The 72,089-nt window shown below is 40.3% G+C and overlaps 1 protein-coding gene across 6 annotated transcripts; it reads right to left on the reverse strand.

The window, feature by feature from the left end:
• Positions 1-21,544: 21,544 nt before the first annotated feature.
• MAGED1 (MAGE family member D1) lies at positions 21,545-46,878 on the reverse strand. 6 transcript variants are annotated; one of them, XM_080652851.1, is made up of 13 exons: positions 28,222-28,376; positions 27,623-27,729; positions 26,220-26,921; positions 24,846-25,496; positions 24,660-24,723; positions 24,353-24,432; positions 24,093-24,184; positions 23,800-23,879; positions 23,666-23,708; positions 23,347-23,409; positions 22,624-22,738; positions 21,997-22,382; positions 21,545-21,752 (listed from the first exon to the last, which is right to left on the reverse strand). In XM_080652851.1, exons 2-12 carry the CDS (start codon positions 27,665-27,667, stop codon positions 22,005-22,007), a joined length of 2,313 nt encoding a protein of 770 aa, XP_080508977.1. In that variant the 5' UTR covers positions 27,668-27,729; positions 28,222-28,376; the 3' UTR covers positions 21,545-21,752; positions 21,997-22,004. The 6 variants fall into 6 exon arrangements, 4 of the variants coding, with proteins under 4 accessions (XP_080508977.1, XP_080508979.1, XP_080508980.1 ...); XM_080652853.1 differs by lacking the exon at positions 28,222-28,376 and adding an exon at positions 46,836-46,878 and having other exon boundaries at positions 21,546-21,752; positions 27,623-27,696; XM_080652854.1 differs by lacking the exon at positions 28,222-28,376 and adding an exon at positions 28,970-29,031 and having other exon boundaries at positions 21,546-21,752; positions 27,623-27,696.
• Between the last annotated feature and the right edge of the window lie 25,211 nt (positions 46,879-72,089).

Here is a 72,089-nt window from a genome sequence, read left to right on the forward strand (position 1 = left end):
TACATTATCTTCAACGTTTTGGATTTTTTTTTTTTTTTTTGCTTTTTGCTTTTTCGGTTAAGTGTTTTTTGCTTCTTTGTATTTCAATTCTTTGACTTGATTCTTGTGTTCCTCTAGTCTGTTTTGGGGTCTCTGTATAATATTTTTTATTTCAGTCAGTGTATGTTTAATTTCTAGTTGGTCCTTTTTCATATCTTCGAGGGTCTCGTTATATTTATCAGCCTTTTCTAGGATATTCTTAAAAAGTCTTATAACCGTGGTTTTGAATTCTATATCCAGTCGTTTGTTTTCCTCCATTTCGTTCGTTTGTGATCTGATTCTTTGACCCCGCATTTTCACTGATTCCCTGAGTTGGTAAGGTAGATATTTGTGCTAGGTTTCCAATATGGCCCAGTGGGTCTGCTTCCCCAGTTAACCTGAGGTGGACACTCTTGGTGCACCCCTTTGTGGACTGTGTGTACAGCCTTGTTGTAATTAAGTCTTGATTGTTGTTGGTATCACTGGGAAGAATTGACCTCCGGGCCAGTTGGCTGTAAGGATCAGCTGTGTCTATGCTGGGAGAAGTCCGGTGCTGGAGACAGCCTTATAGGATTAGACTTGCCAAATTGCAATAGCCTCTGTGCTCAGCTTGGATGGGATGGAGTCTCAGTCTTGGCTTCCTGTCAGCCTTGCCCTTGAGCGCATGTGCGCTTTCAGTCCTCCGCCTTCCCCAGCTCGAGTCTCCGCCTGAGAGTCCAGACTCCCCCCACAAGAGCGTGGGTCCCCAGGGGCTCGCCTGGAACTGGGGTTCACTGCAGTCAGAACTGGGGCTCAGTGCCGTCAGGAGCCTCTGACTCCCTTCCACTAGGGAAAGCCTGTGGCAACCTCCGCAGCCTTTGTGCGCACTGGCACGTGTGCGTGCTTTCAGTCCTCCGCGTTCCCCGGCTCCCGAGTCTCCGCCCGAGAGTCCAGACTCCCCCCACAAGAGCGTGGGTCCCCAGGGGCTCGCCTGGAACTGGGGTTCACTGCAGTCAGAACTGGGGCTCAGTGCAGTCAGGATCCTCTGACTCCCTTCCACTAGGGAAAGCCTGTGGCAACCTCCGCAGCCTTTGTGCGCACTGGCCCGCGTGCGCCTTCAGACTTCTGCCTTTCCCAGCTCGAGTCTCCGCCCGAGAGTCCAGACTCCCCCCGTAAGAGCGTGGGTCCCCAGGGGTTCGCCCGGAACTGGGGTTCAGTGCAGTCAGAACTGGGGTTCAGTGTGGTCGGAGGCTTCCTTCCCCCTTCTGCCAGAGAAAGTCAGCCAGGCTCTCAGCCGCCCTTCCTCTCTGCGTGCACAAAGCCCCTTTGCCGTACCTCCAATTCTCTGTGAGATTTTCTCTTTCCTTCTAGTTATAGAATTTTCACTCAGCCAGCTTTCCTGTGGTTCTGGATGGTGTCCGTTCTGTCTTTTAGTTGTAGTTTTGAAATTGTTGTGCGAGGCAGCAGTTTAGGTGTTTACCTATGCCGCCATCTTGGTTTCTCCCCTTTGCCCATTTTTTGATTGGATTGTTGACCTTCCCTTTGTTAAGTTGTATGAGTTCCCGGTAAATGTTGGAGATTAAACCCTTATTGGAGATAACATTGACAAATATGTTCTCCCATGCAGTGGGCTTTCTTGTTGTTTTATTGGTGGTTTCTCTCACTGTGCAGAAACTTTTAATTTTTATGTAGTATCATTTGTTTGTTTTCTCCTTGATTTCCATTGCTTTGGAGCTGTATCAGTAAAGGTATTGTTATGACATATATCTGATATTTTGCTGCCAATGGATTCTTCTAAGATTTTTATGGTTTCCCACCTTATGTTTAAGTCATTTATCCATTTTGAGTTTATTTTTGTGTATGGTGTAAGTTGATGGTTGAGATTCATTTTTTTTTTTTGCAGGTATCTGTTCAATTTTCCCAACACCATTTATTGAAGAGACTGTCTTGACTCCATTGTATGCTCTTGCCTCCTTTGTCAAATATTAATTGAGCATAATAGCTTGGGTCAACTTCTGGGTTCTCTGTACTGTTCCATTGGTCTATATATGTCTGTTCTTGTGCCAGTACCAGGCAGTTTTGAGACCAGTGGATTTGTAGTATAGCTTGATATCTAGTATTGTGATCCCTCCAACTTTGTTCTTCTTTGTCAGGATTGCTGCAGCTATTCAGGGTCTTTTTTATTCCATACTAGTGGCCTGGTGCACGAAATTTGTGCACATTAAAAGGGAATTAATTAGAGGAAATAATTTAATATTGCTATTTGCCCTTTCTCTATAATAGAAGTGTCAGAGATGAAAGAAAATTAGTAAAATGTATATGAAAATCTCCCTCTTGTTAGAGTCTGGGACATGCCGTGGGACCTAGAGTCAAGTCCCTGCCCACCACCCGCATGCACTTTGAAAATGCAGGAGACCCAGAATCAGCTGGCCCCACCCCCATTGGGTGAGACCCAGACCCAGCTGGCCCCACCCTCATCAAGCTACTCTGGGTGGGGGGTGCAGCCTCAGGTCCCTTGCATAGTCTCAGTTCCCCCAGTCCAGCGCCGGGGCAGGGGGCATGGCCTCACGTCCCTCAGCCTGGTACCAGGAAAGGGGGTGCAGCCTGAGGTCCCCTGTAAAGCCCCACCAGGCAGGGGTGTGGCCTGAGGTGCCCTGTCCCAGCAAGGTGCCATGCAGCCTCAGGTCCCTGCTGTTGGGTTGTTACGTTATGGCGTCCTGGCCAATTTGTATATTCCTCTATTATTAGTATAGATGAATTGTTGGAGAGTTTGTTCTAGTTCTGTGAAATATTCTGTTGATATCTTAATGGGGATTTCATTGAATCTATAGATTGCTTCAGGTAATATGGACATTTTAATGATGTTGATTCTACCAATCCATGAACACGGTATATTCTTCCATTTGTTTATGTCTTCCTCTATCTCTTTTTTCAACATCCTGTAGTTTTCTGAGTATAGGTCTTTTACTTATTTAGTTAAGTTTATTCCTAGGTATCCTAATTTCTTTGTTGCAATGGTAAATGGGATTGTTTTTTTAGTTTCTCTTTCTGTGAGTTCATTATTGGTGTATAAACAAGCCATAGATTTCTGGGTGTTAGTTTTGTATCCTGCTACATTTCCAAATTAATTTATTAAGTCTGGTAGTTTTTTGATGGAGTCTTTGGGGTTTTCTATGTACAATATTATGTCATCTGCGAATAATGACAATTTTACTTCTTTTCCAATTTGGATGCTTTTTATTTCTTCTTCTTGTCTGATTGCTATGGCTAACACTTCCAGTACTATGTTGAACAGGAGTGGTGAAAGTGGGTATCCTTGTCTTGTTCCTGTACTTAGAGGAAATGGTTTTAGTTTTGCCCATTGAGTATGATGGTGGCTGTAGGATTGGCATATATGGTCTTTATCATGTTGAGATATGCTCCTTCAATTCCCACTTTGCTGAGAGTTGTTGTTTTTAATCAAAAATGGGTGTTGGATTTTGTCGAATGCTTTTTCTGCATCTATAGATATGATCATGTGATTTTTGTCTTTCAATTTGTTTATGTGATGTATCATGTTTATTGATTTGTGAATATTGCACTAGCCTTGCATCCCTGGAATAAATCCCACTTGATCATTGTGTATGATCCTTTAAATATATTGCTGGATGTGATTTGCTAATATTTTATTGAGGATTTTAGCATCTATCAGGGATATTGGCCTGTAATTCTCTTTCTTTGTAGTGTCTTTATCTGGTTTTGGAATTAGGATAATGCTGGCCTCATAAAAAGAGTTTGGAAGTGTACCTTACTCTTGAATTTTCTGAAATATTTTGAGGAGTATAGATGTTAGCTCCTCTTGGAACGTTTTGTAAAACTCACCTGTGAAGCCATCCAGACCTGGGCTTTTGTTTGGTGGGAGTTGTTGTTTTGTTTGTTTGTTTGTTTGTTTAAACATATTTTATTGATTTTTTACAAAGAGGAAGGGAGAGGGACAGAGAGTTAGAAACATCGATGAGAGAGAAACATCGATCAGCTGCCTCCTGCACACCTCCTACTGGGGATGTGCCCGCAACCAAGGTACATGCCCTTGACCGAAATCGAACCTGGGACCCTTCAATCCGCAGGCTGACGCTCTATCCACTGAGCCAAACCGGTTTCGGCTTGTTGTTTTTTTTTTATTACTGCTTCTATTTCATCCGTTGTTATTGGCCTATTCAGGTTTTTTAATTCTTCCTGATTCAGTTTATGGAGTTTGTATTTTTCTAGGAATTTGTCTATTTCATCCACATTGCCCAGCTTGTTGGCCTATAGTTGTTCATAGTATTTTCTTAGAATCCTTTGTATTTCTGTGGTGTCAGTGGTTACTCCTCCACTTTTGTTTCTGATATTATTTATTTGGGTACTCTCTTTTTGTTTCTTGATGAATCTGGCTAATTGTTTATCAATTTTGTTTTTCCTTTCCAAGAACCAGCTCTTGGTTTCATTGATTTTTTTTTGTATTTTTTTTTTTTTATCTCTATGTTGTTTATTTCTGCTCTAGTCTTTATTATAGCCTTCCTTCTACTTACTCTGGGCTTTTCTTGTTGTTCTCTTTCTAGTTCTTTAAGTTGTAGGGTTAAATAGTTTATTGCTGATTTTTCTTGTTTTTTTTTGAGGTATACCTGTAGTGCTGTGAACTTCCCTCTCAGAACTGCTTTTTCCTATGTCCCGGAGATTTGGGGTTGTTGTGTGTTCATTTTCACTTGTTTCCAGGAAGTTTTTGATTTCTTTCTTGATCTCATTGGTAACCCATTCATTGTTTAAAACATGCTATTTAGCTTCCATGTGTTTAATGTTTTTTGTGAGTTGTTTTGTTTTTCTTTCTTTTTTTTTTTTACTGTAGTTGATTTCTAATTTCATTCCACTGTGATCTGAGAAGATGCTTGATATGATTTCAATCTTCTTGAACTTGTAGAGACTTGTTTTGTGTTCTAATATATGGTCTATCTTTGTGAATGATCCATGTGCACTTGAGAAGAAAGTATATTCTGCTGTGTTGGGGTTAAATGTTCTATAAATGTCAATTAAATCCATCTGATCCAGTGTGTCCTTTATAGTCTCTTTTTCCTTATTAAGTTTTTGTCTGGAAGATCTATCCAGTGAAGTCAGAGGAGTGTTGAAGTCCCCTACTATCACTGTATTGTTGTTTATCTCTCTATTAAAGTCCTCTGGAAGTTTTTAAATATATTTAGGTTCTTCTATGTTGGGTGCATATATGTTTACCAGGGTTATATCCTCTTGTTGGTTCAATTCCAGTATTATGTAGTGACCTTTGTTGTCTCTTGTGATGGCCTTCATTTTAAAGTCTACTTTGTATGAGTATTGCTACTCCAGCTTTTTTTTTTCTTTTCCATTTGCATGGAAAAATTTTTTCCATCCCTTCACTCTCATCCTGTGTGTATCTTTTGTTTTGAGGTGGGTCTCTTGTAGACAGCATAAAGTTGGGTAATGATTTTGTATCCATTCTGATACCCTACACCTTTTGATTAGAGCATTTAGTCCATTTGCATTTAGTGTTATTATCGATAGGTACTTATTTATTGCCATTATATTTCTGTATGGCCAGGTTTCTCTCTCTGTTTCTTCTTCTCATTACAGCATTCCCTTTAGCATTTCTTGTAATGCTGGCTTGGTGGTGATGTATTCCTTTAGCCTTTTTTTATGGTCTGGGAAACTCTTTATTTGACCATCTATTTTGAATGATAGCCTTGCTAGGTATAGTAATCTTGGTCTCAGATACTTGCTTTCCATTACCTTGAGTACTTCATGCCATTCCCTTCTGGCCTGTAGCGTTTTGATGAGAAATCAGGTGTCAGCCTTATGGGAAGTCCTTTGTAGGTAACAGTTTTCTTTTCTCTTGCTGCCTTTAAGATTCTCTCTTTGTCTTTAATTTTTGGCATTTTAGTTATGATATGTCAGGGAGTGGGCATGTTGGGTTCTTCTTGCTTAGGGTTCTCTGTGCTTCCTGAACTTGTGTGACTTTTTCCTTTACCAGGTTAAGGAAGTTTTCTGCCATTATTTCTTCAAACAACTTATCTGTGCCTTTCTCCCTTTCTGCCTCTTTTGGACACCTGCTATTCTAATATTGTTACGTATCAAGTTGTCCCATAGCTCCCTTAAACTGTCCTCCTGTTTTTTTAATTGTTTTTTTTTTGGGGGGGGGGTTCTGATTGATGTTTTCAACTCTGTCTTCTAATTCACTGATTTGATCCTCAGCTTCCCCTAATCTCCTGTGTATTCCTTCCAATGTGTTCTTTATTTGTGTTATGTCATTCTTTATCTCAGACTGTTCTTTTTTCATAGTTACTATATCTTTTTTCATGCTGTTGAGCATCTTTACCATCATTAGTATGAACTCTGTTTTAGTTACATTTCTTATCTCTTCTTTAGTTATCTCTTCTTCTGGAGAATTCTCTAATTCTTTCATTTGGGGGTTGTTTCTTTGTCTCCTCATTTTGGCTTTCTGTTTGGGTTTGTGACTATGTATTAGGTAGATCCTCTACTCCTCTCAATTTCTAGTGCAGGACAGTGTTAAAGGCTGTTTCTGACTAATTAAATCAGGCAAAGACTCAAAGCCTCTAGAGACCACCTCTGCCTACAGACTGATAGGATTCTGACTTGAATTGCCCCCCTGGCAATTGTCCTCAGGTGTGCCAAGAGTTTTGTTTTCAACAGGGTGGGGCAGTTGCTACTGTCTGGAGGCTAATTGTTATTTTTAATATCTTAAGTGGCCTCAAGGCAAGGTGTTTTCCAAAAGGTGTGTCAACTGTCTTCCCCCAGGCAAGGCAGATGTCTATGTGGGAAAGATGTCCTCCACTGTGTGAGGGAATGACTCAGCCCAGGATACTTGGGGTGTCTGCCTTCTGAGCTCTATCCCCCGAGTCCTCAGTCCTAGCTTCTGCTCTCATAGCCTTAGTCCACTCCGCCCTCCCTCTGCCAGAGTACAAGGTGGGTGGCTCCACAGGGAATTTTGTGCATTGGCCCTTTAACAGGGTGCCTGAATTTTCAGCTGTCTCTCCCTGACAGACAGCACCAAGCTGCTTTTCACAGCTAGATGTTATGTGGGTACCCTCCTTAGTTCTGGTGCTCTCTGTTGGGGGACCAACTTGGGGATTAGATCCCATAGTTCCCAGTGGCAACCCCCCATAGCTGAGATAGCTCTCTGGGACTGCAGTTGCTGTCTGTGGGTGCCCAGCCAGTCCCTTTGCACCTCTGCGCCTCCTACCAGTCTCTATACGGTCTCCACTTTTGGTCCTCAGGTGTCAGGGTTCTCTCCAGTGAGTTTTCCATTGATTATTCAGGAAGTTTTTCTGCATTTTAGTTGTAATACCAGTTTGTTCCTGGGAGCATATCCATGCAGCATCCACTTACTCTGCCGCCATTTTTAATCTTTTTTGTGGATCTTATTATGATTGCAGGATGCACTTCAGCAAGAACTCATTAGGGAATTTGAGAAACAAGATTTATTATGTGTAGGTCTTGAAAGGTACATGGCATGTCCCAGGACCATACAGTGAGGTCATGGGAAGAGAAAAAGAGAGAACATGGAACTAGGGCTCTGCATTTATTAGGGTCCCAGGGTTGGATATCTAGAGTTTCATGGGTTCACTTGTTATTGGTGAATTTAAAACATAAGAGAAGGAATTAGGGCACAAAATTAGAGAAGTGGGGTCACTCAAGCAGTCAGTTATCTAAGTTATTCAGGGCTTCTGAAAGAGAGACCATGGGTCAGAGCAGCATAATTCCTTATCTGGTTGTTTTTCTAGTAACAGTGGCAAATTGTTGGCAATATGTTTATTTAAGATGGAGGTCTTTTTTAAACGAACACCTCAGCAATCAAAAGTTTAATGTCAGGGACTTACACTATATTAAAAAATCTTAATGTCAGGAATTTTGACTACTTCCAGTCTAAACATGAGAAAAGCATTAGACAAACCAAAATCGAGGGACATTCTATCTGGCCAGTACTCTTCCAAACTGTCAAGGTCATCAAAATCAAGTGTGAGAAACTGTCACAAACCAGAGTAGGCTGATACATGACAACAATTAAGATTGAGATCCTGGGTGGGATTCTGGAATAGAAAAAAAGATTTAGAAGTAATAAAATCTGAATAAAGTGCACACTTTCATTTAAAAACAGTGCACTGAAGTTGATTCCTTAATTGTGAGAAGTGTACTAAAGTAATGTAAGATGTTAAATATAAAAGAATCTGGGTAAGAGCTATATGGAAATTCTCTGTACTGTCATTGTAACTTTTCTATAAATCTAAACTTTTCTGAAGTAAAAAATGTATTTAAAAATAAAAATGATCATACATCTGATAAAGGATTAATATTCAGAATATATAGAGAACTAAAACTCAATAATGAAAAAACAAACAACCATATAAAAAATAGACAAATAAGATATACTGTACAAATGATCAATAAACACATAAAAAGATGTTCAACATTACTAATCATTAGGAAAATGCAAATTTGCAAATATTTTCTCTGTGAGTTATGTTTTCATGCTCTTGGTAGTATGCTTTAATGCACAAAAATTTTAAATTTTTGTGAAGTCCAATTTATCTATTTTCTTTTGTTGTCTGTGCTTTTATTGTCATATAAAATAAATCATAGTTGCCCTAACCAGTTTGGCTCAGTGGATAGAGCGTCTGCCTGCAGATTGAAAGGTCCCAGGTTCAATTCCAGTCAAGGGCATGTACCTTGGTTGCAGGCACATCCCCAGTAGGAGGTGCAGGAGGCAGCTGATTGATGTTTCTCTCTCATTGATGTTTCTAACTTTCTATCCCTCTCCCTTCCTCTCTGTAAAAAATCAATAAAATATATTTTAAAATAAAATAAAATAAATCATATTCAATGATAAAACTGTGCAGCACCTTTAGAAAATAGTTTGGTGTTTCTTCAAAAAGTTAAACATGGAATTATATGATCAGCCATTATACCTCTAAGTATATACTCAAAAAAATGAAAACAAATACTCAAAGACATATTTGTATATAAATGTCCATAACAGCATTATTCCTAGCCAATTTGGAAACACCCCAAATTTTCATCAACAGATGAATGGGTAAACAAATGGAGTATATAGACATAATGGAATATTATTCAGCCATAAAAAGGAATAAAGTACTGATACAGGCTATGACATTGCTGAACCTTAAACATATTATAAGTTAAATAATCCAGACACAAGAATTGTGTTATTACGTTATTGTATTATTCCATGTTTATGAGTATCTATAATAGACAAATTCATTGAAACAGAAAGGCAAATAGGTTTTGCAGTGCTGGGGGAGGGGAGAGAAACTGGAGTTATTATTGAATTGATACAGAGCTTCTGTTTGGGATGATGAAAAGCAATGTAAATTTACTTAATGCCACTAAATTTACACTTAGATGGTTAAAATGGAAAATCTTATGTATATTTTACTATTATAAAAAATAAAAATTAAAAAATTTTAAAAGAATAGAAATCATCAGGATTTTGAGATATGAGGCTCCTGACATTCCCTCCTCTTACAGACACCAAATATACAACTACACATGGATCAATTCCCTCAGAGAAATCCAGAAACTAGTTGAGTGACTATTACACATTGGACATCTGAGAAAATACCTACATTAATAAGGGTAGGAAGGCTATAACACACTCTAGCTATAAATCCTACTCCCATCTCATTATTTTACAATCAAGAGGGAACCCCCCAACTCCTGGTTTATTTCTAAGGAGTGAAGTGTTTGGATCATACACATTGTGCCCAACTTTTAAGATTGCCATCAGAGGAACAGGCTCCCAAATCACTTAGCTCTGAGAGTCAATGGGACTAAATATTTAAGAGTCTCATAGAATCATAGCAAACAAAGAAGCAGGTATTAAATGGGCAAGTGAACATGTCTCACAGCTATTCTCCCCCAAGGCTCAGCACAGATAGAACAGAAAAAAAATGCCTACATACTTTTGCAGCTGCAGCCTGAGGGTCCAACTTCTAATCAGCTTACATCTCAAAGCTGACTGAGATCCTCCCAGAAAACTAAAACAGCCAGTGAGCACACCGCCCCCCCCCCCCACACACACACACTTTATTCCTTCATCTCACTCCAACAATAAAACTAAATAGTTAGTTTCTTCCTGGAAAGAGCTTATCTCCACATCCAGCACCCCAGCTTTTATAGCTGTCACCCAAGGGATGAGCTTTCACATCACCTAGCTTTGTTAGCCAATGTGGGTTGGCATTCATGAGTCTCACAGTACCATAATAAACAAAGAAGCAGTTTTTAAATTCTACTCCTAAAGCTGTGTCCCTGAGCTCAGTACAGAGGAAACAGGCAAAATACCTTTCCCCTACTTTTTCTCCCTGAAAGAAGTTTGACTGCATACTTTACCAGCTGCCACCTGAGGATCTGACTTCCAATCAACCTATATGTGGGAACTGAGATCCTCCCAGAAAGAGGTGGCGGTCATTTCCCCCACCTTATCCCACTCACTCATTCCAACAGTAAAACCAAATCTTCAACTACTATTTGGAAGGAACTTGTCCACACATCTAGTATCCTAACTGTTACATCTGCCATCTGAAGAATGAGCTCCCAAATCACCTATCTCTGGTTTTTGATAGGGTTTGGCACTCATGAGTCCCCTGGGAACACACACAAAAAAGATGTGGTTCTATATAGATTCATAAACACTCCAGTGATTATTTCCTCTGGCTCAGCAGAGTCAATAGGCACAAACATCCAGCTCTTGGTTTCTCCCTGATAAGGATCAGACTGCATATTTAAGGTTCTGACTTTCCCACCTGCAACCTGAAGGTCAAGCCTCCATTTAGCCTGCATGAGTCAGCCAAAGGGGCAGTCCATTAGTAGTCCTTTGGGAACTTGAACAGGAGTGTGGGCATTTCCAAGAACTTGGGACACTGATGGGTCTTCACACATCTAATCTAATGGGAGACACATAGAACAAAGATAGTCTTTTGGACAAACACAAAGGATTGAAAGCCTGTAAGCTCATGCTGGGCTGATTGACAAGGTTCATTTTCTACCTAAGACCAATCTGTCAAGATAGATAGGTAACTGTTTTTATCTGATGATAGAAACCAACAGAGATTCAAGGATAATTAAGAAGAGAATATGCTCCAAGCAAAAGAATGAGATAACTCTCCAGAACTAAGCTTAATGAAATGAAAATAAGTGATTTAGCAGACAAAGTTCAAAGCAATGGTTATAGATATGCTCACCAAGGTCAGGAAAACAATGAACAAAGTCATTTTTCAATGAAGAGTTAGAAAATATTAAAAAGTACCAAACAGAAATTATAGAACTGAAATATAGTTACTGAACTGAAAATTCAGTTGAAGGGTTCAACATCAGTGAAGAAAGGATTAGTAAACTCAAAGACAGGGAAGTAGAAATCTTCTAATCAGAGGAGTAAAAAGAATGGAAAAGAGTAAAAATAGCTCAAGGAACTTATGAGATATCATCAGATAGACAAATCTGTGAATTATAGGTGTTCCAGAAGGAGAGGAGAGAGAGAAAGGAACAGAAAGCTTATTAAAACCTGAGGGGGGAAAAATACGTTCAGATCCAGGAAATCCAAAGAATAACCAAAATATAAATCCAAAGAGACTCATACTGAGACGCATTTTAATTAAATTGTCCAAAGTTAAAGGTGAAGAGAGAATCTTAGAAGCACCAAGAGAAAAGTGACTTTTTACACACAAAGTAATAGCCGTAATGCTATCAGTGGATTTTTTAAAAGCAGAAATCTTGCAGGCCAAAAGGCAGTGAGGTGATATATACAACATGCTGAAGGGGAAAATGCCAACCAAGAATACTCTTCTCATTACAGTTGTCCTTCAGAATTGAAGGAAAGATAAAGATTTTCTCAAACAAAAGCTGAAAGAGTCTATCACCAATAAACCAGCCTTAAAAGATTGTTTAAAGGGAGTTCTTCAAGTTGAAATGAAAGGATACTAATTAGTATCATGAAAATATATGAAAGTGTAAACTTACTGGTAAAGGTAGATATACACTGAGTGGCCAGATTATAATGATCTCTGAATGCATAATAATCTGGCCACTCAGTGTATATCCTATATAATCAAAGGCTAATATTCAAATTGTCCCCTCTACCAGGAGTTTGACCAGCAGGCAGGCCGGCCAACCGCCCATGTCCCCTCCCCTTGGCCAGGCTGGCTGGACCCCACCCATGCACGAATTCATGCACTGGGCCTCTAATATATATATATATATATATATATATATATATATATATATATATATATATATATACTGAGTGGCCAGATTATTATGCATTCAGAGATCATAATAATCTGGCCACTCAGTGTATAGTTAAATTCAGAATACTCTAATATTGTAATGGTGACATGTAAATAAATTAGAACTGTAGTATAAAGGTTATAAAGCTTTCAAAAGTATTAAAAATAACTATATCTACAATAATTTGTTAATGGATATATAATAGAAGAAGATGTAAATGGTGACATCAAACAGAAAATGTGTGGGGCGGGAGAATAAAATGTAGAGCTTTAGTATGTGTTCAAAGTTAAGTTGTTAAGAGCTTAAATTAGATTATGATAACATTAAATTGTTTTATATAAGCCTAATGGTAACTCCAAAACAAAAAACTTGTAGTAGATATATAAAAGATAAAGTAATCAAAGCATACCACTACAGAAAATAATCAAATCACAAAAGAAGAGAGCAAGAAACAAAGGAACAATGCATCCAGTAAAAATTAACAAAATGGCAATAGTAAGCCCATACTTATCAATAATTACTTTAGCCCAGCTGGTGTGGCTCAGTGGCTGAATGTTGACCAATGAAACAGGAGGTCCCAGTTCGATTCCCAGTCAGAGCACATGCTCAGTTTGCAGGCTTGATCCCCAGTAGGGGACGTGCAGGAGGCAGCCAATCAATGATTCTCTCTCATCATTGATGTTTCTCTCTCTCTCCCCCCCCACCCCTTCATCTCTGAAATCAATAAAAAATATATATTTTAAAAATAATTATTTTAAGTATAAATTTACTAAATTGTCCAATCAAAAGACGACATGGAATAGCTAAATAGAAAGAAAACACACCCAAGACCTAACTATGTGCTGCCTACAGGAGGTTCACCTCAGCTTTAAGGACACACATAAGCTGAAAGGGAAGGGATGGAGAAAGGTATCTCAGGGGTAAATCCCACTTGATCATGGTGTATGATCCTTTGAATGTTTTTATAGATGCAGAAAAGGATTTGACAAATTTTAATTGGCTTTCATAATAAAATTTCTCAACAACTTGGATATAGAAGGAATTTACCTAGACATAATAAAGGCCATATATGTTGTTATTGTTTTTTGTTAATCCTCACCTGATATTTTTCCATTGATTTTTAGAGAGAGTGGAAGGGAGAGGGAGAGATGGAGAGAGAAACATTGATGTGAGAGAGATATATTGATTGGTTGCAACTGAGGTAAATGCCCTTGACCCGGGACCTTTCAGTCCACGGGCTGACGCTCTATCCACCGAGCCAAACTGGTTAGGGTGGATTTCTGTTTTTAACTTAATTGTTTTTTTAAATATATATTTTGATTTTTTTTTTTTTGATTTTTTTTTTTTTACAGAGAGGAAGGGAGATTGATAGTTAGAAACATCGATCAGCTGCCTCCTGCACACCTCCTACTGGGGATGTGCCTGCCACCCAGATACATGCCCTTGACCAGAATCGAACCTGGGACCTTTCAGTCCACAGGCTGATGCTCTATTCACTGAGCCAAACCAGTTAGGGCTTAACTTAATTGTTTTTACTTTACTCTCTGCCATCTTTTTTTTAAGTTTACTTTTCAATTACAGTTTACATTCAATATTATTTTGTATTAATTTCAGGTGTATAGCATAGTGGTTAGACAATCATGTACTTTACAAAGTGTTCCCCCTGATATTTCCAGTACCCACTGGCACCATACATAATTAATACAATACTAGAGGCCCGGTGCCCAAAATTCATGCACGAGTAGGGTCCCTAGGCCTGGCCAGGGATCAGGACCGATTGGGACCTTCTGGCTGCTGGCCAGGGCCTTCCTTCATTCATCGCCACCCCCTGGTGGTCAGTGCACATCATAGCAAGCTATAGAACTCCTGGTCGAACTCCCATGGGGACACTTTGCATATTAGCCTTTTATATAGAGAGACTAGAGGCCTGGTGCATAAAATTTGTGCACTGGGAGAGGGGTGTCCCTCATCCCAGCCTGCACACTCTCCAATCTGGGACCCCTAGGGGGATGTCCGACTGCCAGTTTAGTCCTTCTCACAAACCGGGACTGCTGGCTCCCAACCACTTGCCTGCCTGCCTGCCTGATTGCCCCTAACCACTTCTGCCTGCCAGCCTGATCACCCCCTAACCACTCCCCTGCCAGCCTGATCAATGCCTAACTGCTACCCTGCTGGTCTGATTGCCCCTAACTGCCCTCCCCTGCAGGCCTGGTTGCCCCCAACTGCCCTCCCCTGCAGGTCTGGTTGCCCCCAATTGCCCTCCCCTGCAGGCCTGATCACCCACAACTACCCTCCCCTGCTGGCCATCTTGTGGCAGCCATCTTTGACCACATGGGGGCGGCCATCTTGTGCGAGGGCATGAGGGTCAATTTGCATATTACCTCTTTCTTATATAGTATTATTGACTATATTTCCTGTATTGTATTTTACATTCCCATGACTATTTTATAACTATCAATCTGTACTTCTCAATTCATTCACCTCTTTCAGCTCTCCCTCAGCTCTCCTTCCCTCTGGCAACCATCAGTCTGTTCTCTATCTATGAGTCTGTTTCTGTTTTGTTTATTCATTTATATTGTTCTTTAGATTCCACATATAAGCTAAATCATATGGTATTTGTCTTTCTCTGACTGACTTATTTCACTTGACATAATACCCTCTAGGTCCATTCATGTTGTTGCAAATGGTAAGATTTCATTCTTTTTATAATCAAGTAATATTACATTGTATATATGTACCACCACTTTTTTTAATCCACTCATCTATTGATGGCCACTTGAGTTGTTTCCATATCTTGGCTATTGTAAATAATACTGCAATGAGCATAGGGATTCATATATTCTTTTGAATTAGTGTTTCAGGTTTCTTCAGATATATTCCCAGAAGTGGAATTGTTGGGTCATAAACCAGTTCCATTTTTTAAAAAAATATTTTGAGGTAACTCCATACTGCTTTCTACAGTGGCTGTACCAATCTGCATTACCACCTGCAGTATACTAGGGTTCCCTTTTCTCCACATCCTCTCCAACACTTGTTTGTAGATTTATTGATGAGAGTCATTCTAACAGATGTGAGATGACATCTCACTGTGGTTTTAATTTGTATTTCTCTGATTAGTGACATTGAGCATCTTTCCATGTCTATCGGCCATCTGTCCTCTTTGGAGAAGTATCTATTCAGGTCCTTTGCCCATTTTTTAAATTGGATTATTTTTGTTTTTCTGGTTTTGATGGTACATAAATGGATTTTATCAGAAAGATGTCAGAGACTCACAGAAGTGGAGGAAGACTAGAGAAGGTAACTTGAGAACAGGATAGAAACACAAAGACAGGGACAGTCTGATCAGGATGCTGTCCTGGATAAAATCACATAAACCATTTTTTTCACCCTGTGTCAATCACTTAAGTTTCAATGTTCAGCAAAAGAGCAAGTGATTGAGTAAGAGTACATTGCATACCTGCCCTTTGGCAATACCAGGACAGGGAGAAGAATTTGGCTTACTCCATTTGAATAGGGGGAGAAAAGCATCTGGATATGTCATCCCACAAAGACTATGTGTTAGTTTTATATTAATGTACAACAAATGACCACAACTTGAGTGGCCAAGACATCAATTTATTATCTCAATAATTAATTATAGACCAGAAGTCCAGGCATGGCTTGACTAGGTTCTCTGTTTGGGCAAGCCTGAAATTAAGGTATTCACAGGGTCACATTCCTTTCTGGAGCCTCTGGGGAAGAATCCACTTCCAAGATAATTTAGATTGTTGCCATAACTCCTGTCTTTGCAGTTGTAGGTCTCAAGAGGTCATTTCTTTGCTGGCTATGAGCTGAAGGCCTTACTTAGTTCATAGAAGACACTGAGATTCTTTGCCAAATAGCCCCCTTCAACTTTAAATCCAGGAATGGAGAATTTCCATGCATCAAATATCTCTTTCCAGGAAGAATGCAGTTCCCCCCTAAGGTCTCACCTGATTAGACCAATCAGGATGATCTCCCTATTTTAAGTTCAACAAATTTGGAACCTTAACTATATGTGGAAAATCACTTCACAGTAGTATCTAGATTAGTGTTTTATTGAATAATTGTGAGAAGGTCTGTGTATACCAGGGGTGGGGATCTTGTAGGCCACCTAGAATTCTGTCTATCACAGTTCTATCTACTACAAAAATAGGTGAACTGTATTATTCTAAAAGGAAATTGAGTGTCATTTTGAAAGCTGAATGGATACCAGTAAGACAGCTATTCACTACAGTCCATTTGTCCAACATCTACACATACTTTTTGCCATTGCATACTTTGGAAAAATGACAACCTGCGATTATTCTTTATACAAATAAAAATGCATTCATTGATCCTCAAAGGGATATCTAAAGTTTTAACAATCATAGCATCCAGGTCGAAGTTCAGGGTCTTCATATGGCATCCATTCTTCCGCTGGTTCAATACAAATGCTGTATAAATATTCTGAAATAAGGTGAATAATTAAAATTTTCAACTGCCAACAACTCACCATATATGGAATAGTAGGTAAAAGAGAGAAATTAAGAGGCATATTAATATGTATAAATATATGCATATTGTAGCAAAAAATAAAATATGGGTAACTACTACATTCTTCATTTCTAAAACTGGTCACAAAGTCAAAGTTGATATAAACTTTCTTTCCTCACTCTTTATGTCACATTTCCTTTCATCCAGTCAGCATCTCAATTATGTTGGTTCTTTTTTTTTTTTCTAAAATAAAAAACATTTATTATCACGAGTTGCATAAAAACACAGACAGCCTTTACAAAAATGGAGGAGTGATTCAAACATTTATTTATGTGGAGTCTGAGTAATTGGTAGCCTTGCCTGTAGGGGGTTGCTGTAGTTATCTAATAATTTTTACTACTTTGGAATATGATAAGACACCATAGAAGATGTCCTGGTCTCTAGAAGCGTTCGTTTCTGTCCCCCCTCCATTATTTAGCAGCAACCCAACTTCTCTTTGAAAATTGAAATCAATAATCTCAGCCAGTACAAAAGCCTCCATTTTTACCTATTTGTCCATTGGCATGAGGATTCCAAAATAGCCAAGTGGCCATCTCAACTTCCAAATCAACAGAATCATTGTTGAGTAACCTGATAGAAACATGCCTTCTTGGGGTACTAAAAATTCTAAACCAGTAGAGCACGAAGTTGTAGGGACCAGAAACAAATATTTTATGAATAGGTCTTTAGGAACAACTTCCATTCTTCTGTTCTTAGACCTAGAAATTCTAGTTGACTACGTGGCATCATATACAATATATTGGTGGCTTGTTCAGAACATATATCATATATTGTAGGATGGCTCCTTTAACACACAAGGTGTTGTCTCTCAACTGGTGGCTTAACTGTTGTCAGCATAGTCATTATTTCATTGTGTAAGAGCAGCTTTTTGTCCAAGTGATGGACTGCATGATAAAACCAGTGAATTCCATTGGTATAAGCAAATCACCACACTTACTTAGTTTTAAAATGAGTCCCTTGATGAGAAGCGATGTTGCATGAAATTTTACAATTGTGAATGAGGCATTCTGTAAGATCACAGATGGTGGTGCCAACAGTACTGCAGGCATATCTAGAATACTCATTTATGCCAGAGAAATCATAAAACCAACTAACTTCTCCATAATATAATGGGTCCAAATTAATTAACTTACCCCCAGGTACCTGACTGGTACCCTTGAGATTGTTACATATCAGTAACTCAGTATAGTGTGGTCAAGTTGGGAATTCAGCTGTGGGGCAGTCATTTCAGCCTTTATAAAGGGAAACCATGTTGCTGAAGCCATACATAGCCTCTATTCATGCCACCCTGACCATTTTGTACAGGTGTCTATTGAGCAAGCACAAGGGTAGCTAAGAGGCTTACTGCCCTCCAACTGAGTGGGTGATATTGCCCACTTGATTGCTGAGAGCTTATGGGTGAGCGTTCACACCTTATATTGAGAGACTCATGCTCCTGACTGGTCCCAAGAAGTCCATACACCACATCCCCAAATCTGTTTTGTGTCCATTTTTCCAAATGTCCTCATTCAAAGTCCCTGTTAATTAGGATGAACCATTATCCCTGGACTTGGATCTGAATGCAATATGTTATATGAGACTTCAGGATTTTTCTCTTTGGAGAGGAGTGAATGCACTTTTGTTTGTATAAAGAATAATTATAGCATGTTACACAGTCTTTTGGGTAGCAAGAGTTTGTAGATGTTGGGTAAGTGAACTTTAGTGAATATTTGTTATTCACTAAATAGTAACAAGTGTTTGTAGATATTGGGTTAGTGAACTTTAGTGAATATTTGTTTAAATAAAAATAATTTTTATTTTTTACTTTTTATGTAAGACTTACAAAATGTTTCAAAAATAATATCAAAAAGTCCCCCCTCCTCTCCCTCTCTCCCTCACACACCATTTAAAAATATTTTGAAAGTACAACATGGATAGATCTAAAGGGTATTAAGCTAAGTGAAATGAGTCAGACAGAAAGACAAATACCATAAGATTTCACTTATATGTGGAATCTAAACAAACCAGAAACAAATTCATAAATACAGAGAACAAACTGATGGGAGGGGAGGGGGTCAGAGGGATGGATAAAAAAGGTGAAGGGGAATAAGTGGTACAAACCTCCAGTCATAAAAGCAATATGCCATGGGGATGTCATACACAGCATAGGGAAAATGCTCAATATTATCTTAATAACTTTGCATGGTGACATGGTTGCTAGGCTTACTGTGGTAATCACATCATCAGGAATACAAATATCAAATCAATATGTCATACACTGAAACTAATATAGTATTGAATGCCAACTATAATTTAAAAATTAAGTTAAAAAACATAAAAAAGTTAATGTGTCTTTGAGAGCAAAACTTCCTTCTTTTTCATACTGTTGATTTTGAAAAATAACAGTAACAAAAATAATAAAATAGTAAAAATTTTGGGATAAAGTTTTTTGAGAGTAAGTTACAAAGACATTCTCTCACAGAAAACAGTACAATAATCAAAATTAAACCACTAATATTGATATAATACTATTATCTTAAAGACCTTCTTCATATTTTGCCTTCTGTCCAAATTGTACCAGAATTTCATGAGTAGGGAAGAGACAGACAAATCTTTCTGGACTGTGAACAGGACAAATGGTGTACTGAGTCCCAGAGTAGAGTGCAACCCAGAGATGGAGCTAAGGGGGCTTCCTTAGGCATTGGGTCTCCTCTGCCAGCCCCAGCCCCATGATACCACCATCCTCCTTCAGGCTCCCCCAAACTCCCTGTGACCTCCACACCTTGAAGGTTCCATAACCACTGTCCTCTAATTATACTTTATCTGGGGCTGATGGTCTCAAGGCAGGGGCCCAGACCTCCTTCACCACTTCAACGCCTGACAGAGCTGGGAGGATCGCAGAGCTCCATCATTATTATCTAGACTAGAGTGCTGTCCCACAGATCACAAGACTTGCGGGAGCCCGGAGATCATCTCTTTTCTTCTCGCCACTGACAGTTGAGCAACTGAGGCTCAGAGACCACTGAGAAGATTAGGGGAAGAGCTGAGAGGATGTCTCTTTGGTGGCCTCTTAGGCCGGGTGTCTTCCCCACACAGCACAGAGCTGGTCTAAGTTCCCTCCTACAGGGAAGTCACAACTACACACAGCATGGAGCTGGGAGTGTGGGTGGTGATGGGCACGTTGAGGAATGACACCTCAGGGAAGACTTAGTCTTTCCTTGGGGGTTTATGGATGGATGGGTTTTTCTTTTTGAGGATGCAAAGTGGAGTCCATCTACCTGAATGTGGAGGCCGTAAACACACACCGAGAGAAGCCTGAGGTACGCGGGCACATGGTGAAAGCACCCTCCCCACCCAAAGGGCCACCCCAGTGCCACAGACCTTGGGTGTTTTGCACCATCAAATAGAATAACCAGCACCTAGAAATGCTGGATCCTCCGCCCAGATTGGGAGGCACCATGGAGATGCAGGGCTAGAGCAACCTCTCCCAAAAGGGCCTCAGACCAGACTCCTCCAGGCTCTCCTGAGAAAAGGATCAGGATGCAGGCCTGGATGAGGGAGGGGAGCCTGGTAGTGAGGACAACTGACAGGGGATGGGCTGGGGCTCCACACTGCTGTCTCCTTCCTGTTAATCCTGGGCTTTCTTCTCTCAGAATGTGGACATCACCCGAGATCCCGAGGAAGCCTTGGATACCATAGCTGCCCACTACTGAATCCTTTCCAGGCTAAATTGCCTTTGTTCTTGCTTTCTTCTAGCCAAGGAACTCCTGCTTCTGCCTTTGCTTAGGTATCACCAAGCCTCTCAGGAAGTTACGATCTAGGCCCAACTTCATCCTCAGACAGCTCTGCTTTTAGCAGACCTCAGCAACTCAAGTCATGTCCTTGTTATAGTCACAGTCAAAAGGCTATATAGCTCTGCATGGAGCTTTGTCTTACTTGTTCAATTCTTGTTCTCTAACCAATAAGGTTCCTTTCTCCCTGCAGAGGGGGAGAAGAGACCATTGTGAGACCTCCACTGTCCATTCAACCTTGTCTCTGAGATGCAGTCCTGGTCCTGTGGGAATGAGGCTTGTAAGGTCTTTCTAGAGGAACAGGCTCCTATGTAGCATTTCCAGAGGCAAGGAGAGGGGCCTATGGGCCCATCCCTTTATGGGCAATGTGGCTAGGGGTATAAGATCTTCCTTCTCACACAAGAGATTTTGGTACCTGGTTCAGTGTTCTCTGCTTCTACTCCTGCCCCCTTCCTGAAGTTATTTCATTTCCAACATGGATAATACAACCAACACCATGGAGTCCCGGGAACATCATCTCTGAAAATAGTTATCTTCTCTCCTTTTCAACCACCCACTCTCTGCATCCTTTCATTACCTGGAATCTTACCTCCTATATCAAGTGTAACTGTCTGACCATCCACACCCTTTCTCATTATGTCATCTCTCTCAATGTCACTCCGGGATACCTAGCAGCATATCTTTCACATATGAATCACTTAAGTGACATTTATTAAATAAACCATACTAGTTTTTGGACCTCATTAACACTCAAATTCATCAATCCCTTCTTTGTTTCCCAATCCATTAGCCAATGTATCCACATTCTAACCTCTTAAAAGCTAATATGCCCTTTAGGCTAGAAGTGAGGCCCTGTCTCTCCCATATAAACATGTTGATCTCTCCTTAAACATAGGGGGAAAAAGGGGAGCACATCTAATTCACTTTGCAGTTTCAACGTTTATTTCTGATAGCAAAACTTGAAAGCACACAAGGTGGGGAGAGCAATAGAAAAGGAACAGCAAATAAATTTATCTTGCATGCCACTTTCAGTCAACAGGATGTGGCTCTCTAGATAGCTGTGTTTAAAAGGAATGTGAGGCTTCAGCCTCACTCAGGGGGAAGACTATTGAAACCAATCAGCAATATCTGTGAACATAAAAAAGAAAAAAAATTTAACATTAATGATTATATATATATATATATATATATATATATATATATATATATATATATATTAAGGAATATAAATACCAAACAGTGCTTCCCCATACATCTCTCATCTCCCCACCATGGGTTTACTATGACTCCCAGCTTTTGCACATAAATACATTCCCATGAACCCTACATCTCCCAATGACCCTAGCTGCCCAATCCAAAGTGAAGTACCTACCAAACATCTCACTCAACCCAGAAGAAACCAATGGCACCAAAGTTGGCAGCAAAGTTGGCACTGGCTGCAGCACCAGGGCCAATAATGGGGCCAGTGAAGGTCTGAGGAAATCTGGAACGGGCATTCTGGTGGTATCTGGCCCAGAAGGTAAATGGGATTCTGGACCAAGGATCTCCAAAATCTCCTTCCTCATCCCAGGTCAGTAGCTCAAACTCAATGTCATCCCAGCTCCAGGGGCCAGAAACGGCCTCATCTCCAATACCCATGCGGGTTCTCGCCTCAGCCCGGGCTTCGGCCTCAGCTGCAGCAGCATCCAGAGCATCCAAGGCCTCATCTGCAGCCTCCATAAACTGTGCAGTCCAGTCGCGAGGGTCTCTCTTTTGAACCTGAGGTGAGAAATAGAAAATAAAACAAAACCCATAATATTATTAGTTAATATTTATGAAGCAATTACTATATATTTAGTGCCCTAGTTTGTGCTACTGTTTGCTTAATAACAAGAAATGCCACCAGCATTCACCTACCATGTTCAATACTTAAGATTTCATTCCTGCTCTGGACCATTTATTCCTAGCCAGTCACATCTCACCCCATGACCTATCAAGTTTGGAGCAGTTCCTCTATTACCTCTGCAATGAATCTCAGCACTTTCATTTTGCTAGTCTCATGGTAGGAACGGAGGCCCCAGAGGAACTCATACTCAGGAGGGTTGCTGTTTGGCACTCGTCTATAGTCCAGGTACCTTAGAAAGAGTAAAAGGTCTTTGTTTCTATCAAGGTAGAATGGTAACCCATTAATGCATACTAAACCTAGATTTTGAAACCCCAGATTTCAGGTACCAACTCCTCCAAGATTCATTCTTAAACACAAAGTGTTTACCCTCTACTACTCAGGCCTTCAAATTCCTGTGTCAGTGCTTCTACACTGAATAGTCACCTAGAGCTGCAGGGGAGACTTCTGTAGGGTCATAGAAAGGACAACACTTAATCTCACACTCTCTGTCACAACTCTAGCACCAGATTCTTGTAATCTTGTCAGTGAGCCACAGATAGGATCATTGTAATGATTATACTGCAGTGCAAAAGCCACAACCAGGCCCAACCTTGGAGATGTCTACTGTGGGGACATCACTTACAAGATGATTATAGAAAAATTCAACCATGAAGAGTGTACTCAATAAATACTTCTGAGTGCATGTGTTTCTGTACACATATGTACACACACACACACACACACACACACATATGTATGTATAGTTAGTGTAAGAAATGAGCATGGGAAGAACTTTCTGAAGCTGACCAGCACACAGAACTCATGAGGACCAGACAAAGCCCCTTAGGCACTACTTACTTTTGCTTTACAAACTCATAAGTGAGAAGTTTCCTCAGATCTCCAAGGAGGGGATGTCTCACCCTGATAGTTAAAAAAAGGAACCCATAATCAGAGACTATGACATTGCCTCCAAAACTGGAAAGAACTTTCCAGCACAGAGGTCAGAGATTAAAAGAAGCAGAGAGTTCAGGACTAGTTCCTCATCCACCCAAGTCACATTCTCGGGCCCTGTACCTCCCCAAACCCCCTAGAACATCAGTGGCTGATGCAATCCTGGGACCATCCTCTGTTGTCAAAGGATGGTATAAACAGGCAAGAATTGAGAGACCAGTCATACCCAGGACGCAGTCCCATCTTGCGTAGTGCCTCCCAGAGGATAGCTGCAATGGGAGGCAAGGGGAGACAAGGGATGGAAAATGAGCATGGAAGTAAGGCTGTAACCAACCCCCAGCTGCAGGTCCAGCCACTCACCTTCACTGGCACGGTTGCCATTCATAAAGATAACACCCAAAATCACTAAGAGGAGACCCAGCTTGGGTGTGTCTTTGGTCCTAAAAGAGTACAAAAAGATGATGCTTTCAGCAGCCATTTGCACAAGACATTCCAGGCAGCATCTAGCTTCTCCAATATTCCTCAGCTAGGGGATAATTATACTCCAGCTCTGTCCCTGACCTGTTATGTGAGCCTGAATCTGAGATGGTGACCTAGTCCCAGAGAAAAAAGCACCACTGAAAGGCAATGTTTCACTTCCCTTCCCATCTTACGTTCCCAGTATGCCAGCCAGGGACTCGGGTGTACTGATGAGAATATACAGGTGTTCTTCCTTGTCAATTTCCTTCAATTGAATCCCAAATTTCTATAGGGAAAGGAAAACAGACTATGAAATTATAAAATCTAGCATATGCTACCCATCTCAGTCGCTCACCTTCCTGAGACATGTCCTAAACTCCCAGTAGGAATCCCATGAATCTTTGAAACCAAGACTTTCCCCATCATTCCTGTCCCTTAGAAGCTGCCTTCTCACCTTCTCCAGGACAAAGCATGCACGTTCAATGATTTCTGGATAAACATCAGTGTATTCACGGATGATATCCCTCAGCATTTCTGTAGGAGAAAGGAGGGAGCACCTGGGCTGAGTAGGGGCCACAGAGCTGCAGCCCCCCTTTGCTAGCTTTGCTGAAAACACAGGGTCCTCAAGGGTCGAAAAGGAAGAATTAGCCATGGAAGGAGGGGACTGAAGGAGAGGGGACTTATGTATAAACAAAGGGATGTCCACAGAGCATGGGGTGAGGGGAAGGGCAGAGCCCTGGGAGAGGGCACTGGATACCTACCTGAGCGCTTGATGGGCACCTTTGTGTAATCTTTAAGCATCAAGTACTTGACCAACTTATTCGCCTGGGAGGGAAAAGGAAAATTTTTCGTTATATTTACAGAAAACCTGGTTGAGTTATAGGTGGAAGGATGACAAAGAAAAGAGCAAGAGAGGAGAGATGTAACTGGGGAGTTATAGTGCTTACTCTTTCCTGAAGAAGGGCCACATCTCGGGGCTGTGAAGCACCCATGTTCTGTGGGGCACGTGGGTTGGGAGAGGGACGCAGGTTTGATGAGGGTCGTAGGTTCTGCCAGTCAGGTGGAACTGGCCAATCGGTGGGGATCCAGTCATGTGGGAGCTGCCAGTCTGTAGGAAGTGGCCAGTTGTGTGGTAGTGGCCAGTCAGGAGGGCTTTGCCAATCTGGAGGACCCTGCCATCCAGGTGGGGCCTGCCATCCAGGTGGGGCCTGCCATCCGGGTGGATTCTGCCAGGCCAATGGGTTTGGCCAGACAACTGGACCAGGCCAGACAATGGGATTTGGCCAGATCACTGGGCTCTGCCAGATCACTGGGCTCTGCCAGATCACTGGATTCTGCCAAGCAACTGGGTTTTGCCAGGTTGGTGGGGTCTGCCTGGCTGGGGGGCTCTGACGTGCTGGTGGGATCTGCCTGACTGGCTGATTTTGCCAGCCTGATGGGTTCTGCCAGGCCAATGGGGTTTGCCAGAGCACATTGGGGGGTGCGTAGGGTGGGTTCTGAGTGGTAACTGGAATCGGTGCAGATCTCCAGGTCCCTGCAGGCAATGGGGCCCGCCTTTGATCCCCACTGCGGTTCTCTTCCACATTCAAGTTATTAATCTGCATCATCAGAGAGAATGAAGGTCTAGGGTCACCAGTTGTTTCTGTGTCCTCACCCTATCTATTCCAGGAAGACCCCCTAAAACCTTCACCTGTAGTGACAGCCTGACCCACTAGCCAATGGCCACCCTGAGTCCTGGGCTTGTTTTTCACTGTCTTCCAGGCAGAAGTTTCATCTCTGAATCAGGCCAGGATCAACCCAAGGGTAGGGCCTGAAGCTGCTCCTCTTCCTATGTCCACCACTGGCTCTGCTTGTACCACCCTGGACAAATCACTCAAGTCACTTCACCTCTCTGGGACTTAGTTTCCTTCTCTGTAAAACTGAGACTATGACCCTTAACTGGTATGAGGTACCTGGAAGATTTAATGAATGAGATAACCTGTGTGAATGTGCCTAGCTCAAGGCCTAACTCATGGTGGCTACCATCAAAATGTAAACGGAATTACATATAGGAGATATATATATATATATATATATATATATAGATATATATATAGATATAGATATCACGTCTCATCTCCCCATCAGTCTGTGGACACTTAGAGGGCAGGAATTACCATATTCACCTCATCATCCCCTATAATATAGCTGAATACAGGCAGACATAAATATAGATATAGGATTGTCTATATCTATATATTTATTTCAGTTTTAGAACAAATAACAACCTCAGAGAAGAAAGGAGAGAACCCAAAGCAAAGTGGAGCTAGCAGGGATCTCACCTTTCTGGTCCTCTTGCCCCGGATTATAGTCCTGGACTCCAGATTCTGAGCCTGGGAACCATCTGTTGATGTCTGTGCAGCTGCACCATCAGATACAGAGATAACTGGGTTGGCCTGTATGTCAGCCTTGGAAGTAGCCACCTTGGTTTGGTTAACATTCTGAGTCTGGGTATCAGCTGTTTGGGCCTTAGTGATATCATTCCAAGCCTTGAAGGCTGTCTTAGGCTGAGTGTTTGACATTTCACTGGCATTGAAAGACTGAGAGAAATTGTAAGTGGCATTTGGGCCCACCTTAGTAGTGGCATTTTGGGCCTTAAAGGTGATTTCAGATTTGTTGGCAGTTAACTCTTTGGTTGCTACTTGGGAAAAATCATAGGCAGCATTTGGGCTATTTGGAGTGGCATTCTGGGTCACAAAGGCTGCCTTAGGTGATGTCTCTTTGGCATTAAGAGCCTGAGAGAAATCATAGGCAGCATTTGGGCCTTTCGTGGTAGCATTCTGGGCCTTAAAGGCTGCTTTAGGCCTAGCTGCAGCTGCTGAAATCTGATAATCAGCCGTTGTTGGGGGCTGTGAACTCTGGGGACAAGAATTCTGCCCGAAGGCAGCTGCAGGAGCCTGGTTGGTAGGTGGAGCCTCTGAGATCTGGATGGCCTCCATCAGGGTCTGCATAAGCAAGGTGCTGTCTTCTATAGAGGCCTCAGCCTGAAAATACAGGAGTGGGGGTTAAAATCTCTGGGCCTCCAAAGCTAGCGGAGGGGTAGAGGGAGCAGTGCAGGGGACGTGCTGGAAGGTGGCTGGTGCAAAAAGAGGAGGGATGAGTTAGAGTCCTAGACTGCTGGGGAGGAAGGCACAGTGTTAACAATGTCTGGTAAGTGGGGTAGGGGCTAAAGAGGGGTGGGGTAGGAAGAGGAGAGGGGTGGAGTTGGAACTGAGGGCTTATCAATCAGTGAGATTAGAGCAGAGCAGTGTGACATGCCTTAAGAACTCTGGACCAGGGTTATGGTGCCCTTATGAGGAGTTTAGGAGAATAAGCGGGGGGGGGGGGGGGGTGTCCACAGGGAGTGGGGAATGCAGAAGAAAGGGAATGTGGAGGTGGATGGTTGGGGGAGGGAGCGGCAGAATGCTCTACAAATGTCAGGACTATTGGGGGGAAAAGGCTCCTCATCCAACCCGCATTCTCTGGGCACACTGCCCTGACTACTAACAGGGTCTCCCCTTTCTCTGGGCAGGGACTGATGGCTGAAAAGGGACGCCCTTCCCCCCCTCGATAAACCCTAGAATTTGAAAGACAAGGGAGTCTAGGCACCTAGAGGGCAAATCGGATCCAGGAGTTTGGGTGTTCAAAGCGGCCCAGGGGTAACTGCTGGGGAAATGGGGAGGGGTGTAGGAGTTAGATATCTCACCTGGAAGCTGAGGAGGCCCGCACCACAGTCCATTTTCTGAGCCATGGCTCTAGTCCCTCTGGCAAGAGCAGAGCCTGGGGAGTGTTGGGGAGGAGCCGGACGTTATACTATGGAGGGCAAATAAGAGAAACCAAATTTGGGGATGGGGTGTTTGGGATTTGATTGTGGGGACGGATGAGTTGCTGAATGTGAGGGGAACGGACCGAATCAATGTGGGAAAAGTAAAGTGTCCAGAAGTAAGTTCTGAATCCTGAGAAGCTACTGAAGGGGCGAAGCTTCACAAGGGGATTTGGAAAGCAGATACGAAGTTTGAATCTACAGGGATTGGGTTTGGGAGCCGCATTTGGGAAACTGAATGTATGTTTCCAATGAGAAGAATCGTGTTAACAGTAGAGATTGAGGACCAGAAATCTGCAGAGATTTTGAACGATGGGAAGGATTCAGAAAGAGAACAGGGATTCTGAATACGGATCAGGTGAGGGGTGTGAATCAGGGTTTGGGGAGTGGAATGGGGATCAGAATCCAGGGTAAAGGGATCGGGATGAAAATGGGGGGCCCGCACCAGGGGGCAAATGCCCTGTCTGGGGGCTAATTCTCACCTTGCCTCAGGCCCCAACCCTAACCCCCTCGTGGCCTCCCTTCTTCACGACTCAGAGAATCGGGATTGCAGTGCTCGGTTCTCTGCAACCGCACCCTCTCCTTGTCCAGGAGAAAATGCCAGCGCGGCAGATAGGACGACCCCGCCTCTTTTCCTAATATACCACCCACCGTCTCACAAGGTTCAGCGCATGCGCAAGAGCTGACAGACCAAATAAGAGTCCCGCCCGCTTTCCCAACAAAAGCCTCATTCTGAACACCATGATGCGCATGTGCAGCGGGAGGCAGTCCCGCCCCTTTGCCAACACACCAAGCCACCACCAACCAGTCTACAGTATACAATGGTCCCGCCCCTACCTCTATATCCCCTCCCCAAAACAGATGCTCTGTGCTTCTAAGTCCCACCCCTTGCCCTACACACTGACCCCCTCTCCTTTCCGCAGTGCGTCTGGGTTCTATCCCTCCCCTCTTTTGGCTCCTCCTGTCAGGTCGCATGCATCTCCACCCCCTTGCCTAGCACCACGTGAAAGTTACTATTAAGGAGGTCTCTGGATGGGGTCTCTAATTGCAAACAAGTGTTAGGATTTGTGGCAAAGGAAAAGAAATGTCCAGAGAGGATACACTATTGGAAGTAGAAAAAGTCTATGGTCTTCACGTGACTCTATATGACCTCCCCTTTAACTGCTCCCAGACTTGTGAATATCATCAGCTTCTTTCCTGCCTTTTGTGCAGCCGCAGGCATGGACTTACCATGTGTGTGAAGGTCACAGCTTCTACATCACAGTATGATCTGTACTGGGACTTGTTTTCCTCTCACAGCAGCCCTGGGAAGTGAAGGTCCCCATTTTACAGATCAAGACGCACAGACATGTTGCATGCATGAACTAGTAAACAGAAAATGCAAAATATGGACCTGGGTCTTCCTGACTCCAAAACCCACATTCCACTAGTGCTGGCCTAAAAACGGGGACACCCTGCTCCCCTCTTCAGTTTCAGCAACAGCTCCACACCCACATCCACTGCCTGTCAATATCTGCCCCAAACATGCAAGGTTTGTATTCTCTGAAACCTAAGGTCATACTCTGCACACAAAAGGACACAGGTAAAGGACCCCAGCCCCACCCCTGCCTATTCCACGTGAGTCTATCCTACAGCAGACTTTTCCACCTCCAATAGTGTTTCCTCTCTGGCCATTCCTTTTCCTGGGCCCTGATGTAGATGAGTTCGCAGGTGCCTAGCACTTGTTGCAATTATAGATGCACCTCCGCATTTCCACAGCAGTTACCCCTGGGCCGCTTTGAACACCCAAACTCCTGGATCCGATATTTTCCCCCATGTGCCAATGCATGCAACCCGATAGCATGGGAGGGATAGAGGTGACATATGCATTGTGGAAACGATAGGGAGCTGGTGTGTGGGGTAAGGGATGATACTATTATTATTGCTCTTTAGGGTCTACTCCCACTGTCAGGCCTTTTCCTGAGTGGCACAAACACGCTGCCCCCGAGGCCTTCCTGGTGCCCACTGGAGCTGCCAGGACAATCAGGCACTTGTGTGTCTGAGCCATGGCAAGCCCCGATTCAGAGTAAGTGTTTGTCCTGTTTCCTTCCAGGGATGAGCCTCAATTCCTGGGATAAAGTGCCAGCCAGCCTGTCACTAGCAGTGTGAGCCCACTCAGTTCACTCCATTTGTCTGAATCTGGCGTCCCAATATGCAAAATGGGAAGTGCAAGGAGCACTTTGCTGGGGTCCTCACCACGGACAAGGACACATGCTGCTGTCCTTCCAGAATGACTGGAGAGACTAGCAAAGGCAGAAAATGATACAGACATGTGAACTGACCCAAATTGCACTGATACTTTCTGAAAATCCAAGGCAGATCTCTGTCCATTTCCCATTTGTCTGGCATCAGCTCCTTTCAGGAGTCTGCATATGAAAGGAAGTTAATGCCAGGAAGGACCACAGCATTTGGTCCCCAAGGGCCAGCCAGTACCAGTTCTGCCTGGCTGGATGACTTTCCTCATCTGTTGCATAGCAACGTCCCCTGTCAACTGCCTGTTTTTCCTCAGTACTTCCTCTGTAAAGTGTCTGCAGTGGGACGTGATCAGACTCAGGAAAGGAGGTCAGAAACACCGTTTTATATGCTACCTGCTTTTCTATCTGTGTCTCTAGTCCGGACTTGGACTATGAATTCTAAATCCATAATCCAACAGCCAACCTCACTTCTCTGATGAATATGTCTTTGTATATTATTTTTAAAATAAATCTATTGGGGTAACATTGGTTAATAACACTATATAAATTTCAGGTAGATAGTATTTTCAAAATTAACAGGTTACAAACTAATTCCTTTGTATATATCCTCCTTTACACCAACATTGTGCACTTCTCCGTTAGTCATATCCTTCTATCCCCTTTAGAATAAAAACCTTTTGGGAGATGGATTTTTGTTTGTTTTATTCATTGTTGTATCCTCAGGACCTGGTAGAATGACATGTGGCATATTTTATATGCTCAAAAAGTATTTGTTTAATGAATGAATGAACCCCACCATCCACCCCGTTGCTCAAGCAAAAAACCTGAGAGGCAGACTTCTTTTTTCCTGTGATGAATTCACTTACTTTTTCTCATTTACATATAATTCATATTAATCATTAAAAGTCAAATAGTATCTACATATTTTAGAAATTAAGTGAACATCACTCTCAATCTCACCACCTTGAGATAACTGCTATTAAGATTTTGATGCTATTTAAAATAATGCTTCATGCATACAAAGTAGGTTTACAGTTATTTGTATGGAAAAATAATACAAGAATCAACAAATAATAAAAAAAATAAGCCATTTTGTGTACTCACAACTGTAAACCTTCTTATGCCCCTTCCTGTATACAGTATATTCTTATATGCATGGGATTATATTATATATGCCATAAATTTGTTAATAGCACTTTTGCTTATTATCTCCCACTCCTTTCTTTCATCTCTACTCTCATCTGTCAGATGTGCATTTTTAACAACCATTTTTATATCCTTCCATATTCAAAAAGTCATGTTTTTTGAAAATCAAGATTATATGCACTTTCAGAGGGGAAGAGGGTTGAGGGACTGGGTGAAAAAGGTGAAAGGATTGAGAAAAAAGATTATATACACTTTAATACACCTGATTTATCTTAGTTAATGCTAGCCTACCTGTGATTCATTCTTTTACATTGCTGCATAATATTCCATGATAGGGATGTACTACATTGTATTCAACCATTTCCCCACTGATGGTCATTCATTTTATTTTCAGGCACATACAAACAACATTGCAATAAAATATTTGTACATATATCCTTATATTTTGATGCTTAATGTTTTTTATTCCCATGACAGCAAATGTCTGGGAGTAAGATTGACATACTCCACAGCACTTGCTATTATAATCTTTCCAAGTTCTTTGCCAATATGATGTGTGTTTTACTGGTATGTCCTTGGGGTTTTAATTTACATTTCTGATAAGTAAGTCGGCAAACCGTGGCTCGCGAGCCACATGCGGCTCTTTGGCCCCTTGAGTGTGGCTCTTCCACAAAATACCACGGCCTGGACGAATCTATTTTGAAGAAGTGGCGTTAGAAGAAGTTTAAGTTTAAAAAATTTGGCTCTCAAAAGAAATTTCAATCGTTGTACTGTTGATATTTGGCTCTGTTGACTAATGAGTTTGCCAACCACTGTCCTATATTAATGGACCTATTAAATTTATTTTGTAAAGTACCTGTGTAAATCTTTTACCTATTTTCTTGTGTCTTTATTTTACTGACTTAGGACTTCTTTATACAGTCTTACAGATGCTTATTGAAAAGTCTTTAGGGCTGGATGTATTTCCATTGTTTTCACATTTTAGTAAAGTAATACGTTGTGTATGTTCTATTACATAATAGTTCTAACTGCAAAAACCACAAAGGCCTGTTATTCATATTTTTCACATTCCCTTTGCAGTTAAGAGAATATGATATAGGATTTCCCAATATGGCAGGGTACTGAAGACCATCCCTGGTTTCAGTGACTTGCTAGGACTCACAGAACTCAGTAAATGGTTTTATATTCATGGCTATGGTTTATTAAAGTGAAAGGATTCTGATTTAAATCATCAAAGGCACATAGGGTGTAGTCCAGGACAAGACCAGGCATGAGCTTCCAGTTGTCCTCTCTCAGTGGAGTTTAAATCTCCCAACAAGATGTGTGATAACCAGGGAAACTCACCTGAGCCTTGGTACCCAGGATTTTACTGGGGGTCAGTCATGTAGGAATGGAGCACCTGCATGGCTGACCTTAGTTACTCAGTCTCCAGCCTATGCAGAGATCAAACTAATACTGCAAGGTCCAAGGCCCCACTATAAATCACATTGTTAACATAAACTATCTGGTGTGGCCTAAAGCCCCAGGTGAACAAAGACACTTGAATCAGGTAGGATAGTCCAAGGCTTAGGGGTTATCTCCCAGGACTTTGTCAAGGACCAGACTTTTCTTTGGGATGTGCAAATGTTTTTGTGTAATGCACAGGATTTGAACACCCCAGGACTGCTGAGTCAACTCTTTTATTATACAAACAGTTACAATTCCAATGTAACACTTGGTCAGAAAAGAGTGATTCAAAGATATAAAGATGGAATTCAATGCCATATCTGTGGTGACAGGAGCAGAAGCCACTAGAAAATCCAGTATCTAGGAACAGCATTGGAAGAAGGCCCAAGGGAAGCATCCCCTATCCAGTGTTCAGTGGTGGCAGTAATGGGATCCAACTGGCTAATACTTGAAACACAGCTGAGCTAGTTGTTCTTAGCAAATTAGTTTCTTAATTCTACTACTTTAAACAATTTTTAGAAACTTTCCTAACCCCCATAAATGAGGTGGGATTTTGGAGGTGCTTATGTCATGAGGCTGGAACCCTCATGAATGGAATTAGTGCCTTATAAATGAGGCTTCAGAGAAATATCTGGCCCCTTCTACCATGTGAGAAGATGCCACCTATGAGCTAGGAAGAGGACCCTCACTAAATGTCACCATAGCACTGCTTTGATCTTGAACTTTTCCGTTTCCAGAACTATGATAATTAAACTTCTGTTGTTAGTAAGCTACGTTGTCTGTGATATTTTGTTGTAGCAGCCCAGATGGACTATAAATTCTATTTTGATTTACCTATAATGTTTTTGAGTATATAACTTTGCATAAACTTTTATAGTCGTTGGTATTGGTATCACATTATTATAGGTAATGTGTAACAGTCCACTCGTGTCAACATAATACCAGTTTAGTGAAGTACAGAAAAACCTTAACTCTGCTTACATATTTTACCCTAATTTATAATATAATTTATATTAAATTATGTATTACATATATAATTGTCTTCAATATTTCCTCTACATACATTGGGAACTACAGACAGTGTTATAATTGCTGCTTTAATCATAAAACATAATGTAGATAACTCAAGAGGAAAAGGAAAGTATTATGTTTACCTATATTTTACTCTTTTTTGTTGTTTTTTTCCTTACTAATGGTTCAAGATTCTTTTTTAAAATCATTTTCTTCCTTTTTCTAGAACTTCCTTGAGACATTCTTTTAGGATAGGTAGGATGATGACAGATTCTTTCAGTTTTCCTTCTTCTGAAAATGTCTTGATATCCTCATCATTACTGAAGAATATTTCCACTGTGTATATAATTCCAGTTTGACAGTTCTTTCCTTGCAGCACTTGAAAAATGTCATGGCCTCCATGATTTCTAATGAGAAATCTGCTGTCATTAGTTTGGTGTTCTATAGGTAAAAGTGTCATTTCTCTCTGGTGGCTTTCAAGATTTTTGATTTCTATCTTTATCTTTCAGAAGTTTTCTCTTGGTGTGAATTTCTTTGACTATCTTATTTGAAGTTTGCTCAGCTTCTTGGATCTATGGGAAATATTCAGTGTCTTTTTCAGTCCTTCTCCTGTGACTGTGATGACCCCTATGTTAAATCTTTCATAATAGTCTGAGTCCCCAAGGCTGTTTATTTTTATATGTCAGCCTATATATTTCTCTTTTGGTCAGATTGGGTAATTTCTATTGTTCTATCTTCAATTTCACTGATCTATTCTTCTGTCATCTTAGTCAGCTCTTGTGCTCATCTACTGAGTTGCTTTTTAAATTTCACTTACTGGATTTTTCAGTTCTTAAATTTCTTTTTAATTCTTCTATTTTTGGAGATTTTTCTATTTCTTTGCTGAGACTTTTTTTTTTCATTTGTTCTAAGAATGCTTATAATTGCTCATTAAAACATTTTTATGATTGCTGTTTAAAAACCCTTGTTAGATGACATTAATATCTGTGTCATCTTGGTGTTGGTGTGTGTTCACTGTCTTTTCTCATTCAAGTTGTGATTACCATAGTTCTTGATATGATAAATGTTTTTCAATTAAATTTAGATATTTTACTTATTCTATTATGAAGATCTGGATCCTATTTAAATTTTCTGTTTTATCACAGTGGGTGGAGGTTCACATTTTCATTCAGCCTCCACTGACACCTGGGATGGAGGGAATCCTTTTTACTGAGGGCTAGGTGAGATTTCCAACTCCATGTTAAGCTGACTAGGAGAGACCTGGGTGCCTAATTACATAATAAATGGGTGTCATTGTTAGTCTGAGTAGTGATAAAAGTTCTTACTCTTCACTGGGCCTTCTTTTCACATCACTCCATTGGTTAGGGAGAGGAGCATCCCATTATCATCCATTAGAAGTGTAAATCCTGGCTCCCTAGATGGTCTATAACATCAGAGCAGTGGGCTGTTCCCACTGCCCATTTGCCCTTTTCTGACACTCTGTCAAGGGATTGGAGCACTCATTAAGACTGGAAAGGGTAGAAGTATAAGGTCTCTGGTTGGCTTTTGCTGGTAGAAGTGGGGACATAGTCTTCCCTCTGGTATTTAGCTTGAGTAAAGCAGTTATTGTCTACTTTTTTTTTTGGTCATGATATGCTATCTTTATATTTTGGATATATAGAGAGTAGACTTATTTTGGGGCCCTTTTTTGTTTCTTACTTTAGTGTTTTCAGTTTGCCAGCTTCTTTAGCATCTGGCCTGAGATATATATGGCAAAAAGAAAACCCAGGGAAGTCACCACCATGTTGTTCCTTGGCGTTCAAGTTCCCTAGAGAGTATGCCATCTTACTCTATCTTTCAGGTTTTTCTCGAGTTTGGTTTATGTATAATGCCAGGGTTAAATAGGGGAAAATACATCTATACCATTTACTCTTTCCTGCTAGAAGCCTAAGTTCTCAGTTTCAGTGCTTTATAAAAAATATGTTGGGATTTCTAATGTATAATCATACTATAAGAAAAGTAATTAATTTGATCACTTCTTTTACAATATATATAGCACTTACTTTGTTGTCTTAAATGATTTGATGAAACATCAATTATACTATTGGGTCATAATCTCAGTAAGTAATATCCTTTCTTTTTCCTAAAATGACTATAAGTTCATCATTTAAAATGTTTGTTGCTTTTTATAGATAGTATTTTTAGCAAATATTTAGTAGTTCCTTTCTCTTCCTGTTTTACTTACAATTATTCATAATGCCTACCTCTGCCTTATTCTTAAATATAATCCATCTTCTCTTTCTGTTGATTCTACCATTTTAAAGTACACTTTGATTCCATGCTATTCTCTCTCTTTTCACCATCTTGTTGTTAGAGAAAGCAGGAAAAGAGGGAGAAATGCAGAGAGAAAAGTGAAAAAAGAGGGGGTGAAGAGAAATAGAGGGAAGGAGGAAAGAAGAAAATGGAGATACTAGTACAAGAAAAAAATTAATGAAAATAGCAGTTGCAAGTAAATGGAATTATTAAGATAAGGGGAAATAGTGGAGAAAGAGTAGATACTAAATTGAAATGAAAAAGTATGAGAAAAGAGAGTAGAAAGTAGAATGAAGAAAGGAGATGAGATATAGGGTAAAAGTATGTGATAGGGAGAGGTAGAGAGGTTAAGGAGTAGATGAAGAAAGAAAAATAATCAAAGAGAAGAAAGAAAAAGAGGAAGGAGGGAGTAGAGGAACTAGCTAAAAAAAAGAAAAGTGTTTGAAATAAGAATGATGGGAACAGAGTGGGAAGCATGGTGAGTAGGAAGACGAAGAGAAGGGGGAGCAGAAATGATGTAAAATCACCTCATAAATGTCAGGCTGCATTCTGCAGAGAGAAGAACCTTGAATGTTAGAAGTCCCCCCTTTTTGCTCCTCAAATACCCAGTTCCCTTTATGTATGGTGCCCATCAAAGTGCCAGAGGGCACTTCTCACATAATGTCACTCTTGCCTTGAGATAAAACCACTGTGGTTTTCAACTTGAAAGAGTCATGTGCCCCAATTTTTAAAATAAATGTGGTTGGAATACTCAGGATTTATCATATACTTCTAGCTACTGGTTGCTCATCAGGTATGGATATTATCTGACAAATTCAGGTATGCAGGAAAGTTTTCTTTTTCTTTCTAACTCAACTTAAATTCCAAGTCAAGTTCCCAATCTTGAGTGGTTGAAACTCAGCTTCTAGCAGTATGGAGTTTATCTCATCCTTTTCTTTGGGATTGTGTCTAAGTTATGGGATCTTAGTGTCAAAACATCAAGGTGGGTTATACTACTGAATTTCATATACCCATGCTGGCATTCATGACATATCTGATCACCAGTGTCTATTGAAGCAGGTAGCTGTTGAATTGAGTTTTGTCTTTTACTAAAAAGTCCCTTTGGAGCCTGACTTTGTCTGAGCATATCATACACCCCTCATACATATTATCCAAGTATCCCCGTATTCTACAGAGAGCCACCAAGGAGTTCTGAACACAATCCTGTAGGGCTTATATGGGGACAACAGACTAGTCACATTAATGATTAATCATTCCATTATTTTTCAGGTCAAATTTACTTAGAGACTAGAAAGAATTAGAGAAGAATTTATAGTGTTTGTGAGTCCTTGGTTCGGGAAAGAGTCTTTCCCTCTCCATTGAGGAGATGAGGGGCATGCAACCCACTTGTCAAAGGCATGTGAGGAAGGATCCAAAGAATCACTTAGAGACTGGGGGGCCATTCATGGGATAAGAACAGAGGAAAGTATTTTATCACATTTTGGATATTCAACAGTTTCTTTTCAGATTAAAAAAATTTTTTTTTTTTAGGTTTGTATACCCGAAACCTTATAACAGATTAAAATTCTTGATGATCATTCAGGTTTGACCTGTTCCTAAAGGCTTTCAGCATTGACTATATTACTGTGGCTTCCCTTCACTATGTATTCAACTGTACCAAACAACATTTGAACTCTGGTTTGAAAGATCACCCATGGTCACTACATTAGTAGGGTTTATCTCTGTGGATGAATTTTCTGATGTTAGCAAAATCTGAAGCCTGGCTAAAGGCTCTTCAATGCTTTTTACTCATATTTTCTCACCATCATGACCTTCTTGGTGACTTATACTCTCTGACACTGGGCTGAAGTTATGATAATGTGACCCACACCATGAGTTGCTGTCCTATGTATGGGTTCATCGTCATGTAGGACAGTGTCTGAGATTATAGAAGTTACTCTAACACTTGGAAGCTCCCTGACTGGGAGCCAACGCTGTCAGTGAGTATCCATCCCAAGTCATAAACCTCTATCTTTTGAAGGTAGGTTAATCTGCCCCTTCAACTTGTCTTTACACTCAGAATATTCTTAAGTTCAGAACAATGAAGATTTATTCTTGAAATATATGGTCATATTGCCTGTGATCCAAAATCTTCCTCAAATCCCTGATTTTGAAGAAATTTCTTGTTCTTACTCAGTCTCTTTCTCTTCATCTGATAACAAAATTTTAAAAGTACAACTGCCATTTATATCTGATAATTGGCAGCAATGAGAAAACCAACTAGCTCAAAAAATGAGAGAAGGAGAGAAGAGGAAAAGGAAAGGAAAAGAAAGAAATTGTCTAACAAGTCTTCACCCTATAACTTCCTAAGAGGCAAGCCAGGGACTGGATTTACCCTCCAACCTGAAAAAAAAACACACTTAAAAAAGGGGGACACAAATATGGAATAATGGTATTCAAAACATTTTACACCAGGCAATGAAGAATAAAGATCCTCGAGAGATTAGGGGGAAATGAGGTGAGCCTATCTTCTATCATCATATTACACTTTCCCCCATTCTACCCACTGTCTACATCCTATTATTACTTGAAATGTCCCATCCACATTTTCGCACAATGACTCCAGTTTCATATTATCATTGTGTCCTTTCCCATTATTCTCTCTCCCTTCCCACTCCCCCACACAACCATGCACATGCACATGCACAATTCTCATCTTCCATAGTATGACATACACTGTGTCCATACTATCATTATCACATACTAGTACATTCTGGTCTTATCCTGTACTACCATTTACATTGCCCTGGCCTTCATTCATTTTCACAGTGATTTCATACCATCTTCCACATTACTCACACTGTCCCCATTGTCACCATTATCACATATACCTTGCTCACATCACCCCTACTATCACACTGTCACTCAATACTTTCCCCATCTCTGTATCAAACATGTGGCCCAGTTTATTCACAACTTGACACATTGTGCCCATCTCCTGCAATCTCCTTCTCATTTTCTCTTTTCTTCTTCTTTTCCATCTATTCTCCCCCGAACCCCCATATTCATACACTTTCCCAATATGTGGCTATTACACAAACCCAGATATAATAGAGAAATTTCTTACTCAAAGCTCTAGCAAGTAGAGGAACATATCATGCTCAAGAGGTACAATATATAGTGTTCCCACTTGGTAGATAGTTGTGAATCGATTTCTTTTGTACATTTGCCTTTAAGAAGCATTTCTTCATGTTTTGTTACAGCATTTTCAATATTTCATGGATGTGTCTTTAATATGATACTATGCAGTTAAGCTATTTGCACTATACTTAAGTCTTCCTAAAATATCCTAATAGCTTTTTTTTCCTACAGCAAAGTTGTGATATTTTTGGTCCTGAAAAGACAGACAGGTTTGAGCAAATGGCAATACTGAATATATCACTGAGCTGTATTAGAAGGAACACTTAATCTTTACATCTCAGGTTTCCATGTGGAAGAACTTCAACTAGAGTAACACTCCTGCTTTTCTGCCTACAGAAGGAGGAATGAGTTATGTGATTAACATGTTTGGGAGAAATATCTCAGTGTTCTTGGCGCAAGCCCTGCTCTCTGCTTTTCTCTCAGGGGTCTGTATGTCTATATAAAACATGATTTCTGACTGGCTCCTTGCCATGCAATAAGGAGACTGCTTTTAGCCTGGAGTCTTACTTTGTTTTTTTGTTTGTTTTGTTTTGTTTTTTTTAGCATTGCTTACAATTGTCTTGGTACAGTATTTAGGAAGTCCACACTAAAACCATCTTCTTCAATGAGCTTTATTAATAAAGATGATTCCTAAGTTTATATTTCAATTAGTAATGAACCTAGGCAGGGAAGGCAAGTGATATTTATTGATCCCTTACAATTCCCACACGGTGTGGACCACTGAAATCATGTAAATTCTCTTTACTGTCATTATTATTAAAGAGAACAACAGAAAGTACATAACACTACAGAAAATTTTCTTAGAGTTTGGTATTGATTAGCACTTGAGACAAAGACTTGGCAGCATTTAAGATTAGGTCTAAATAAGGAAATTGTATGCCCACCACTCTTAGACTCCAGATTCCCCCTAGATTAGGTAGTCTAAATTCTGAAGGGCTAGAGTTGCCATAGTAGAGTAAGCACTACTTAATTAGTCAGGATGGTGGGGAGCAGGTGCTAACTGGATCTATCTTCTTTGGCATACTGATAAGTCCTAGGGGCACATTCCATCTTTCATGGAATGGGATGGCAAACCTTCATGTGAAATATAGAAATGGATTTAGACACTCACAGAAGCCTTATTAAAGAAAGACAAACCAGGGAACCATTTCTTAAGAGGTAAAAACTTTTTTTTAAAATATATTTTATTGATATTTCACAGAGAGGAAGGGAGAGAGACAGAGCCAGAAATATCGATCAGAGAGAAACATCGATCAGCTGCCTCCTGCACACCTCCCACTGGGGATGTGCCCTCAACCAAGGTACATGCCCCTGACCGGAATTGAACCCGGGACCTTTCAGTCCGCAGGCCGACGCTCTATCCACTGAGCCAAACCGGTTTCGGCAAGGTAAAAACTTTTAATTAAAAACTAGGAGAGAAACCAAGATGGCAGCATAGGTAAACACCTGAAATTGCTGCCTCGCACAACCACTTCAAAACTACAGCTAAAAGACAAAACGGACATCATCCAGAACCACAGGAAGGCTGGCTGAGTAGAAATTATACAACTAGAAGGGAAGAGAAAAGCACACTGAGACTCAGAGGAGCTGCAGAAGTAAAGTGCAGAGGTACAGAGGCGCACACGCGGAAAGGGCTGACAACTGAGGACGCAGTTGTCTTTCTCAATCAGGAGGGAGATGCAAGCTCCGGACTGCTCTGAACTCCAGTTCCGGGCGAGACTCGGGTGACCCAGACTCATATGGGGAGAAACTGGTTTGGCAGCGGGCAAAACTCGAGGGCGGCTTTCTCTCAGAGGTGCTTGCAGCGATTACCAAGGGACATTGAGACCCAGGGGCCTCTTAGGGCAGGGCTGAAGGTCAGCCATTGCTGTTTGCTCCACCCTGTCGATTCCCTGAGACCCTGCCCCACCCAAGCTGTGCACAGAGGCTTTTGTATATGAATGGCCTGGCCCTTTGCAATCTAAAATTACCTAACAAACTGCAGCTGGGTCAGAGAGACCCAGAACATCCAAAAGAAGGCCCAAGGCCCCACAACAGCTTGCATTGTTTCACAGCTGGGCTTCATCTGGGCACCTCCAAAACCCAAACAATGAAGAGGAATCTGCAGATCTCTCTGTAGTTCCTGCTGTGTTGGCCTCAGGCAGAGGCTAAATTAGCACCTCCTTAGAGATCCAAGAGCCAGTGTACCCAGTGGTCAGAGTGGGACCATCCAGATTACAATTCCTCAGATCCATAAGGGGGAAGACTCAGTGAGCACCAAAGCCCCACTGAAGTAAGTCTTGCCCCATAAGGTTGTCTCCAGCACAGAAGTTCTCCCATTGTAGACACAGCTGAATCTCACAGCCAATTGGCCTGGAGGTCAATTCCTCCCAGTGATACCAAAAACAATCAAGGCTTAAGTACAACAAGACTGTGCACACAGCCCACAAAGAGGTACACTAAGAGTATCCACCTCAGGTAACTGGGGAGGCTGAGCCACTGGGCCCTATAGGACACCTAGCACACAAAGCCACTCTATCAACACAGGGAAGCAGCCAAAATGCGGAGACAAAGAAACAGGTCACAAATGAAAGAAATGGAGGAAAGCAAATGACTGGATATAGAGTTCAAAACCACAGTTATAAAGTTTTTCAAGAATTTTTTAGAAAAGGCCGATAAAGTAGGAGAGAAAAAGTGAGTTTAATCTTCATCTACCATAATGAGAAATCAATAGCTAATATGTGAAATAAGTAACTCAAGAAATAATAGTATAACCGTACTGTTTAGAATTATTGAGATAAAAAACAAAAGAAACAGCTAATATATTTCAAAGTTGGCTACTTCAGGTATATGACCCTGGTGGTGTTAAAGAGGTGAAGCTAAATACTGCCTTTTTGTTTACTATTTGGTTTTAAAGCCATATATAGTTCTTACTATAATATAAAATATACTATATCTAATAGATATTATATTATGCTTACTATAATAAAATATAAAATAAATGTATTTTAATGATAAATTGAGCTATTTAATTATAAGGGAAAGGGTTATCATGAGAAATGGAATTTACTGAAATTAATATGGCCAATAGAGTAGATAAAAAAGAGGTGGGGAGCACATATATGTAGAAAATAAAGGGCCCCCAAATGTTTGCTTTCCATTCTTTTGTAACATTTGGCAGGGGATGTTCCAAATTGTTCTTTAAATATATATATACTAGAGGCCCAATGCACGAAGATTCGTGCAAGAATGGGCCTTCCTTCCCCTGGCTGCCGGCACCACCTTCACTCTGGCCAGAGCCACCTTTCCGCCTTCCCACGCTGCCCAGAGGCCTGGAGCGGCTGGGGTGGTGCAGAATGCCTGTGTCGTCGCCATGGTGATGATGCAAGCATCCCGCCCCCAGCCGCTCAGTGCCTGCATATGCAAATTAACCCACCATCTTTGTTGGGTTAATTTGCATACTCACTCCTGATTGGCTGGTGGGCGTTGCAAAGGTACAGTCAATTTGCATCTTTCTCTTTTATTAGTGTAGATATTTTATTGATTTCAGAGAAGAAGGAAGAAGGAGCGAGAGATAAAAACATAAATTATGAGAGAGAATCATTGATTGGCTGCCTCCTCCATGTCCCCCCTCCCCCCCCACACACACACTAGGGATAGAGCTACAACCTGGTCATGTGCCCTGACCGGGAATCCAACTGTGACTTCCTGGTTCATAGGCTGATGCTCATCCCCTGAGCCACACTGGTGGGGCTGCTCTTAAATTGTAGAATAATCAAAAGGGTGTTTTACACTTGAGAAGTGACCACCACAGGACCTGGTAGCCCCAGTCTGACAAGCAGAGTAAGATTGGAAACATGGGTTCAAAATACTTATGGACAGGAAAGACCAAAGACAGGAAAGAGGACATTCATTGTGGATAAGAAACTCATACTGCCACAAGAGGGCACAACTAGAAAGCAATATTTCTACTGGTTCCCCTCCTTCCTTTCCCACTACTCATTCTCAGTTTTCTTTGCTTTCCTTTAAAGTACCTATTTCTGAGATTCTCCCTGGACAACTCTCCCTTTTAGTTCTCACTCCAGACCCTCTCCTGGGGCAATATCATTAATACCTTATTTAAAAGCACCACCTCTCTGCTTGATGACTTCCAAATCTATCTGTAATCCTACCAGCCTCACAGTTGCAAAATAAATTCCTGACTGCCTGCTGGATCATTCTTCTTGGACATTCCAAAGGCACTTCAGAATTTTCATGTTCAAAATTAAACTAATCATTCTCCCCTTAAACATGTTCCTCATTCTGAATTTTCCAGCTCATGGAATGGCTTTTACATCTCAACCATCCAAAGCAAAAAGAAAACCAAGGAGCATCCTAGATACCTTCTTCTCCATTGCCCCCACCCCCATATCCAGTCAGTGACTGAGTCCTTAATTTCTCACATATATGTATTCTCTTCATTCCCACTGGTTTGACTCAGGCTTCAACATCTCTCCTCTTTTATCATAGCCTCTAATTTGGTCTCCCTGTACCACTTCTGTTTTCTTCAGACTATCCATCACACTCTCATCCACTGGATCATTCTAAAATGCAAATATGATCCTGTTAATTCCTTGATTAAAATCTCCAAATATCTCTCCACTGTTCTTAGCACAGCATTCAAGGGACATCCTTTCTCAGTCTCTCTGTTCTAACGACACTAAAATTGTTGAACATACCAAAACGTAGTATAAACACTGAATGATTTTATGTAATGCATCTTTGTTCATACCACCTGAAAACATCTGCACACCTTTCATCCCACCCAGCAGAATTAACTATTTCCTCCCTCTACCTGGTCTGTGGTACCTTGTTATGGCAGTTCTGGCAAACTAATATAGCAGGATATAAAACTGTACATACAGGGGTGTACAAAAGTAGGTTTATATTTGTTCTTATGGAAAATAATACAATAATCCTATATAATAAAAGCCTAATATGCAAATTGTCCCCTCGGGTGGTCGTTCAACTGGGAGTTTGACCACTTGCTATGATGTGCGCTGACCACCAGGGGTTGGCATGGAATATGGTGGGCGTGGGCAATGCAGCATTGGCAGCGGGTGGCAGTGGAGACACTGCCGGCCCCGATGGGCTCCAACGAGAGCTGGACCGTGGCGAGATGGTGGAGCAGGTTAGTGGGTGACACCAGGTAAAGGTGAGTGAGAGCAGGGGCCTGATCACCCCGCAGATGACGACCAGCAGCTGCAGCGGGGGGTGGGGCCACCGCCCGGCTCCCAGGTGCTGAGGGAGCCGGGCAGGGTGGTCCCGGCCCCGACCAATCACCCCACTGATGGTGACCAGCAGCGGCAGCAGGAGGCCCAGCCCCAATCAATCAATACACAGGCGGGATGGTGGAGCAGGTGAGGGGGTGGCACCAGGCCAAGGTGGGGTGCCATATGGGGCTGCAGGGCTGCGAGGCTGGGGGCATGAGCTGGGGCCCAATCTCTGCAGGCCACCCCAAAGGACCCCACCCGTGCATGAATTCGTGCACCGAGCCTCTAGTTAATAAATAATAATACAAGTATAAACTCTGTGCTTCATCTATACTAATTATTATGCAAATTGTCCGGGACCCCATCACAGTAACGACCAAATAGCAGGCTGTGTGGGGTGACCAGGCCGGCAGGGGGGTTAGTTAGGGACAACCAAACAACTGAACAGCAGGGCAGTTAGGGGCGACCAGGCTGGCAGGGGGAGCAGTTGGGGGCAACCAGGCTGGCAAGGGGGGGGCAGTTGGGGGCTACCAGGCCAGCAGGGGGGCAGTTGGGGGCAACCAGGCTGGCAGGGGGGGCAGTTAGGGGTGATCAGGCCAGCAGGCAGAGGCAGTTAGGGGTGATCAGCCTGGCAGGGGGTCAGTTAGGGGCGATCAGGCAGGCACGCAGGCAGGTGAGCAGTTAGGAGCCAGTGGTCCCGGATTGTGAGAGGGATGTCTGACTGCCGGTTTAGGCCCGATCCCAGCAGTCAGACATCCCCTGAGGGGTCCCAGATTGGAGAGGGTACAGGCTGGCCTGAGGAGACCCTCCCCCCGCCCCCATGCATGGATTTCGTGCACTGGGCCTCTAATGTATTCATAACTGTAAATCTACTTTTGACCACCCCTGTATAAGAAGGAAATATATCACTTAGTTAATAGTAATTATCTCTAGGTAATGAAATAGATGATTTTTACTTCCTTCCTTATAAAGTTTTGTTATTCTACAAAATTTTCACAAGGAGCATGTCCCTACCTTTATAATACAGAATGTGCAAAAGAGATAAAGGTATCCATCAGCAAACATTTAAAAAATAATAGAAAAAGCATATAACTTTTACTTAATGAAAAGAAGCTGCCGCCCTAGTGGGTTTGGCTCAGTGGATAGAATGTCGGCCTGTGGACTGAAGGGTCCCGGATTCAATTCCGGTCAAGGGCACATGCTCAGCTTGCGGGCTTGATCCCCAGTGTGGAGCATGCAGGAGGCAGCCGATCCATGATTCTCTCTCATCATTGATGTTTCTATCTCTCTCTCCCTCTCCCTTCCGCTCTGAAATCAATAAAAATATATTTTAAAAAAAAAGAAAAGTAGCTGCTACTATAGGGTAGATAGAAAAGTAATCAGGAAATTATGGCCCGCTAAGTTCCAGTGATTTTTGTGGCTTCAGCTCATTTTTAGGTGGCCTCCCAACTCAGAGAGAGGGATTAGGAGAAATGAAGTGATGGGAGGGTGACTAGTTTGTTTGGAGGTCAATACAGAAACAGTGAAAGAGATTCAACTAAGTAGGGAAAATTATCTGAACAGAGGAGATATTGAATATGTAGAACTAAGAGTGGAAAGCAAGGATTTAGAAGAAGGTAAAAAGCAAGATATTCATTTTCAGGGTACTGATGAAAGAGAATCAATAGAGAAGAGAGAAGTAATTGGATAAGAAAATACAAAGGTAACCACAAATAGGAAAAGAAAGAACCCTCCCTTGCCTGGTGTTATGGCACTCACCAGATGGAAAGCTTGAGAGGGGTATCAGGGTTCAAAATGTCACCCAAAAATATGCTACATTGTCATATTAATTATTTTGAATTAAGGTTACTTAAGAAAGGGTACTCTGCCTCTCCTTTGTCCCCATGAAAAGCAGGAGATAAAGCTCCCAAGGGTAGAAGGCATCTTATCAGCAGAGATAGGGAATTTAGTCCCAGAGGCTATATAAACAAACCTTGTTAAATCTTTACCAATTACTACCCCAGCCCAAACTCCTCTGCCTTGTCAAATCTTCACAAATTTATTGTTTCTTTATTTGAAAATTATAAAAGCTTCCTTCTCTGGTCACGTTTTGAGTCTCATATTTTTATGGAGCTCCTGTACATATGAAATTAAACTTTTCTCCTATTAATCTGTCTTATGTCAATTTAATTATTAGACTAGCCAAAGAATCTAGAAGGGAAAATTTTCCACCCACACAGTTACAACAATAATGATAACAACTACAACAACTATTTAGTAAGCATGTACCAACCACAAACACTTAACTGAAATACATTATCTATATTTCACATGGAAACATTGAGAGAAAGGTATTATTGTTCCAATTGTATAGATGAAGAAACTGATACTCAGAGAAGGGAACTGACTTACGCAATATTTTAGAATTAGTAAATAGGGGAACTTAGTCAACTCAAGTGTGTCTGGATCCAAAGGTCCTGTGTTTTTCTCCATGTCAAGGTGCCTTGTGGGCATTCACCAACCAAAATTCAAAAACTATTTTAACATTAACAAAGCTGTAAGTTCTCAAGCCCCTACCTGTCTCATTCTCCCACCTTGGTTCATCTAAGATTTCTTCTTGGATCACTTTGCCCTTAGTTCTTTCTCAATTCAGCAGGGAATTCATTTTGGTCTTTTGACGTGGAAAATCCTGCAGTTGAAAAGAAAATGAAACTTTGTGGTTAGAGCTAGGATACTAAATCTCCCAAATTCAGTTCTGAAAGATATAGGGAGGGTGGTAGATGGGGTCTGTTGTTTATGAAGATTTCTTAGAAACTGGCATGGGCTTTGTGAAAGAGGCACAGAAATGCATGTTCCCAAGAGCTAGGGAGAGAGTATAGATCTTGAGGAATAAAAACCTGATAAGAAAAATACAATGAGTCATTTATTCTCCTCCTAGAAGAAAGATGTCCCACAATCCAGAAACATAAAATACTGGGATCCAAAGGATGCAATGCATAGGCTTCAGGGTTGGACAGAGCTGGGTCAAGTCCCAATATCACTACTTACTTGCTGTGTGACCTTGGGCAAGTATCTCTACTTTTCTGAGCAATGGATGTTTTCTCTATAAAGTAAAGAAAATAAAACCCAAAAGGTAAGGAGTTTGGAGCCTAAACCTAATGTCAAAGAAAATGTAGGAAGGGTTATAGGAAATTTTCCTGTTTCTGGTAATTGCCCACCAAGTTGTTTGGATAAATCCTCATACTGAAAACAACAAAAAAGTATTGGTGGAAAAGAAGAAACATCTACTTTGAAACAATAAAAAGACAGGGCAATAAAAATATGGGAACATAAGTCAAGGCAACACCATGTGAAAAGGAGAACCTAAAAAAGTAAATAAGCAGGGAGTCATTATTGCCCTGAGGACATTTGTCCATTTAAAAAATATATATCTTCCATTTTTGTTGCCTTAAAAAGCAAAGGAGACAGCAATTAAAGTCCAGAGACCCCAAAGGATTACCCTCTCGAGGGGAGGATGGATGGAACAGGCCCTTTTGCAACTCAGGTTGAATTACATCACTTGCCCTGGGATTCTTGAGCTTTGAATTAGATAAAGAAGCAAATCAGCAGGATCAGCTGATAGCAGAAAAGAACTCAAAGACTGCTGTTATCAAACACTAACTGTAAGATAACTATTTTACTATGGACAAGAAAATCAGTATCACACTTAAAATTATTTCTAAGCAACAGAAAACTATAACAAATGATATATCATACTTAAACCTAATCAAACATTTAGAAAAAATATAGAGCCCCAAATGAAAAGGAGTACAAAGTTATCACAGGATAACTTGAACCACAGAAGATGAAATATTGCCATTTGCAACAACATGGATGGATCTTGAGAATATTATGCTAAGTGAAATAAATCAGATGGAAAAGGACAACAACCATATTATTTCATTCATAAATGGAGTATAATAAAAATGAATAAACAAAAACAAACTCAGATACAGAGAACAGACTGGTAGTTACCAGAGGGGCAGGAGATGGGGGCAAGGCAAAATGGGTAAAGGGGATCAAATGTATGGTCATAGATGGAAACTAGCCTTTTGGTAGTGAGCATGGTAGTGTTTGCAGATATTGAATTATAATTTTGTACACCTGAAACTTATATAATGTCATTAACCAATGTTACTTCAATTATTATTTTTAATATATTTTTATTGATTTCAGAGAGGAAGGGAGAGAGAGAGAAAGATAGAAATACCAATGATGAGAGAGAATCATTGATCGGCTGCCTTCTACATGCCCCCTACTAGGGATAGAGCCTGCAACCCGGACATGTGCCCTTGATCGGAATAGAACCCAGGACCCTTCAGTCACAGGCCAATGCTCTATCCACTGAACCAAACCACCTAGGCCACTTCAATTAGAAAAAGAATTTTTGAAAAGAAAATTATAGTACAAAGAGACAAATAGATAGAAAGTACAGGAAAGAGTGTAAGACTCAAACTGCTCTCGTTCAGCAAGAAGGTTTCTGGGCCTTGTAAAAGTAACCACACTAAATCTTAACAACTACTGTACAAGGCACAGAATATAGAATTTCACTGATATTAATAAAATCCTTTTCAGATATATATTTTTTCCATTTCTACAAGCAAAATTGGGCTCCAAGACTTGCTTTTTTTTTTTAAAGTAACTGATGAAATTGCAGGGCCTCACTTTACAATGCAGATCTTCATGATCAACAAAAGGAAACTCAGAAAGAATTGAAGGTTCTGTGTTCTCTTCCCTGCACCTGTGGAGGTGTGGCAACGATTTTTCTCCACAATTATTTCAAATGATCTAAATTTAAAACATATTACAATGATCATTTTATTTTTTATATATTTTATTGATTTTTTTACAGAGAGGAAGGGAGAGGGAGAGAGAGTCTGAAACATCGATGAGAGAGAAACATCAATCAGCCGCCTCCTGCACATCCCCAGTGGGCACAAGATACATGCCCTTGACCGGAATCGAACCTGGGACCCTTGAGTCCACAGGCTGATGCTCTATCCACTGAGCCAAACTGGTTAGGACACATTGATAATTTTAACGAGAGTGTCAATCTTGTTCTCTTTTACAATATGGAGACTTATTCATAACTGTCACCAACTAGTTCTATTCTCTGTTAATATATATATCTTTCCTTGGAAATATTATTTAAAGAAAGGCATTTTGTAAGACTCCCACAACTTTAGAAATTGATGTTTTGTTCTTTGAAAATAACCTACAAAAGAAATTTGTAACTCTAATGAGGTATCTTTGGAAATTCATTAGCTCAGTATGGTAGGCAGAATAATGGCCCTCCCAAAATGTCCATGTCCTGATCCTGTGAATATGTTGCCATACATGGCCAATGGGACTTTGTATATGTAATTAAGGATCTTGAGATGGATAAGGTATCCTGGATTACCCTAATGGGCTACATTTAATGAAAAGAGCCCTTATAAGAAGGAAGCAGGAGGATCGGTCAGAAGGAAATGTGACAATGAAAGTAGAAGGTCAGAGTCGAAGAGTTTAACATGCTATATACTGTTGGATCTGAAGACTAAAAAAAGGATCATGAACCAAAGAATTCAAGTAGCCTTCAGAAGCTAGAGAAAGCAAGGAAATATTCTCCCCTTGAGCCTCTGGAGGGAGCCAACACCTTGATTTTAAAACGCTGACCTCCAGAATTACAAGATAATAAATTTGTGGTTATTATCTGTCATAATTTATTACAGCAACAGTAGGAAGCTAATACATCTGGTGATAAATTTGTAATTGCATCTCTATATTTGGAAACATATTAATACTTCTAAGATCATTCTGACAAATTAGGAGAGAATTATTGGCACTTTCCTCTTCTCCCACAGGCATGGATAAACAAATACAAACCCACGATTCTGCTGGATTTACTACATAACAAACACTTTAAGAGGATATATTTATTTTTTAGCACATTTTTAAAAACTGATGAGAGAGAGAGAGATTTGTTGTTCTACTAATTTCTGCATTCATTGGTTGATTGTTGTATGCACCCTAACCAGGCCTATCAGAAGACACCCTAACTGAGCAACCTAGCCAATTTTGGCAGGTTCATGATTTTTATTTCATCAGTAAGAAAAATTAAATTCTCAAGAAATAACTTGTCTAAGGTTAGTGTGCAAAGAGCTAGGATTCAAATCCCTATTAACGGACTACAAAGTCCAATATTTTTCCACTACATCTTGCCGCCCCAAACTGCTTGGAGTGTGATGAAGAGAGGGTAGACCATGAAAATGTATTCCTACTCGGAAAACTATAGGACATTAAAAAAAGAGATAGAAGAAGACATAAACAAATGGAAGAATATACCCTGATCATGGATTGGTAGAATCAACATAATTAAAATGTCCATACTACACAAAGCAATCTATAGATTCAAGGCAACCCCATTAAAATACCAACGCATACTTCAAAGATCTAGAGTGGTTCTCAACCTTTCTAATGCCATGACCCTTTAATATAGTTCCTCATGTTGTGGTGACTCTCGATCATAAAATTATTTTCGTTGCTACTTCATAACTGTAATTTTGCTACTGTTAATGAATAATAATGTAAATATCTGTATTTTCCCAATGGAATACTATGCTGCCATAAAAAAGAAGGAATTCTTACCATTTGTAGCAACCTTGATGGAATTGGAGAACATTATGCTAAGTGAAATAAGCCAGTCAATGAAAGAAAAATACCACATGATCTCACTCATTTGTGGATAATAAAAAACATTATAAACTGATGAACAAAAAGATAGATACAGAGGCAGTAAAGCATCAAACAGACTGTCAAATTACAGTGGGAAGGTTAGGGAGAGGTGGGGGAAATAAGAGATCAACCGAAGGACTTATATGCATGCATATAAGAGTAACCAACGGATGCAAAACATTGGGGGGTGAGGGCATGTATGGGAGTGGGGTGGGGGGGGGCAATGGTAAGATATGTACACATATAATACCTTAATAAAAAAAATATATCTGTGTTTTCAGATGGTCGCGACCCACAGGTTGAGAACCACTAGCAGGGTCGCCTAAGACCATCGGAAAACACAGATATTTACATTACGATTCATTAACAGTAGCAAAATTACAGTTATGAAGTAGCAACGAAAATAATTTTATGGTTGGGGGTCACCACAACATGAGGAACTGTATTAAAGGGTCGTGGCATTAGAAAGGTTGAGAACCACTGAAGATTCTAGAACATACTCTCCAAAAATTCATCTGGAGTTGTCCGGGACGGAGCGGAGGCCACGAGGGAAGAAAGGGTCAAGGCCCTCCTGGAAGAAATACTGGAGCGGGTGACAGACGAGTTTAACATCCCAGAGCTGATGGCCAGGGTGAAGGAGAGCACCCCCTACATCGTGGTTGCCTTGCAGGAGTGTGAGCGGATGAACACACTCACCAGGGAGATCCGGCGCTCGCTGAGGAGATGCACCTCGGCCTGAAGGGGGAGCTGACCATGACCAGTGACATGGAGAATTTAGAGAACAACCTGTACCTAGACACTGTGCCAGAGCCCAGGGCCAGATGAGCCTACTCTTCCACAGCAGGCCTGGCCGTCTGGTTTTTGGACCTCCTCAGCCAAATCAAGGAGTTGGAGGCTTGGGTAGGCGACTTTGCAATGCCCTCCACAGTGTGGCTGACAGGCTTCTTCAACTTCCAGTCCTTCCTAACAGCCATAATGTAGTCCATGGCCTGCAAGAATGAGTGGCCACTAGACCAGATGGCCCTGCAACGTGACATGACGAAGAAGAATCGAAAGGACTTCAGAAGTCCTGCTCGGGAAGGAGCCTATGTCCATGGCCTCTTCATGGAAGGTGCTCGCTGGGATACACAGGCTGGGGTCATTACAGAGGCCAAGCTCAAGGATCTGACACCCCACATGCCTGTGATGTTCATCAAGGCCATTCCTGCAGACAAGCAAGATTCCCACAGTGTCTACTCTTGTCCTGTATACAAGACATGTCAGCGGGACCCACCTACATATGGACTTTCAACCTGAAGATCAAGGAGAACCCATCCAAGTGGGTTCTAGCTGGAGTAGCTTTGCTTCTCCAGATTTAGCTTCCTGCAGAGCCACTGAGAAAACAAGGCTGGGCTGGAGACTGCTCAGAGGGACAAGTGGCTGAGGGTGATCACAGACGCATAGAAAGACAAGAAATCATAAGCACTCAAAATTCTGTACAATTCTTTTAGCCTTGTGCTCTGTTAAGGAATGTTTTCTTCATTTGATTACTTATAGGAATAGAGAGATAGGCTCAACTCTTCTGGGCTAGGCTTAGCTCTCTTCAGAAGAGCCGAGCATAGTCAAAAAAAGCCGAATTAACCCCACAGAGCCGAGCCTGAGACGTGCCTAAAGGGAAGGTGAGCTGGAAGAGTGTGGACCTAGGAGCTAGGGGAGAGGCATTTCCTGACACTGAACCTTCCCTAATAAAGTGATTTATTCTCAAAAAAAAAAAAATCATTTGGAATTTTTTTTTAAAAAAAGACCCCAAATAGCTGCAGCAATCTTGAGAAAGAAGAACAAAGTTGGAGGGATCATAATACCAGATATCAAGCTATATTACAAAGCCACTGTTCTCAAAATTGCCTGGTACTGGCACAAGAACAGACATATAGACCAATGGAACAGTACAGAGAACCCAGAGATTGACCAAAGCCATTATGCTAAGTTAATATTTGACAAAGGAGGCAAGAGCATACAATGGAGTCAAGACAGTCTCTTCAATAAATGGTGTTGGGAAAATTGGACAGATACATGCAAAAAAAATGAAACTCAACCACCAACTTACACCATACACAAAAATAAACTCAAAATGGATAAAGGACTTAAACGTAAGACAGGAAACCATAAAAATCTTAGAAGAATCCATAGGCAGCAAAATATCAGACATATGTCATAGCAATATCTTTACCAATACATCTCCTAGGGCAATGGAAACTGAGAAAACAAACAAATGGGATTACATCAAAATAAAAAGCTTCTGCACAGCAAAAGATACCATCAACAAAACAACAAGAAAGCCCACTGCATGGGAGAACATATTTGCCAATGTTATTTCTGATAAGGGCCTACTATCCAAAATTTATAGGGAACTCATACATCTTAACAAAAGGAAGATAAACAACCCAATCAAAAAAATGGGTAACAGACATAAATAGATACTTTCCGAAAGAAGACATACAGAAGGCGAAGAGACACATGAAAACATGCTCAAAGTCACTAATATCTGAGAGATGCAAATCAAAACAACAATGAGGTACCATCTCACACCTGACAGAATGGCTGTCATCAACAAACCAACAAATGACAAGTGCTGGCGAGGAGAAAAAGGAACCCTCGTGCACTGCTGGTGGGAATGCAGATTGGTGCAGCCACTGTGGAGAACAGTATGGAGTTTCCTCACAAAACTAAAAATGGGACTCCCATTTGACCCAGTAATCCCACTTCTATGACTATATCCCAAGAAATCAAAAACACGAATCAGAAAGGATATATGCACCCCTATGTTCATAGCAGCACAATTTACAATAGCTAAGATTTGGAAACAGCCTAAGTGTCCATCAGCAGATGAGTGGATTAAAAAACACTGGTACATCTACACAATGGAATACTACGCTGCTGTGAAAAAGAAAGAACTCTTACCATTCGCAACAGCATGGATGGATCTGGAGAGCATTATGCTAAGTGAAATAAGACAGTCAGAGAAAGATAAATATCACATGATCTCACTCGTTTATTGAATATAATGAACAACATAAACTGATGAACAAAAATAGATCCAGAGACAGAGAAATATCAATCAGAACATCTAACCTCAGAGGGAAGGCAGGGGAGGGGGCCGGGGTAAGAGATCAACCAAAGGGCTTGTATGCATGCATATATGCATAACCAATGATCACAGACACTAGGGGAATGCGGGCCTGTGTGTGTGTGTGTGGGGGGGTGGCTGGGGAGAGATCAATGAGGGAAAAAGGAGACATATGCAATACTATATGTAATACTTTAAACAATAAAGATGTTTTAAAAAATGTATTCCTATCAGTGTGATAGCTGTTAAATGAAAATAAAATGCATTTTAATAAACACTGACTTTTTAATTATTCAAAAGTGTGTGTATACATTTTTGGGACACTCTGTACATCTACTTTAGTCTCAGAAAATTAATTTGTACTTGTTTATTACAAAACTTCATTGAAGCATTTAATAAATCCTGAAGACCAAATCCTGAACTGTAGTCAACTAACTGAAATAGCTCTTGCCTCCTTTGTCAAATATTAATTTAGCATAACTTGGCTCTTCTATTAATTTCTGTTGGAATTTCCAAATACAGGGAACTTCCTTTCTTTAATAACTTCAAAAGTTATCAAACACAGTTAATTAGAGCATGAGGCCTCAGAGATGCTTAAGTAAAATTGTTTCAGAAAAGAAATTCTACTTTATTTTATATAGAATGACATCAACTTACAGAGATATAAGGACTAAATGGTAAAAACTTATAATTATTCACAAATTACATTAACAAATCAAAAACATTTTATGATAAATCATTGAGTTGTATAATTATGTTTTATGTAGTTTTAAGTATATTTTATATAAAGGTTATATAAAAATTTAGTAAAACCTATAAATAAAAATTGGATCTAGAGAAATAGATTAGCAAGGTGAATGGATCTAAAAGCAATACACCAATGTTCACTGCAGCATTATTTACCATAGCCAAGATATGAAGCAACCTAAGTGTCCATTGTTGGACAAATGGATAAAGCTGTAGTACATATGTATACAATGAAATATTATTCAACCCTATCTGGTTTGGCTCAGTGGACACAGTGTCAGCCTGCGGACTGAAGGGTCCTGGGTTTGATTCCGGTCAAGGGCACATGCCTGGGTTGTGGGCTTGGTCCAATGTGCAGGAGGCAGCCAATCAATGATTCCCTCTCATCATTTGATGTTTCTGTCTCTCTCTTCCTCTCCCTTCCTCTCTGAAATCAATAAAAATATATTTTTAAAAAAGAAATATTATTCAGCCATACAAAATAATGAAACATTGCCATTTCCAACAACATAGAGGGTATTATGCTAAGTGAAATAAGTCAGACAGAGAAGGAAAATTCTGTATGATTTCACTTATATGTGGAACCTAAAAAAAATAAAACCCCAAACAAAACAAAACAGAAACAGACTCATAGATATAGAGAACAAACTAATGATTGCCAGAGGAGAAGGGGGTGGGGGGATGGGTGAAAAAGGTAAAGAGGAATAAGAGGTACAAACCTCTTGTGAAAAAATAAGTGTAATGTGCAGCACAGGGAATATAGTCAATAACATCATAATAACCTTGCATGATACTTTATAATTATCCACTTTAGTGTACATTTACATTTTATGCAACTTTGGGCATTTTTGTGATATTGCACAATTTAAAAACATTTTTTAAAATGAAAGAATCTAGGGGTTTCCTATGGAACTCTCTCAAAGTAAAGCATTTCTTTTTTTTTTTAAATATATTTTATTGATATTTTACAGAGAGAAAGGGAGAGGGATAGAGAGCCAGAAACATCGATCAACTGCCTCCTGCACACCTTCCACCGGGGATGTGCCCGCAACCAAGGTACGTACCCTCGACCGGAACCGAACCTGAGACCCTTCAGTCCGCAGGCCGACGCTCTATCCACTGAGCCAAACCGGTTTCGGCAAGTAAAGCATTTCTTAACAGCATGTGTTCTCAACCATTCTGGGATGAGAAATCATATAACATGAAAAGCATCCACTTCTTTGTGTAAAAGCTATGGGGACTGGCTATGCACACTTGTTTGCAATAGGATTCTTGGAAAGGGACACCTGGACAAGCCAGGGTCCTACTAGCAGTACCATTTCCATTAAACTTGCTAAGGGCACTTGTTCAAGTCCCTCCTAGTATAGAAATCAATATACACTGAGTGGCCAGATTATTATGACCTCTGAACGCATAACAATCTGGCCAATCAGTGTGTGTGTGTGTGTGTGTGTGTGTGTGTAATATATATATGAATTCATGCATGGGTGGGATCTGGCCAGCCTGGCCAGGGGGAGGGGACATGGGTGGTTGGCCGGCCTGCCTGCTGGTTGAACTCCTGGTCAAGGGGACAATTTGCATATTAGCCTTTTATTATATAGGATATACACTGAGTGGCCAGATTATTATGCATCCAGAGGTCATAATAATCTGGCCACTCAGTGTATAATACTGTTTTAACTTCCCTTACATTCAAGATTTTTAGCACCAGTCCAGTCCTTTTCTGGCCCTGGTTATTGGCGCTCACACACACACACACACACACACACACACACACACACACACACACACACACCACAAAGTTCGTGAAGCAAAGACTAATTTGAAACCAAGCCAGGGCCATCTAAGGGATTGGCTGCAAACCTGGTTAAGGTCACCTGCTCGTGCTGGCCTTTGCTGCCTCCATTTCCTAAATCTTTCTCGCTGCTGTGAAAATTTCTGCTCCGTTGATTGTCATGCCATCTGCTCTCAGCTACACTTACCCCTTCTTCTACAAAATATAGCATCTTCCTCTCCACTCTTACACCCTATATCTTTCTCACTACCTTTTATGATCCCCTACCTATTTTGTCCATCGCCCCAGCTTCATAGTTCCTGGACCTCCTCTACTCCAATTCACCCACCCACTGAACCTTGTCATCATCCAACACTACTTTTCCTCTGAAACCTTAAACTTCAACATTTTACTTTGACTACAATTTCTTGTCTGACATTCCACCTTTTTAACATGTACTCTTTGGGTTTTGAAGTCTACACAACTTTCCCCACACCCACCCACATATTCACAAAGCTTCTCTTTCTAAGGTTACATACAATCCTACTGAGAATACACTCTGCCCTGATGAGATTAGATCACATGTTCTATAACTTGAATAAATCTCATCAGTAACCACAACAACCCACATAGCCCCTCACACCTTCTACCATCCACAATCATCACTACCACATTCACAATTCTAAAATCAAACGTAATGTTTGCCTTCCTTGCTCCCACTTCTTGGCAGCTGAGCACAACTGGAAAAAAAGACAAAACTAAAAACACTTTTTTTCCAAGATAGGTGTTCATTACTGCCCATTAATCTTCTCTCATTGCCTTAAGAAGGTTGTAACCTTCCTCTTTTTTTCCTCTGGCCAGTAGCACCTCCTCTCACACTCCAGAATAATTTTATTATGTATTCACAGGAAATATAGGGACACAAAGAAAGAAACTCTCAACCTCTTGCCTTTCCAAAACTTCAAAAACATGCCTTTCTGACACTCCTTAACTCCGATGTCAGAAGTGATGATGCTCTTTCTCTTATAAATGGCCAGTCCTTCCACATGTTCTCTACACCACTTCTTGCTTCTCCAGTTATCCCTTTCCCTCTTATATTTTAATCCTCTGTTTTTATCAGCTCCTCCCCCATAGAACATATAAACATGTTCAATCTCTCATCCTTAAATTATACCTGTACCACCTGTTATCTATTCATAGATAAGATCCTTGACATGATAGTCTACATTCCATCAACATTTTTTCCTATTACATTATTGGCCCTCTGCACTTTAGCTTTCACCAACACAGATCCATACAGACTCACTGGTCTGGTTTCCCCTGTATCCCTAATCTAACAGAACCCTCTCAGTCACATCATATATAGTCATGTAGAGAAATTTTATATTAAAAAGTTCAAGATATTAGTTTTAAAAGTCAACTGCAAGACATGTTCATTAGTATACAAGTGTCCGGCACGGAGAAACTTAGAAAAGGAGATAAGCATCTTCAATCATTCCACCCTCCAAGAGAAAACTATTAAAGCAACATTCTAACTGTGGGAGAAGCTGAGCAATTGTGTCACTCTCTCTTTCTGAAATTTCCAGGAAGAAGAGGAATTCTCAGATTACTCAAAGGTACACAACTGGTCCTCAGTGCCAACTGATGGAGCTTTGAAAAGGAACAGCACAATAAGCAAAAGTTTTTATGTAGTCCATTAAAGAAAAAAATACTCTGAGACTTGTTAAAACGATAGGAAAAACTTTATTAAGAATTAATTTGATGTCAAGGCTATTGCAAAAGGGAAGAGAGACTGGACTGAACTTAACTCTGAATACAGTAAAGACCATTGGGGATTGACAGCCAAGAAGCAGATTTGGGAGGGAGAGGACACATCAAGGATAGAAGGATTTTTACTAAAGCAACAGAATTCTTGCTGAGTCCAGGGTGATCAGATATCAAGAGTGGCAGGAATTTCCGCTAAACTGACTTAGCAGAATTATTTCTAAAACTAGGCTGGGCAGGCCAAAGACAATGACCAAGGACAAGGTCTATCTAGTTGAAAAGAGGGCTCAGAGGAGCATGACTAAAGTTTGGTCAAGGAAAGAGTCTTTGTTAACCTTTTCCATTCTTCAGCTTTTCTTAGGAAATGCATCTCCACTGAACTAGTCTCTATTTTAGACCTGTGGTAATGAGATGGCCCCTGAATATACATGTACATATAGAACTATAGACATGCAGCACTATGTACATGTGTATGCACAGATCTATTTTATATATATATTATATGTGTATATAATGTCATGTTACATTGCATTTTATATGTGTGAGTCATATATATATACTAAAGGACTGGTTCACGACATTCGTGCATTCAGAGGTGGGGAGGGGCGGTCCCCTCAACCCGGCCTGTGCCCTTTAGCAGTACGAGAGCCCTCCGGGGATGTCCGACTAACGGCTTAGGCCTGCGTCAGTTGGATATCCTTAATGCAGCCAGCTGTCAGCCCAGCTTGTGGCTGAGCTGTGCTCACCCTTGTGGGAGTGCACTGACTACCAGGGGGCAGCTCCTGCATTGAGCGTCTGGCCCCTGGTGGTCAGTGCACGTGATAGTGACCGGTTGTTCTGTCATTTGGTTGATTTGCATATTACCCTTTTATTATATGGGATGTAATTTACATATATTATAACTTTATAATACACATATGTGATTCTCCCACACACCACTTACACACACATAGGATGCAATGTGTAACATGACAATATATCCTAGACAGCTACACCTCTCTCTTCTTTACCAGTCTCCTACTGTCCCACTCCCATCCACCTATCCAATGCTTCATTGGTACATCACAGAGAGCACTTAAGACAATTGCTTAAGATAATTCCATTAGTTTTGCCTCATAGCCTTCATAGTGAAATCCAAGTTATCTGTCCTGACCTTTGGGGCTCTCAAAATCCTAGCCCCTATCCATGCCTCAGTTTTATCTCTCCTCCCCTACATAAAACCTTTGTTCCAGTTATAACTCCTCTGTTCTCCCACAGCCTATCATCCCTATTTGCCTATGCACACCATAGTACTGATCATACTTTTTAGACCAGGTGTATGGAACATCTGACCTTCGGTCTGTATAAGGCCTACAAAATCCTTTGGTCTGGCCCTGCCAAGGCATTAGGGGTGAGTTAATTAAATGTTTGACCAAATACAGCAAGCTAATTTTTAAGTTGATAATTTTGTATGGCCTGCGAATGATGTTATAAATATCCAAATGTCTCTTGGCAGAAAAAAGGTTCTTCATCCCTGCTTTAGACATTGTTTATTTACTCATATTCCCACTATAATGAATCTTCATCAAGGACAGAAATTAGTCAGGTTGAACTTCACATCCCCTGTACCCAGCAGAAGACCAGATACAAGCGAGTAAGTGTTCTGTACATTTTTGCTAAATGAATGACTACAGAAACAAATGAAAGCCATGTTTAACTTATTTTCAATGGAATGCTAGTGGAGTCATTCAAATTTATTCAAAATAGTGAGGAAAAGAGCACAAAAAAGGTAATAAAAATAATCCCTGAGCATTCACATCTTGGTTTGTAAGTCCAAATCCCTACTGAAAGAGTACATGATTCCTCATAAAATGTCTGATTCCAGGGATAGGGCAAGCAGTGTACATGATGAGCCTAAAATATCTTGTGTCAGAAAGCAAGGAAGCTAACGAGGCTGTGTGAAAAGGATACAGGAGCCAAACAAAAAGGGCTCCTAATTTCTAAGATGACAGAGTGTAAGCATAAAAAAGATCCCAATGGATGCAAATAAAATACATAAAAATCCATGAATTCCTAAAGTTATCAAAGAAAGCAATGATGTTCTCTAGGAAATCAACTCATTACTCTGAAAGTTGATAAATGAAAAAAAGCATTTATCCTTACTTTTAAAAATAAACACATGGGACTACATCAAGCTAAAAAGTTTTATACAGCAAAAGAAATCATCAACAAAAATGGAAAGACAACCCACTCAATGGAAAAACATATGAGCCAATGCTACATCTGATAAGGGGTTAATACCCAAAATTTATAAAGAACTCATATTACTCAACACAAAAACAAAACAAAAACAAATAGTCCAATTTAAAAATGGGCAAAGGGAGAGGATCCAAGCTGGCAGCGTAGTGAACACCTAAACTGCTGCCTCGCACAACAATTTCAAAACTACAACTAAAAGACAAAACATCTATCACCCAGAACCACGGGAAAGCTGGCTGAGTGGAAATTCTACAACTAGAAGGAAAAATAAAAGAGCATTGAGACGTGCACAAGTGCTGAAAAGCTGAGGTATGGAGGCGTGCGAATCTGGCTGGCAGCGGGCAACTGGGAGCGCTGCTTTTTTCAACCCGAAGGGAGACAAGCTCCCAATTACTCTGAACTCCAGTTTCTGGGGAGACACGGGGGACCCAAACTCCTACGGGAGAAGCTGGACTGTCTGCCATTGGGTCGGAAAGTGAGGGTGGCTTGCTTGCAGGGCTGGACGCAGGAATAATTGTTTACTGCGCTGGGGTGCGGGACACGGGGACGTGGTCGGAGACGCAGAGCCGGCTTACTGGCAGCCATCGCTGTTTGCCACGCCCTAGCCTAGTGATGCCCTGAGACTGACCCCGCCCCGCACAACCTACAAACCCACCCAAGCTCCAAGCAGCGGCTTTAGCATAATGAATGGCCTGCCCTATCGCAGCTTAACCTAGCAAACTTGCAGCCCAGGTCACACAGCTCCAAAACCTCCAAACCCCAAGCAAAGAGGAGAAAACTGTAGTTCTCGCTGTACCTCCTGCTGGGTGGCCTCAGACAGTAGCTGACCTGTACCTCACTGGAGGTCCAGAAGCCAGTGTACCTAGTGGTCAGTGTGAGACACCAGATTTCAACTCCTCACATCCATAAGTGACACATTCAAGAGGCAGACTCAGTGAGCACCAAAGCCCCACTGAAACAAGTCCTGCACCATAAGTGTGTCTCCAGCACAGCAGTTCTTCCATTATAGACACAGTGGGTCCTCACAGCCAATTAGCCTGGAGGTCAAATCCTCCCAGTGTACCAACAGCAATCAAGGCTTAACTACACCAAGACTTTGCACTCAGCCCACAAAGGGGTGTACCAAGAGCATCCACCTCAGGTGATTGGGGAGGCTGAGCTACTGGCGCCTATAGGTCACCTACCACACAAAGCCACTCCATCAACACAGGGAAGCAGCAAAATGCAGAGACAAAGAAACATGTCACAAATGAAAGAAATGGAGGAAAGCAAACTACTGGACGATATAGTGTTCAGAAACACATTTATAAGGTTACTCAAGAATCTTCTAAAAACCGCTGAGGAACTTAGTGAGACCTTTAAGGATCTTAATGAGAATGCCAAAAAAGTGGAAAAGGACCAGTCATAAATTAAGCATACACTGTCTAAAATAAAGAATATACAGAAACTCAACTGTAGATCAACGTACCCCAAGAATCAAACCAAAGATCTGAAATATGAGGAAACAAAAAACATCCAACCAGAAAAACAAAAAGAAAAAAGAATAAAAAAAATATGAAGATAGTGTAAGGAGCCTCTGGGACAACTTTAAGAGTACCAACATCTGAATTTTTGGGGTGCCAGAAGAAGAGAGAGAGCAAAATATTGAAAACCTAGTAGAAGAAATAATGACAGAAAAATTTCCCTACCTGGTGAAAGAAATAGATTTACAAGTTCAGGAAGTGCACAGAACCCCATACAAGAGGAATCCAAAGAGGACCACACCAAGACACATCATAATTAAAATGCCAAGGGCAAAGGACAAAGAGAGAATCTTGAAAGCAGCAAGAGAAAAACGGTTAGTTACCTACAAGGGAGTACCCATACGACTGTCAGCTGATTTCTCGGCAGAAACTATGCAGGCCAGAAGGGAGTGGCAAGAAATATTCAAAGTGATGAATAGCAAGAACCTACAACCAAGATTACTCTACCCAGCAAGGCTATCATTCAGAGTTGAAGGTCAGATAAAGAGCTTCACAGACAAGAAAAAGCTAACCAAGTTCATCACCACCAAACCAGGATTACATGAAATGCTAAAGGGTATTCTTTAAGAAGAGGAAGAAGAAGAAAAAGGTAAAGATAAAAATTATGAACAACAAAATGACATCAGATACATACCTACCAACAAGTGTATCTAAAAATCATGTGAATAAAAAATCTGAAGAACAGAATGGACTGGTGAATATAATAGAATCAGGGACATAGAAAGGGAGTGGACTGACAATTCTCAGGGGGGAGGGGGTGTGAAGGGAGCGGGAAGAGATTGGACAAAAATCTTACACCTATGGATGAAGACAGTGGCGGGGGGTAAGGGCATGGGGTGGGGTGGGGCATCAGGTGGAGGGGAGCTATGGGGGAAAAAAAGAGGAACACCTGTAATAATCTGAACACTAAAGATTTATTTAAAAAAATAAAAATGGGCAAAGGACCTGAAAAGACACTTCTCCAAGAGGAAATACAGATGGCCAATAGACATATGAAAAGATGTTCAACATCACTAATCATCAGAGAAATACAAATTAAAACCACAATGAGATATCACCTCATATCTGTCAGAATGGCTATAATCAATAACTCAACAAACAAGTATAGAGAAAAAGGAACCCTTGTGCACTGTTGGTGGGAATGTAGATTGGTGCAGCCACTGTGGAAAACAGTACGGAGTTTCTTCAAAAAATTAAAAACGAAACTGCCTTATGACTCAGTGAATCTACTTCTGACAATATATCTAAAGAGACTCAAAACACCAATCAGAAAGAAGATATGCACCCCTATCTTCATTGCAGCACTACTTTCAATAGGCAAGACTTGGAAGCAGCCAAGTGCCCATCAGTAGATGAGTGGATAAAAATGTTGTGATATATTTAAAAAATGGAATACTATTTAAAAAATGGAATACTATCTGGCTATTAAAATAGGAAATCTTACTTTTTGCAACAGCACAGATGGGCCTAGAACAGCCGTGGGCAAACTACGGCCCGTGGGCCGGATCCGGCCCGTTCAGCTGTTCTATCCGGCCCACGGAGCCGAAACAGCGAAGGGTTCTCTTGCTCTCCCCTCCGCTCCTTCACCAGCAGCAGTGTTAACATGGTAACGTCGGGAACACGGCCGCAGCTCCTTCTGAGTGGGCGGATTTATATCCGCCCATTCAGTAGAAGGAACAACCTCTCAATCTTCCAGAGGCTCTTTGTAATGCCCGCGCGTCTCCCGACATCACCCTGGGAATGCGTAGACACATTATCGTGGTGATGTAGGGAGACACGCCCCTGGAGAGCACAGTATCAGAGCATTAGCTAAAAAGGAGACCAACAACACTGTTCCCACTGAAGTTGATGTTTTAAAGACCAAAAACCTTTCAACCCAGTCTACATTGCCATCTACATCTACGTCCCGGGCATAATTTGGAAGTTGCACTAAAGAAAATGTTTAATTTACTGTTTGCACATTTTGTTCTTTTCTATTTGTTTTAGTTTTAAATTATTTTATTATATTTAAGTTTAATTTGAAAGGCTTTTGTACCTTTCCTTTGTTAGGCAATTTTATTTTGCCTTTGCCATCTTCAATATAAGGTATGTTATTGTGCTATGATTCCTCCATTTTTTGAAGTTTCAAATTATAATAATTAGTGTTTACATTCTTCTTGTTAAAATGTTTGAAATGAATAAAACTATTGAAATAAAAAAAACCATACCCTTTTATGTAATGATGTTTACTTTGAATTTATATTAGTTCACACAAACACTCCGTCCATGCTTTTGTTCCGGCCCTCCAGTCCAGTTTAAGAACCCATTGTGGCCCTCGAGTCAAAAAGTTTGCCCACCCCTGGCCTAGAAGGTATTATGCTAAGTGAAATAAGTCAGTCAAAGAAAGACAAATACTATATGATTTCACTTATATGTGGACTCTAAAGAACAATATAAATGAACAAACCAAACAGAAACAGACTCATAGATAGAGAACAGACTAATGGTAGCCAGAGGGGAGGAGAATTGGGGGACTGGGTGAAAAAGGTGAAGAGATTAAAAAGTACCTATTGGTAGTTACAAAATAGTCATAGTGATGTAAAGTACGGTATAAGAAATATAGTCAATAATATTGTAATAACTACGTATGGTGCCAAGTGGGTACTGGAAGTAACAGGGAGAACACTTTGAAAAGTATGGCTGTCTAACCATATACTGTACTCCTGAAACTAATACAAAATAATATTGAATGCATCTTGACTTTATTTTTATGAAATATATTTCAGGAGAAATAAAAGTAGCTATAAGGAAAAGGTCTTTTTTTATAAAGTAATTCCAGTTAAGGATTGATAGAATTAGTCTATTATTTTTCAACCACTATTGAAATAATGAATTTTAGACAATTATCTTTAATGGCTGCAATACCCAACAGAGAAAGTTGGGTAGGATACTCTACAATGGAGGGATCAGGCTGACAACACCTGAAAACACTAATCCCAGCATCAGTTAAAAAAATAAAACCAGATATGATGAAATGTAATAGAAAGTGCATATCACTGCCTGAAATGATTCTTTCCCAAAAAAAACACACAAACACAATGAAATGGCCCAGCCACGTTGCCTCAGTGGTTGAGCTTCGACCTATGAACCAGAAGGTCACAGTTCAATTACTGGTCAGGGCACATGCCCGGGTTGTGGGCTCAATCCCCAGTGTGGGGCATGAAGGAGGCAGCCGATCAATGATTCTCTCTTCATTAATGTTTCTGTCTCTCTCTCCCTCTCCCTTCCTCTGAAATCAATAAAAATATATTAAAAAACAACAACAATGGAAATAGAATCTAATCAAGCCTCTAGCTCTCAATGCCAGTGAACAATAAACATGGGAATGGGAAAATAAATGTCACCTCAAGGAAGCAATAATTTAAATCCATTTGTCAATAGGACAAATGACTGAGTTTCTCTAATAAATTAATCATCTTTAAAATAGAAGGAGCTATAGAGGGTTTTTATAGGAAAAGAGACTTAAGAGAAAAATATCCAGTGACAATAAACAGCCCATGTTTGGATATAGATTTAACAAAGCTACTGCTAAAAGACATCTTTAAGACAATCATAAAAATTTGAATATGAATTGAGTATTAGATGATATAAGGAATTATTGTTAATTTTATCATGTATAAATGCCTAGTGGTTACTTAATATAATGCACCCATGAGTTAGGGATGCATGAGTTATTTATCTGTGTAATGACATGATGTTGGGTATTGCTTTAAAACACACCAGTGAAAAAAGTGAGTGGGGAGAAAAGATCAACAAAATTGGCAAAATGATATTAATCACTGAAGCTGGGGAATGGATATCTGCATGTTTATTTTACTAGTTTCTACTTTAAATATATAGGGCATCCCCCCAAAAATTTATATACACTTTAAAAGCTGATTTCTATTACATTTTAAAAATAAAAAGTATTTTAATAAACACTGCCTTTATAATTATTTGAGGTGTGTATACATTTTGGGGACATCCTGTATTTGAAAATTTAAATAATAAAAGAAAAAAAACAGAATCCAATGTGAAGGGGCTCTAACTGGTCCACTTCCAAACTGGACAGTTTGAGCAACAGAAGAAATAATGACTAAAATGAACTGAAAGGTACTAAATATATACATAACCACAAGATCAACAAAATAGAGAACACAGCAACGATAAAATCTCAATTATAAAAATACATTAATATAGGTTGGATGATGGTTTTTCTTTTGGGGGGGATGATGGTTTTTCAATACTCGCTGTGAAAGGCTTGGGGGAAAACAGAACTTTCAAAATGGATTAAGTATTAGATGATATTAGGAAATTATTGTTAATTTTTCTCGGTGAGATGATGGTAATTAAATTATTTACACAATGTTCCTAATATTAGAAGATGAACACTGATATATTTTGGGCTGAAGTGCAATATTAAGTGCTCCTTAAGTTGATTTATTAAGTGGTATTGCAATCAAAATGCCAACAAGAATTTTTGTGGATATGACAAGCTGATTTTAAATTGTAAATGGAAATTCAAAAGACCAAGAATAACCAAGGCATTATTGAAGAAAAAGAACAGAACTGTAGGACTTAATGACATATGTAAGGTTTATTATAAGGTTATATTAATTATGACAGTGGTACTCATAAACAGAATCCAGAAACAAACCCACATATATAATCTAATCATTTGATTTATTAAAAAGATTATACTATAGGAGAGAAAAATGATCTTTTCAATAAGTGCTATGAGATTGACTGAATGTCCATTTCAACAAAAAAAGGGGGGGCCTTAAAGGCATACCCATAATTCGCACTGGCAACATAAACAAAAATTGATTATAAATGAATTGTAAATATAAATGAGAGATTAAACAATAACACAACATAGAAAAATATCTTCATGACTTTGAGAAAGACAGATTTCTTAACCAGCACAAACAAGCACTACCCATAAAGAGGAAAATAAGTTGAACAATATTGAAATGGACATATTCAGTTCATTAAAAGACACCACTGAGAGACTGAAAATGCAAACAAACCTCAGACTTGCAGTAAATATACCTGACAAAGTATTCACATACTTAATTTAGAAAAATCACCTATAAATCAATTTTTAAAAAGCCCAAAAGTAAAACACCAGTCAAAAGATTTGAATAGGCACCCCATAAAAGATATCTAGGCCAACAAACATATGGAAAGATGTACATATGTCATCAGAGATGTGCAATTTAAACCACAATGAGATATTTATAATCACTAGACTGACTACTTTTTCCTTAAAAAGAAAACAATGACAGTGCTGACAATATTATAGAGCAACTGGAACCTTAAAAATTTCTCTTGGGAGTTTTTTAGTATGACCACTTTGGAACACTGGTTGACAATATCTATTAAAGTTCTTCATATAGATGACCTATATTCAGCAATGCTACTCTTAGGTATATGCCTAACAGAATTGTATGCATATATCACAAAAAGACATGTACTAAAATGTTCATAGTACTATTTGCAGTTCAAAAGTAGAAATAGTCAAAATGGCCATCTACTGTAATAAATTCTCACAGTGGAATACATGTCAATGAGAATTAAGGAATTACTACTACTCCCAATAACATGGTTGAATCTCAAAAACAAAATCTTAAGCCAAAAATCTAGGCATACAAAAAATGCAGACTATGCTATTGTCTATAATAATAAAAGGGTAATATGCTAATTAGACCAGACGTCATTGGGATGTCCTTCCTGACCAAGCTGGGCCAGAGGGAAGCCAGCCTGGATCCCAGGTGCCTGCGGGCAGTTGGAGGGAAGCCAGCCCAGGTCCCGGGTGCCAGAAGGAAGCCAGTGCCAGCAGCTAGGGGAAGGAAGGCCTACTCTTGCACGAATTTTCATTCATCGGGCCTCTAGTATTTTTATAAAATCCAAAACCAGGCAAAATTAGTAATAGAAATAAGAATTGTGATTAATTTGGAGTTCACTTGTGATTAGGAGAAGATACATTCAAGGTCTTTCAGATACATTGTAAACATACTTTCAGTTGTATATTTATGATATGGGCACCATTCTGTGTGTACTTAAGTTTACTTAGAAATCATGCTTGCAAATCTCAAATAATTCAGCCAAAATAGATAAATTATACCTCAATTAAAAATGAATGAATGGATGAATAAAGTAAGCGAGTGAACAAGTGAGCTAATATGGCAAAAGTTAACAACTTTAGAATCTAGGTTCAGAGTGACATCTATATATATAAAAGCCTAAGCAACCTTTATGACCGGTGGACTGAACGACACATCGACCAGTCACTATGATGACGCACTGACCACCAGGGAGCAGACAATGCAGGAGCTTCCCCTGGTGGTTAGTGCACTCCCACAGCCAACCTCCCATGGCCAGCCAACCTCCCGCAGTCCCTCCCCCCGGCCGGCCAGTCCAATCAGCCTCGATCACCGGCCAGGCTGAGGGACCCCACCTGTACACGAATTCGTGCATTGGGCCTCTAGTTGGTTAATAAGATTATATAGGTTTCAAGTATATATAAAGAATTCATACAACTCAACACCAAATAAACAATCCAATTAAAAAATGGGCAGAGGACCTGAACAGACACTTCTTCCAAGAAGACATACAAATGGCCAACAGATATATGAAAAGATTCTCAACTTCACTAGCTATTAGGGAAATACAAATCAAAACTACAATGAGATACCACCTCACACATGTTAGAATGGCTATTATCAACAAGACAAGTAATTACAAGTTTCGGAGAAGTTGTAGAGTATAAGGAATTCTCATTCACTGTTTATGGTTATGTAAACTGATACAGCCACTATGGATAACATTATAGAGGTTACTAAAATTTTAAGGATATAGTTACCATTGTATTCTTCTTTCAACTTATACTTGTTTAAACTTTTTTATTAGAAAATGTTCAAGTAAAAAGAGTTAGCACACTTTTTAATATTTATGACTAGGAAATAATTAAAGCCCCTGACATATTCTGACTTGTGAAAATAAGCTTTAAAAATAAAAATTCTAGCCCAGCCAGTGTTGCTCAGTAGTTGCATGTCGACCTATGAACTAGGAAGTCACGGTTCAATTCCAGGTCAGGGCATGTGCCTGGATTGCAGGCTCAATCTCCAGTAGGGGGCATGCAGAGGCAGCAGATCATTGATTCTCTCTCATCATTGATGTTGGTATCTCTGCCTCTTGCTTCCTCTCTGAAATCAATAAAAATGTTTTTTAAAATGAAATTTCTATACCCAGATTATGTCTTATAAAATAATAAAATATTCCATATATTTTCTATTTCTCACTGGTGAACAGAGAGACAGACAGGCAGGAAGACAGAACCAGGCTAGAAATCAGTATCTTATAGACCTTAACTCCATGAACTCTACCACCATTTAGCAAATTACTACCCACCCCTGGGTCTTGTTTTTATCTATCATCAGTAAAATGACAATGATAATACTGACCTTAGAGGGTGGTTTTTATTTTTTATTGATTTTAGAGACAGAGGACGGGAGAAGGAGAGAGAGAGAAACATTGATGTGAGAAACATTGATCCACTGCCTCCCACACGAGCCCTGACTGAGGATTGAGTACATAACTTGGGAGTGTGCCCTGACTGGGAATCAAATTGGCGAACTTTCAGTGCTCTGGACAATGCTCAACCAACTGAGACACACTGGCCAGAGGGTAGCTTTTAACATAAGGTGGCCTACTATATTAAAAAGGTTGTCTGTTACAAACAAGCACTGAATTCATTGCCATTCACCATGCCAAACATTTATGGGCAATATATTAAGAACACAATGCACCACAAAGATATAGATTGAGGATAGATAGAGATATGTCTTCCTAGAGGGGCTGGTAACTGACAATTCACCTAATGGTTAGCCAGAAGAAAGAGAATATGGGGAATTTATGTGAATGGATTAGATTAGTTGTAGATTAGTTGAGTATGCAGTGTTGCATTAATGCTATGCAGGGGGTGCTTAGGAAGCAGAGTGATCAACAAATGCAGAGACACTGACATACTGTATCCTGTTTTTCCACAAATATCTGTATAGTTCATGCCCTCACATCCTTTAGGTTTCTGTTCAAATTTCACCTTACCCAGAGGCCTTCCTGACCATCCTAAAATAATTTAGCGCCTCCCCATCACAACCTATTACATATTTATTACATATTCATTTACTTTCTCTCAGCTATAGTTGAAAAGACTTTGTTTTCGGGGGTCAATTCATGAAGAGACTATAACAATCATAGCTATCTAAGCAACAACATCGGAGAACCTAAAAATATAAAGCTAATATTAATGGACATAAAGGAGAAATTCACAGTAGTACAATAATATTAAGGGTTTTTGATACCTCATTCATATCAATGGGTAGATCTCCAGACAACAAATTAAGAAGGAAATAATGTCATGTTAGACCATATCAACTTAATAAACATTTATAAAACATTTCATCCAAAAACTGCAGAATACACATTTTTTTCAAGTGCACATTCTTCAAGATATATTACAAAACAAACCTCAATAAATTCAAAAAGACTTAAATCTTTTCTGATTACGGTGGCATGAAACTAGAAATAAGCTACAGGAAGAAAACCAGAAAAAAACACAAATACATGGATACTAAATGACATGCTACTAAACAACCAATGAATCAAAGAGAAAATTATACAGGAAAATAAAAAACTACCTTGAGATAAATGAAAATGAAAATACAACTTTTCCAAATTTATGGAAATTGTTTGCTCCCCCCCCCCACTGTTGTATCCTCAATGCTTAGAACACTGTCTGGCACATAAAAGTTATTCAATAAAAGCCATTGAATGAATGGATGGACAGATGCACAGTGGGTTGAAGACAGTGTGATGACATTTAAATCCTGTGTAAATTATGATTTGAATAGAGAATGAAGAGACATCAATAACTTTGGAAAGGTTCCTAAGTGTTTTTGTGTCATAAAACCCCTACCTATAGTTTATTCTAAAAGAATCGAAGATGGCCTAGAAAAAAGAATCACCTTTTATTTTTGGCAAGCATAACTCAGTAGTTACAAGAGAAGGGAATGAACTGCTTGTTCAAGGAGATACTTGGTTAAATTCCCCTTTAGAGACTGAAAACCCTGAACCTCATTATAAATTTAATGATCATTTCCCTTCCCTTGGGTAAAGAATTGAAATAATAAATTGTGATCATCAACTAATCTTCTCACAAGATCAATTACTCATGATAAGTGAAACAGCAAAATATACGTATTTCACATTGAAGTATGAAAAAAATTTGCAATGCATCAAAATAGGTAATACTTGTAAAACCCCTAGGAAAATTTTTTTGTCTGAAAAATCTGCCAGCTTGCTGTTCAATGGTACTGCCAGAGACCAGAAAATGACTTTCATAATAAACCCAACTCATGAAATAATACATTTGTAATTGGATGTCATATCTGTCAACCATTTCTGTTCTATGAGAAGTTCTGAAGGGGATGGAAAGCTTCCACCTTCTAAAGCTGACACCAGGGATAGGCAAAACCCGCTATGTTTGCCACTTTATAAAAATGTGGGGATTCAGTTCTATGCTAAAATTTAAAAAAAAAAAAGTCATGAGTAGAGGGCTGAAACCATTGCAATACCTAATGTGTAATTTTGTTGAGAGTAAAAATATAAATAAAAGGACATAATAATTTGATATGTCCTTTTGTCTCAAGGGCTCTAAAATTTCTGTTTCTCTGCTTATTTTTAAAAAGAAATACCTTGAGCTGAAACTGGTTTGGCTCAGTGGATAGAGCGTCGGCCTGCGGACTGAAGGGTCCCAGGTTCGATTCCGGTCAAGGGCACGTACATTGGTTGCGGGCACATCCCCAGCGGGAGGTGTGCAGGAGGCAGCTGATCGATGTTTCTCT

Source organism: Plecotus auritus (genome assembly GCF_963455305.1).
Source record: "Plecotus auritus genome assembly, chromosome: X".
In the NCBI taxonomy this organism is placed as follows: domain Eukaryota; kingdom Metazoa; phylum Chordata; class Mammalia; order Chiroptera; family Vespertilionidae; genus Plecotus; species Plecotus auritus.

Excerpts from the sequence above, each read along its gene's own strand:
- MAGED1 (XM_080652851.1), bottom strand. The coding sequence starts at position 27,667 with ATGGCTCAGAAAATGGACTGTGGTGCGGGCCTCCTCAGCTTCCAG. Across the intron at positions 25,497-26,219 it reads GGGGCAAGAGGACCAGAAAG|ATTAATAACTTGAATGTGGA; the intron begins GTGAGATCCCTG and ends CTGATGATGCAG. Across the intron at positions 23,709-23,799 it reads TGGCAACCGTGCCAGTGAAG|CTATCCTCTGGGAGGCACTA; the intron begins GTGAGTGGCTGG and ends CTCCCATTGCAG.